General features: G+C 44.0%; 1 protein-coding gene across 1 annotated transcript; it reads left to right on the top strand.

Moving 5' to 3' along the window:
* Nucleotides 1-30,881: 30,881 nt before the first annotated feature.
* On the top strand, nt 30,882-65,070 carry TMC2 (transmembrane channel-like 2). The gene is made up of 21 exons (XM_010562075.1): nt 30,882-30,927; nt 31,241-31,288; nt 31,999-32,118; nt 33,292-33,625; nt 34,369-34,521; nt 36,676-36,766; nt 37,672-37,753; nt 38,025-38,131; nt 39,853-39,951; nt 43,502-43,644; nt 45,101-45,248; nt 45,679-45,867; nt 47,360-47,539; nt 48,402-48,554; nt 49,892-50,020; nt 53,072-53,139; nt 54,024-54,263; nt 55,912-56,037; nt 60,736-60,814; nt 63,010-63,130; nt 64,817-65,070. Exons 1-21 carry the CDS (start codon nt 30,882-30,884, stop codon nt 65,068-65,070), a joined length of 2,910 nt encoding a protein of 969 aa, XP_010560377.1.
* Nucleotides 65,071-72,089: the final 7,019 nt, after the last annotated feature.

Here is a 72,089-nt window from a genome sequence, read left to right as displayed (position 1 = left end):
ACGATGTTTTAGCTTTATAGCACCCTGCAGCCACACACCGTCTCAACCCAAGGGGCCTTTTATTTCAGGAGGCTCAGGGTGGGGAGGGGAAGCTTTTTTAAGCCTTGCTTTTCACATTATCCACTCTCCTTTATGCATTGCATTTCCCCTTGACACAGCTTCTCTGTTGGCGACGGACTAGCTCCCGCTCTTGCTGCTGACTGCGTGCCCAGTCCTCTGCACAGCACTGTGACTCTGCCATCCAGGAGGGGACAGTAAAGGCTCCGGGCTGTCCCTCCCTCCCTCCCTTCTGATGGCCTGCAGCTCTGAAATCAAGAGGTGTCTGTTTCCCAAAAGGCAGCTAGAGCTGATCTGAGATAAGGGTGCTTTCCTTGGACTGAAGTGGATGCATCTCTGTGTGCATCATAAGGTACTTCGAATGTAAATGGCACCAAAGTTGCTGACTGTCAAGAGTAACCCAAAAATGGTGCCGCCTGAACTGAAGGAAGAATGAGAAATGGGGCAGGAGCCAGTCTCTAAACATGGCCAGAACACCCCATCCGAATCCCAAGTGATCCGGGCTCAGCAGCCCTGCAGGACCAGCGTCACATCAGTGGTTTACTCACAGGTTTAGGAGGTTAGGGTTCATGTATTGACTTCTAGCAGTACACGCATGGGCATGCCCCCATGCACAGGATGCCAAAGCGTGGTGCTGCTGGAGCTGACCACAGGGCCAGGCATTTGACGGGTATTAATGCCACTGAGAGTAGCACAGAGGATTTTGGGGGAGTTCTCAGCAATCACCCGCCCCAATAAAAATCCTGTGTGTAGCACTTTCTGTCTTTGATCATGGAAGCACTTTGGAAAATGCAGCCAGCATATCTAAATTTCCAAGTCAGGTGGTGTTGTGTTGTGGTTTAACTCCAGCCAGCAACTAAGCACCACGCAGCTGCTCGCTCACTCCTCCCTCTTCCTGATAGGATGGGGAGGAGAATCAGAAAAAAAACCAACTTGTGCATTGAGATCAGAACAGTTTAATAATTTAAAGAAAGTATAATAATAATAATAATAATAATGATGATGATGATGATGATGATGATGATGATGATGGAAAGGGAGATAACAAAAAGACAGAGAAATAAAACCCAAGAAAGACAAGTGATGCGCAATGCAATTGCTCACCACCCACTGACTGATGCCCAGCCAGCCCCCAAGCAGCAATCAGCCCCCCTGGCCAACTCCCCCCAGTTTATATACTGGGCATGATATTCTATGGTATGGAATATCCCTTTGGCTAGTGCGGGTCAGCTGTCCTGGCCATGCTCCCTCCCAGCTACTTGTGCACCTCCTCGCTGGCAGGGCATAGGAAATCGAGAAGTCCTTGACTTGGGATAACCACTACTTAGCAACAACTAAAACATCAGTGTGTTATCAACATTATTCTCATACTAAATCCAAAATACAGCACTGTACCAGCTACTAGGAAGAAAATTAACTCTATCCCAGGTGAAACCAGGACAGGTGTGAAAATCACAGCCTCTTTCTTCCAAAGGCCTATAAATCTAGGCTAGGTATATGCAAGATAAAAGATTCGAATGCAATACAGAATTAAATAAAGACATGAAATTAAAAATACCAAGCCAAAATTATAATGAATCAAACTATAATCACATCAGCAGATTTCCCCAATCTGACAAATTCAACAAGTCATCCTAGACTTCAGTTAATGTTATTGCCTCTCCAAAATTAGCATTATGATATTTCACAACTGCAGGAGCCTCAAGTTAGTTCAACCACTAGCATTACTTAGCTCCAGGAGCCTTGCCAAGAAGCTGTGACATTTTGTTTACTCATCGCTATTGACATGATTAATGTCAGCACTAAGTTGGCCTTATTTCCTGTCCTCAACCTGGGACACTTGGCTCTAGACTATACCCTCTGGTACTTGGTATGGGACAATCAACTACGTGGAGTGCTTTACGGTAATTTCAGCTGACATAATTGCCAGGTCTTTAGAGCGATGCCCTCCTGCCAAGGAACCAGAGTGCCTGCATAAACGCCTAGCTGTTGGGCATAACGGTGAAGGCTTTGTTCTGTGCATGCTTCATCTTGGAGATGGGTGTCTGGATGCAAGAGCTGACAGACAGCAGAAGACATAGTCACGGAGCCAACAAGAGTTGATGCTATTTTAAAGTTGGTTTTGGCACCTAATGAAGGGACTATAAAAGAGCTGCTTGTAGAAAATAGTCTGTGATGGAGAAACCCTGAGTTGATTCTCTTTAAAGAATCAGAGACAAATAGGAGTCTCTTACAAAGGCACACATGGAGAAATAAGGAGAACTTCTGGAAATACAAGTCTACTCAGCTGAAAAGCTCAGTCTTTGAAATGCAGAAGGCTTGATATTTCCATATGTCCAAGGGAAAAATAAGTCCTCTTGGAGTTTCCACCTGAAGCCAGGGGAGAAGCCTGTGGGAAAGTGTTCCCAGAGGAAGGAGGACAGAGCATTTGGCCTGCTAAGAGCAAGGATGGGCTTTAGAGGCTAAAAAGATTAAGGAAAATCTAGATGCCATCCAAAATCTAAGCTGAGATGGTTTTGCCCATTTCCATCCAGGACAATCGTGTTAGAGAGGCAAAGGCGGCGCAGCTGACCTCCGTCATAGGGGCTTATGCAGCACTACATGGGAGAAGAGCAAACACAGTTAATTATTTAAGAAAGAGAGGAAAAGAGCTTTGAGAGCAACCTTGAGATTTAACAGTCTGGCCTCACCAGCATGCAAACATTCAGGACAGAGCTGGGAAGAAAAGAGTCATTAAAGACATAAAAGGGGACAATGTTTAGCATGTATTTACCCCATGCCAGTTATGTTAGACTAGACTTTTGTCTTTCTTTGATGAAAGGCTTATTTTCCAGACAAAGGAGGATGTGGTAAATTGCATCTATTGGAACTTTGTTAAACCACTTCGGAGGATTATTACATAAACTGAGAATTAATACAGGAAATTTCAAGTGCTTAAAGTGACTGCAACCAGCTGGGCTGAAGAAAGGTTTCATCAGGCCAGAGGAAGATTATAAGCAGAATTCATTACAGATCAATCTTTCAATTTTTCTATTCATATTCATTAGTGTTTTCATTAATTACATTGTGTCATCAGCACATTTCCTACCAAGATTTCAAAGTGGGAACTCACTGTTAGCAAAGAGGACAATAAGAAAATTGTCTAAGAAAAACTAGACAACCCTGAAGAGATGAACAACGGAAATTTAATTCTAAAGAGTGCTAGGTCATGCACTTAAATGCTATAGTGCATGAGATAATTCTCAGCTGGATCCTAGGAAGAGTGGGGAAGAAGGAGCTGTTTTACAACTGCAAGCTGAAAGCTTCGTTTGTTCTAGCTGTGAGACAGGACTGAGTGGACACACAGCTGCCCTTTGTAAAGAGAAGGGCAATAAACAATGGGTCAGAAGCACAGTGCTTCCCTTAGCACAAGAACACAGGAGTATAAACTGGACAGGAATAAATCTAGCTTGGGAACTAGAGCACTCAGGTTTTGAAGCAGCATCCAAAATAAATAATAGAGGCACAATAATTTGAACTATCACATTTTCAAATTTACAGCCTTTATATGATCTATACACATGCTATAAATCAGCAACAGCGAGGGTTGCAACCATGCACAGCTCACTGGAGATGAAGGGTACTGCAGATGCTTCCAGCCTCTGATTTCCCCTTTGCCTCTGAGTTGTTGAAGTTTTCCTCTAGAAGTACTGTATCTTGGCACATATAATCCAAACTGCCTGAAAAATACTAATACTCTCAAGTGGATCTGGATTCGTTGATGGTGGGAATTATTCAATGTGGTAGCTTGCAACAGTAGAGGCTCAGACCTGCGGCTGTAGAAAGTCCTGTTTTACATGCTAACTCAGGCTGTAAGCAATTGTCCCCACATCCCTAGGTCAGGAGATGAAAAGGAAGACGTAGGAATGGCTATACTGTGCGGGACCAAAGGTGACCCAGCTCTAAAGGGTGTTTTCTCCAACTAGTGCCAGAGGCAGAGGGCAAGAACAGGCCAAGTCCATAGAAATGCTTCATTGCACACTCTCCCAGGCAGCCAAAGACAATAAGAGGTGAAAGATTATCACTTTATAGAAGGTGATAATATCCTACCCTCACTGGAGTCCCTGCCTCATCTATCGGATAAGCTGAAAAATGCCATTGAGCACAGTCTATGTGTTAGAGAAGAGCAAATATATTTTGGACTTGGAGTCACAGGATGCTACACTGTGACTTCCCACATAAATTATTTCTCCTGTCCCCAAAGCTTTTTCTCACAGATGCTGTTAGTAGAAATTAGGGAAACTCCTACCCTTAAACTGTGCTACTACGTGGTATATAGTCACTAGACTTCCTCTGTATTATTTCTGTAAGCAAAAATACAAGTAAGTAAAAACAAGTTGACCCTCTTGATAGGATACTATCAGCTTTGCCTGAACCCTGATTTTGCTGTATATGCAAAGGCATGTCAGGGTTCAGACAGTCCTAAATATACAGCAAATTCATGTAGTCGTGCATCAAGATCCCATGCAGATGTGAAGTAATCAGCCCTCCGTAGCACTGAGCTCTTTTCTGTTTCCCACTGTAAGACAGCAGTGGAGCAAACTACTGCAGACTACTCTGCAAACACGTAATTCCTTTCTATACTGATAAATGCTGCAATATGCAAATTTGAAGCATCTGTCCAAGAAAAATGCTATTATTCTGCCAGGCATTGATATCATATGTTGGTGCTGTTCTATAATAAAGGGAATTATTCGAACTGCTGACTTCCCGGGCCAAGACATCTCTGATTTCCTTGACTGTGCTGCCTGGTTCCCCCATTATCTTAGCTCCATTCCCTGCAGGGATTTAGATAGGAATTTCTCTGGTTTACAGCAATGTACTGGCAAGCTTGGTAGTGACTCCTCTCAGTAGCAGGGATAGTAATCATCTTGATTTGGAGGCTATAACACAGCTTTCCAGTGCACAGGCATGTAAGAGGAAAATCAAAGCTGATGGCCCCCAGAAATGAAGCCTACTCCAGCAACTGGCTTGTTGCCGACCATCAAGACAAAGGAGGGGAGATCTTCAGTATAATAAAGTATAAGGGAAACTGCAAAAGTGTTTCAGAGCAAGCCAGGCCCATATTCATCATCTACAGTAAACAGGCTCAGTAACAGGAATTTCTATGAATTTCAAGTAGGTGCGAAGGTTCAGCAGTGAATGACTGGAGTAACGAGTTCATCCCTCAAAGCCTCAATTACTCCCAGTTATCTGGGTGAGGGTATGGTTTAAGTACAGACCATTGCTTGCTTCATGTCAGCCTCACATCTTTTGTGTCAACGGGTTTGTTTTTCTGGCAAACTTGACAGCTTCTGTAAGGGCAAAAAAAGATGCTCGCCAAAGAGTGTGGATGGGGAGTACATGCCAGCAAGGTTCCGCTATGGCCCAGGCTGAGCTCAGCACAGCAGAAATCCCCTGGGGAGGAAACCAAAAAAGGAAAGCTATTCTTGCTGAGAACTAGAGAAAGAAATTAGAAAAGGATTATTTCTCACCTTGTCTTTCAAAAGCGGGGGAGGGAGGAATTTTTAAACCTCTCCATCCTGCCTCTTCTCCCTTTGGCACACAGGCAGACATCTCTGCCCATGGTGCCGAGGGACCCCCGTACCCTGGATGGGGACGAGTGCAAGGAAACAGCTTGGTACGCAGAGATCCAGGTCAGCTGTGGGACAGGTTCAGACTGAGTCTCGGGTTCTGCTATCATCTCTTCAATGTAATTTTTGGCCTTGTCCTTTCTCCCAGAAAGAGAGAGCCAAGATCTCCTAGCTCCAGGAGGTCCTGGGTCCAGGTAGGCATAGGGAACTGGAAGAAGGCAGAGATCTGCACTTAAAGAGCTCCAGCTTCTTCCGGTGGTGTTGTCTTTTTTAAAATAACAGCAATTATGACTCATGATATTCACTGCTGGTGCATCCGAATTACATATGCCTGTTTATTTTGTGTGTGCATTGCAGTGAATTACATCTTAGATGGAGTGATACCATTTTATTCTCCTAAGGAAAAAAAAGAAAAAGAAGGAAAAAAAAGAAATAAATTAGGCTCCCACACATTTAAGACTCCTCAACATTTACTTTCTGAAACTTAAGTAGTTTTTGAAAAACAGCCTAAATCACTGAGAGCAACAGGAATTGTTTCAGCTGGCAGCACTGTTAGGCAAAGGGAAATAATGAATGTGGACTCCTTAATATGAAGCCACATGTTGGAAGGGGCACCAGAGGAGCCCTGCCGTTACCAGAAAGAAACTGGGGACAGGATATAACATTTTCATTAAGTGCGACTGGATGGACAAATCAATGGAAATACTCAAATTCTTTCTGAAATAATCCTATGAATAAATCCAGTAAGCTAAAATATCCCCAAAACCAACCCCCCAGAAAAGGGTTTCTGCTTCTATTCACTCATCTGGGTAAAAGCAGATTCCTGGACTAGTTTTGCCAACCCAGAGTAAGAGAGATGATCTGAAGTCATTGCTGACTTTATAAAACTTTTAAAGTTTCTCCTGACACAGATTTACACCAGCTCAGGTCTTTGCTGGCCCATACCACGTGAAGGCTTGTCTCACCCAGTGTTCAACCAGCCTTCAGCAGGTTGTGCAACAGATCAGGATCCACCTTTCTCTAAGTCACGAGTGCATCAACCCCCTAAATTACTTAAAACCACAACTAATTAGCCTGCTTAAAATTAAACTCCAATTTACAAGCTTTGCCAGTTCATGAACCTAACGAATTCACCCCAACACTGAAAAATAAATGGAGCGCGGCATATTTTGATGCTATACTCAATACCACTATTACCTGCTTAGTCCAAGGCCATTTTTCTGACCTTAATGCTTCAAAATAACAAGCTTAAAATGTACAAAACTGGCTGAGCTTAACGAATTTGAGAATTTGGAAACAAACTCCTGATAGATTCACTAGCAGCATCCTACACTTGTAGATGCCAAATAAATGGTCAGACCAAACTGCATTAAATTTGTAGGGTCAAACTGGGGCCAGTATGCACTAAGACATTGAGTGATGGCTCATATCAGGTGTTTGCATGCCCAGGCCATGCATTGGGAAAACAACTGACTGGAAAATGTGTGATGATCCTATTTGCTGCCATTTTCAGTGGTCACCTTATCTTAACACCTAGGTCTGTGCTGGTGCAACAATCAGATTGTGTCTACTGGCTCTAATGGGACACCAGGCCTTGACAACTGCCTTCCTCAAACTCCATGTAGATGAAATATAAACAAGAAAATGTGTTCTCCCTTGGGGAGAAAAAATTTATTCTGAGAATGTAAATGGCCCCTGTATGAGATAATGCAATCCAGCAAAACCCCAAAACAACAGTTGGTTATGATGGGAAGGAAGAGAAACCAAGTTCTCTTCAAAGTATTTTTCTTGTTTATTCTCAGGTTGTTGTTGATATATTTTGTAAACTGCAGAGATTAAAAAGATCCCTGGGGCTCCCAGGTGTGAAAGATCAGCACTACAGAAAGTAGCTGAGGGAGGGAATGTTCACGAACTATATCCTGTCATCATTAAATCATTTTGCTGAATACATCAAATTGCTAAACACAAATATTTACATATAAATCAATGCATCTATCTATTCATGTTGTTAGCACAAATACACAAAACATATGCAGAAATTAAACAGATCCCTTTAAGGCTTCCCTCCCAAAAAATAATCAAAAAGGAAATTCATGATGAGAAAAAGCTAACTTATAACCTGGGATGTAACTGAGCAGTCACATCAGCAGCTTGAGTTCATAAACAAGCAAAGCCAGCAGTTTGGAGCAGCATGAATCACCGCTGTTCATCTCAGTGGGGCATTAGCTTCATTCCCAGTAAAAAGCCTCTAACACGTTAACACTGTGAATTATTTCGCTGCTGACCAAAGTGTGTAATGGGTGGAAGAAAAAAAGAAAAATGAATGACGCACTTGGAGCCATACTTTATTTTGGCACCAGGGTGATGGAGCAATGCTGGCTCCCAGGCAGTGCCCAGGACGCGAAGGAGCCGTGCTAAGGAAGAGGTTGGGTCACCAGTTCCCAAAGAGATTCCTCCGTAGGGAGGGATTCAAAATTATACGTAATTACTGTGACCACCTGGGTCAGTCTCAGCAGCCCCTGCATTCCTCACATTGTGGTCAGACTACATAGTCTTCACCGATGCCAGCGATTTTGACCAGCGCTGGTAGCCCAGCTGGTATTTTGGTTACCATTCCTGGGAGCATGGGCTTTGCCCCCCTAAAAGAAATCAAGGCTTACAGGATTAGGCCTTCAGCATGGCAGGATAAAGCCTCCATGTATTTAAATTAAGGTATGGCATTAACATATCACCTCACAGGGCCTGAGATGGGCAGGGACCAGTGCAGAGCACCCGCAGAGAATTTATTTTCTTGCAGAATCCATCATATCCCCTCTCACAAAACCTACATGATGAAAAGGGACCAAACTCCAAATGTACAGTGGAGGTTTTAGGCAATTATTGATTTTGCTATTCAAGTAGAAAGAGTAGTTCCCATGGCAACGAGCCCATCACTCCCTACCTATGCCATCACTTGCTCTCATAACACAAGCTCTTCATTTAAAGGAATATATATGTTCACATGGCTGCCCCTCAGAAACTGAGTTCCTTTCATTTCACCCTGACATAAGCGATGACCCGCCCTGTGTTCGACTGCTTCAAAACACCTCTCGTGGTGTCCACGGGGAGAGCAACGGGTGCAGTGAGGGGGATGCCCACCTGCCTGTTCTGAGGGATGGTCACCACGGCAGACCTGGGGCTGATGCTGCCCTGAAGCACTTCCAGATGAACCATGCAAGGGAGCACCCTGTCTTGTGGTGCTGGCTGGGTCCCCAGTGGAACCCCACTCCTTTTGCATCAACACTGTGCAAGGATGGAGGTGCCCTCCCCGCTTTTTTCTTAATTGTGCCACGTTAAACCTGGCATCGGTGGGAAGTGAATTCACCTTCAGCATTCACAGCATTTCTTCTTCAATCTGTCTAACACTAATAAGGGCAAATAACCCTCAAACACAACAAAATAAAACAAACAAATAAATAAATAAATAAATAAATAAATAAAACAGGATCTTGCATCACTACAGAAAATCACAGCAGCTCTGAGTAGAATAAGTCAACCACTTTTGATATTTTCATCACTTAAATAATATGCCAGCAGGACAGGCTGGCTCCTTAGGAGGTGTAAATCAGCACAGCTCCCCATTGTTTTAATAGCAGCCAAGCTGCACAAGCTGATGAGCAGGCTCCACATCTTGGGAAGAGAAACACCAGAAAAAGGGAAGACGGCAGGCTGTCTTGGGGTGGTGGTCAGGGCAGCCCCCTGTTGTGGGCTAGCCCCTGGCTCACAGTAGGGCATTATCCCCACAGAGGGGCCCTCTCCATGCTGGGAAAGGGGAGGAAAGGGCTGCGACGTGCTGGTGAGTGGCATCACTGGGCTGCAGCCCCATGCAGCCACTGGGGAAAGTGCTCGGGCTCAAACAAGAAACACGAAAAGCAGCAGCAATTCTGGTTCAGCTAGGAAGTTAAAAGCAAAATCTAACCCAGATGCAAGACTTTCGTTCTAGAAATTAGCCACTGAAAGAAAGAAAGAAAGAAAGAGGGATCAGCATGGCAGGGCTGAGAAAAGGTGTGGCTGGACTGCAGAGGCAGCACGCTTTGCTCCTGGCTATGCACAGGAGGAAAACGCGCATACAGACCCGGAAACTCACAGTCTTGAGCAGGATTTTTCAGAGGAATTTTGGTCTCCCAGTAAAATTTTATGAGGCATAAGCTTCTCCCAAGACCTTTTCTCACGTGAGTCCAAGCCCCTTAACCACAGCCTCGTGCAGCCTGGCTGGGGCTGCCTGTGCCCGTGTGAGCAGGATGCAGGATCCGGCCGTATTTCCAGGTTGCGGTACCCAAGGAATTTGCAAGCCAGGCACCTTGGTGGCTTTGGAGATCGGAGAGGAGCATGGTGTGCACAAGCCTGACCATCCATCCATGCTATGGGCAGAGGGGTGGCACAGCAAGAGGTGCTGGGAGCCTGGGCAGGGGGACCTCAAACCAGGCAGGGAGGAAGAAGGTGAAGATATATTTTATTGGAAGATGATAGAGGAAATCAGAGTGAGAATTATAGCAAGGGAGATCAGACAAGCCTTGGCTTGGAAGAAGTAAAGGTATTAAAGCTGAAAAAGCAGTGGCTAGGCTGAGGGGAAGAATAAATCTTAAAAGCAACAACAGGAGGAAACAGATCAATTGGAATAGCTGGAATTGAAAAGATGTGAGGACATCAGAGACGTTACAGCACAGAGCCTGGAGAGACACAACAAAGACTGAGGAGACATTAATGGATTTTAAAAAATAAATAATTTAAAAAAAAGAAGTCTCTGAGAGATGCCAGATATGGGAAAGGAAGATGCAAGGAGTCAAATCTGGTTACAGGGCTGGGAGGCAAGGGGAGGCCAGCCAGATGTAGCACTAGGGGCTAAGGAGAGATAAGGCAAAGCTCATGGGCACACAGAGAGAAGGAGCTGCGGCAGGAGCAGACTGCTTCGCTGGGTCTGAAAGGTTGGCAACACACATGGTAAGGGATCTCTATCAGCCTGAGCTTGTGCTGTCCCACGCTGCAGGGAGAGGAGAGGTTGGCTGCGGGGAGCCGGTGAAGCTTGGCCCGGGGCAGCGTAGCTTTGGGGAACACAGCACCCCAAAGCAAACCCGATCCCGACAGCTCGTCCAGAGGTTACTAGACAGATTTGAATCAGTTCTTGTGGAAATGCGTTTTGTTCAGGAGCTGGGAGGATGGCAAGCCTGTTTGTATGTACAGAGAAGTGAGGCAGAAAACAACATATACAGAAAAATGGGAAGAGAAGGAAATGATAGCTTCACCCTACTTCCTTAGCACGTACCTGCCAAGACATCATGGATCAGGTGAAAGCTGGAGGGGCCAGTTTTTAAGAGTTATGTTTTCTGAGCACATTCAAAACTGAACCTAGATTCTCTCAAGTAAGATTTTTCTTCAGCTGGTATGTTTCTGCTCATTCTTAGCTTTCAGGCTGGAAAACCAACATCTGGGCCTATCTTCCTGCCTCCAGAACTTGCTTGAGTGAATCTGGTTTCTGAAAAATCCTTTCTTCAGCTTATTTTTACTCTTGTATGGGGTTGTTCTTAACTGCTTTTAAAAACAAGAAAGAAAGGAGGGAAAAAAAAAAAAAAGTTTGACTTGTGAAAAACCTTAACCTACAGGAGTTTTCTGGGTTTTTTTGCTTTCCCATGTTAGTGCCCAGGTCTGTAAATTTCCACTCAATACAAGGGAACATCTATTTCACAGAGACAACTGGTACAAGAGCATTAGCAAGTGTGAAGCAAACCAGGGGGTGACAGAGGGTAGGACTTGTAGTGTATCAGTCAGCCCACTAACTCAGCAAACGAAGACAAAACTGATTTGCCACTGTTAACTTGCATTTCAGTCAGCTCATATGGCAGAACACACAGTTCTTCTAGGACATGATAGAATGATTAAAAATAAGACAGGAAAGAAAGTCACTCATATCCTATATCATGTACCACTTATCTAATACCCATGATTACTAGCAAAACTGCTTATTTGCCCCCAAGACATACAAACTTCAGGTTCTTGCTATTTTGCTTCCTTTCCTCCTTCCAATTTTCCACTGATTTTCAGGGTATTGAAGGCTCTGTATCATGTCTAAGGATCAGCCTATAGAGAGGCATTAAAGAGGGACAAGAAAATTATTTTCTAGTTCTTTCTTACAGCAGGATGCTTTTATAGGAATAATCAAAATTTTTCAGTATTCATTTTTGGATCTGCACAGAAGGGCTAATAATTAGGAATCTGAAAGAAATTCTCTGGGAATAACTGTGGGCATCAAGGTGCTCCATACAGAAAGGCTAGCTTATTATCCCCATTGCAGCACAGTCGTCCGTTGGCTACTGTCATGGAAACAGAGCTGTGCAAGGTAGGTATCCATTTATGAGAGTGTTGTCATCAATTTGATGCAGCCAATGTATGAATAACAGAAGCTTTTTCCCTGCAAATATGATTGCTGCACTGTTCACAGCAGAAAAAGCTGTGGCATGAATTTTTTTGTACTTCATTGCTGAACAAGGCTGGGATGCAATAGAAATGATGCCCTTAGCATGTCATACAAGGCCACATAAATAACAGTAAGCCTCTTCTTGATGTCCATTGCCTTATTCATGCCTTTATAGTACAGAATTGAAAAAGACCCTTTTATGTAAAAAAAATAAAAATCCATGTTTCATGATCACATCCATTAGGATAGAAACAAAGAAAAAAAAAAAAAAGCAGACTTTCCTGCTATTTAATCTAAGGATAGAAGGTGAGTATGGATGGCTCCTTTCCTGTCGACATTTTATCATTCTATGAATTAGTCATGATGGTCCAATTATCTTCAAATAGGTAAAGTGCAACCTTTTAAATAGACTAATTTGCAAGCTTGCTTCATGGCCCTCCGCATCAATTTACCACTTAGTCTTAGATTAAAGGACCAAGTTTGCCTTGGTGAGGTGGCACTGAGGACATGACAGCAGAGGGGTGTGAAAGCAGCCTTTGTGCCTTTCCCCCTGCAAGAGCAGGGTGCTCCTTTCACACGTCATGGGGAGAGAAAACTTGACCACCGTTTCCATAGCACAGGCTCAAAAAGAACATGATTATCTCCTGTATTAAGTCAGAGAATAAGAAAGAAGGATGAAAGAGGATATGAAGATGGCAGGGGGTTAGAATTTGAAAGTTTGGATCTCTTCCAAAGCTGCTCTGGGTTTAATCCATTGTTTAACAGCAGAATTTGGCCCAAAGCATCCCTGTCTTGTGGGGACGCTACACAATTCATATGGGGGGTAGTTTAGTCACTTAGTGGTACCCACTTGAACCATTAGCAAAACCACGGAGATTATGTTAAAAAGCAAAGCCAGGGCTACATGCGCAGGTGCTTGAAAGGACCGAGGAGTGTGCTTGTGCCATACCCTCCCTAGGCTGTTTCACTGCCTCAGAGTTACCCAGTTCAGGTTGCCAACACCATAGGTAACCCTCCTGTTCCCCCGCATTGTGCTTTGTACGCATGGAGCACCCAACTCGGAGGGGCCAGCAAAGCTGCAAAGAAGGGGGGAAATAATGCACTAATAAAGACAGCAGAGGCGGGTCTGGGATGGAAACACCCCAAGTCGAAATAAGCTGCAAACACTTCTATTACACACCAGTGAAGGAAACTGTGCAACAGTATTTTTACCACTTCCATCCACATTTCAAAGAATTTTTATTACTTGGCAAAAGTTCAGAAAGTAATAATTTGTGATCTAGCAAATCTATGTTATAGCTTTAGATGGATGCAGTTCAATCTACAGACTGTATCCAGAACTTTACGTAGCCCTGATTTGGTAAGAATATTTCCAGGCTCACAAAGAAAAACACACATATATTTACAGGCCAACCCAATCTATCAGATAAAGTTTTAAAAAATATATTCAGTGGCAGCAAGATTAATCTAGCCAAATTCAGGCTAAAGGGAAAGAGAAAGTTTCTTTCTACATTGGTCAACGGAACAAGGCGGCTCGCAACGTGCTGGATCTTAACTATGCAAAGTCCTTAGTTTTTCAGAAGAGAGATACTTGAGTTCAGTCAAAAAATGTAGACATTAATTAATAAGTAAAATGAAATTACATGACCTATATGATAGGGAAAGTCAGATTCAAGGATCATAATAATTTGTCCAGCATTTAACTGGACTGATTCCTGCCACTCTGAGGGTCAGGATTAGGACCTCTGCCAGGAGACGTTCTTCAGGGTTGGGAAGTCCTCAGCCTCTGGCTACAGTGGGAAGGCCTCTGTGAAGGGCTCCAATATGATTTTTGCTTGTTTAGCACCTCCCCGTTCATACATATTAATTTACATCATCTCAATTGTGAAAACCTGTTGTCCCTTAATGATCTGGAAACTGCACAGAATCAGGATTTCTGCCATTCCCACAAAGACTATTTCTAAAATTTATCCTATGCAACATTTATGCAGGTTTCTACAGAAATATTCAGCTTTTTTCAGTGGTCCATAGATAAGTCTTCTTTCTGGAGTATGCAACCAGACGCTTAGGTATTAACTATTTCAAAGAGAAACAATGTGAAACTGAAGTCAGGTGTCTGAACTAGTGGATGCCCCACAAAATAAACTTTTAACCATCGATCAGAGAAAAAAAAAATCTTCTGATGCTTTCTCTGGAAGCAGAGGTCAGATTACAAGAAGCAACACTCAAAATCCAAGACCGAAGAGTGGTTTCTGACATGAACCACAAAAGGAAGAGGATGATGGGGGTGGACACACCTCTCTGGGCTCCATGGTCCCTACACTGTCTGCGGGGATATTTGACATTGCATTTCATAATTAAGAAACAGATTGCCATAAAGGTGCAGCAATACAGCCCAAGACAAATTAACAGATGCTCTCTCTGCTTTTTCCAAGCCTCCTGGGGAAGGCAACTTTGGATTTAACTGCTGAAAAAGCAGTTAACCATAATCTGATGCCAGATGTTTAAGAACTGAGTGGGAGTCTCAGGAAGGGGTTCCCACGAAGGAGCACATCGCTTCAGGGGTGACGTGCCAGAGTCAGCAGGGTAGCATCCTCCTCCCGGGACACAGAAATTGAAAGCTGTGGGGCAGAAAGGTGGAGGCTTCTCTTAACTGCAGTCAAGAACGCTGATTAAAAAAAGAAGGAAAAAAAAAACACTATAGGTAAAAGCATTGTTTCCTTCACACTGTAAAACACAGGGAGGCAGCACGGAGTGCTGGTAAGAGGGACAAAAACAATCCCCTGTAACTGGAAGTCGGGAGACGAGCCAAAAGTGTGTTTTGTGTTTGCAGAATATGTTTAAATCCATGAGTCTTCTTGTAATTTAAATCCATGGGGATTTTCCCTCCCCAGGAAGCTAATTAAACTACACAGCACATTTTGTTAGCTAACAAGAAGCCTATATCCTTTATGGGCCTGTGAAAAAAAACCATGAAAGCTAGGCTATCACAAGCAAGAGCTGTACACACCATGCTGATGTGGCCAGTTCCTACTGCTGTGTAAGATCAAACACACCAGTGCTTCTTAAACATGTTCCTAGGCTTTCATAGCATTTTTTTTTTTTTTAATTTTCAGTTTCCATCTGTTTCCACCTGATGCAGATGTTGTTTATTTTCCACTCAGCTGACTGGTTGCAGGCACAGCTGATACTGCTCCATACATGGGGATGCTGCCACTCCATGAGTATTTAAGCAATAACCAAGTGAATAATTCTGGATCTCATCTGCTTGAATACAGGCAGAACTGGAGGAGGTGGGTCCATAGCCACCTGAGTTTGGGAGGAAGAAAAATGCAGAGGGAGTGTCTTCTGTGTTGCCCTTTGGGGACTTCCCTTTGGGAAGAGTCCCCAGTCGTGCTGGCAGCATCACGCGCACAGCCCCTTGAGCTGGGCGAGCTCCCCGTGGCCCATTGCTCTCTGACATCAGGAGCTAACCCTAAATTCACTCTCTATTGTTTTCTTCTGTGGTTTTGTCCCCATGCATGATTGATGTTGTGTTTCAAAACCTGCACTGATTGCTTTTGCCATGCATGACCTTGGACGTTTTATCACGAGCCATCCATAGCTTAGCCCTGAGCTCAGCACCCGGCCAAAGGCCACGGTACAGTTAGTGCTCATGGGAAATCTGCGATACACAGAAAAGCAGCCTGTAATCTACCTGCTACACTCCTGCAGATACAGGACAGATCCTGCCCTAGTGCAACTCAGCCTCAAACACCGGCAGTGATGGAGATACGCCTCTTTGTCCAGGCTTCACAGACCAGTTTAGATCAGACTATACCATCTGTATGGCTGGGATAAGAAGGATGAAGTAGGATTTTAAAGAAATCTAGTCTTTCCAAGGTGTCGTGATGGACTAAGATGCACGGTACAGGAAAACAACCAGTAGCTGAAAGAAGTCTTGACTGGGGTTAGTTTTGTTTTTCAGGAAATCTTGCCTCTCATTTTGACCAGTTTCTCTAGCTTCAATCAGTGGGCCTGACCATTAACCACAATGCTAATTTTCACATGCCTTGGCTACTGTGAGATTATTTTAACTTTTGCTGCAGATCCCAAACCATCTCCTCCTCTCCCAGCACATCACGTAAAACAACCCCATCCTGCCTTTTGCGTCAAAAGCAGCTGCCCAGGCTGACCCTGTCCTCCCCTCTGCCAGAAGCCCTCCGTGCTGCCAGCCAGAACAGCTCCCAGGCAAAACCTTGGAAAACCTGGGTGGGTATTTCAAGCAAGCAGGACACACTAGAAGAAGATTGGAATCTCTTTGGGGCAGAGACTTTTTGTTCTGCTCCCGGCACAGCACACTTCCAACTGGTTTGGTTTCTCAGTACTATAACAATAGAAAAGTATTGATAATACTAGTACTATTACAAAGTGTAAAAAGTCTGTGTATGAAGGTCCGTACCTCACCATGCCATTTTTGCCTTTTTTTTTTTAAAGCACCATGCACAGATATGAACATGGGTACATATATATGCAATATGTTATCTTTCCTAATATGGAAGAACCTACAGACAACAGAAAATAATTTGTTTTCAAACATTTGGGGAGGGAAAGAAAGAAAACCAGGATGTAGCAGGAGTCTTTCCAAAAATTTCTTCTTTTCTCTCTCTGACCTGCAAGTGCCACATGGAAACTTCTCCCGAGAAAGAGACACGCCTGCATTAAATGCAGTCAGCTATGATTAGAGGTTCAGTTTTCCTCTACTGAGAATAAGGAAGCACCTCACAGGGCATGCTAGACAGCCTGTATTTTGAAATATGGGATACCATAATTACTTCTATTCCATTTTAAGAAGACAACATCAGTAGTCAAGTAGCAAATACTCCCTCCCCGGTAAACTGGAGGAAGAGCCAGATAGCTTGTTTAAAATTCTACATGTCAGCCAGTAAAAAACGCAGCCAGAGAGAACAGGTTGTGCATTTCTGCTAACTGTCTCGAAAGAAGGCAGAAGTCAGACACAGGCCACATCGGAGGTGACAGCGATGACCCGGAGTGAATCCTGCTCAGCCAGCTTGCAGAAACCAACGTTCTCATTGCTGGGGCCAAGGCAGCCTGCGCCTCGCCCTGTACCCAAGCACCATTAAGACAGCAAACCCGTCTTCACCTTTCCTTCTTTCCGGGGAATAAAGTGACTTCTCTGCTTTGTATGGTGCTGGGAAGTGAATTTATTGATATTTGGGAGTGTGGGAGTCTTGCAGTGGTATTACAGTGCCTAGAGAGAGAACTAATACCCTCAGCTTTCCAGACTGTATACAAAACTGATTCTTTTTATGTTAGCCCCATACTTAAATTCAGGGTGGGAAGCTTGACCATAGTTTTTCCTAATATTAACAAAAGGGTTGAGCTGAACAGTGGACTTGAATATATTAATGATATCTCTTAAAAACACCGATGTTACTCTGCACTCAAACCAGCAGTAACTCCAACCTAGCTCTGGCCAGCATTTCTTAAGTACAGTTGTCTGGGGAAACACACAACTAACGAAGCAAGGCAGCACAGATACCTGTGGATACGATTGCAACCAGGTTTCCAACACTGAATAGGAACAATAATGGTCTTCTGTTGTTCAGTCCAGCAAGCTCACTTACACTCTTTGAACCTTTAGGCATCATTTAAGTCCTCATCTTACATACAAATCACATCATTATTTTCCCATGCATGAGACAGAGGTGCATGTACACGTACACACACACACACATATTTACACGCAGCAAGGAATTTTCAAGAACGCAGGAGAATAACTTTTCTGTTATGCTTTTCTGCAAGTCTTGAGAAGAATTTCCAAAGCATTTCACATCACAGTGAGTTGGTTGTACATGTACCAGAACTCGTGATAAGCAGCTCAGGAAGAAATAAATGCAGATAAAAGGACAATATGTCCCACCACTATGAAAATAAAAACTAAAAATGCCAAGAGCTTTCTGGCCAGCTCACAAGACATCCTTACCATCCATACTATTGTACATATCCTCATTAATGTTCACTTTTTACACTCTGAATTGTGGAGTGCTTCGTGCTCACTGTGAAGGTAACCGCAACACTCCTCACAATGGTGTGATTTCCCGTGGCTGTTTTGTACTGACCACTTTCACTCTAGCATAATAGTTTTTTGAGAGCAAATTAGCAAAACACAATACTTCATAATAGGCTTATTTCCTCCAAATGATACTGAAAAGCCAATAAATGCCCCAGTGTACTCTTGCTTGCACTCCAGTACAATGATACGGTACATGGGCTTTTGTGGCACACCTGACTTTTTGGCATGGGGATTGAAAACTTGTAATTTGTTACTGATGGAGTTGCTTGTGATTGAAAAGTGTCATTGACTGCTGGGGCATGGGCAGTTCTTCAACTCATTTTTCTCATGGCTTAGCATATAATAGCCTTTTTCTGCTTCAGTCTTACATACATTAAAACCTCGGCTTGTGTTAGTCAATACAAAAATATACACATACACTAGTTACCTTTTTATTAAAAGGTGATGGTTTACAAATTTTGAAAGTCAAATGTCCAGTCTCCTCAAGGCAATCTTCTTTTCATCCTGCCCTGTATCCTTCACAAAGCTGACATTTAGAAATACATTCTTTTCAAAATTTCCTTTTACAAATCATCCAGGAGAGTTTTCTGATTTCACACAGGATCTTCATTGTGCTTTCAACTACTGCTACCTGTTTTTACTCTTGCAATTATTGTTTGTAAAATCATTCTGCTAAAACCATGCACAAACAAAAATATCAAAAAGAGGGATGCGACGATGAAAAAGGCACTCGGGATGACAATGAGATAGTTCCAAAGCAACAGCAAAAAGACCTCTTTATTGTCTCTTACAGCATACTTATATATTACTAAAACAGGAGCGCATATCTGGCTCGGCTGGGATGTTTGCCAGTCCTCAGAACAGTTAAAGATAAAAACATTCCATACACATACTCAGGACTGTCTTCAGCCACATCTTCCCAGGCATACACTGGGCCATCCTCTGACCTGACTTTGTAAAACTAGTTCTTCAAAGGCTTGACTAACATGCAGCACAACAAGTTCTAAAGTTCCCTCTTGAAAACAATTGCCAGGTGTTCCAGGCTGCTCCCACAGAGGGATGTTCTTGGACATAGATGTCTTTGCTTGTGTTCCTCAAAATTGCAAGAAATTGTAATAAAAATGGATCCAGCTGAGTCAGGCTGGTAAGAAACTGAAGGGATTGAAGAAGAGCAGCCTGAACTCCATCCTGGCAGCTGCTGGTGGTAATAAATACAGCAATGAAGTCTGCTCTGTGAAGAAGAGGTTGGACTTTATCTGTAGAGACCTGGGAGGGCCCCTCAGACAGACCAACCAACTGACCAAGATTCTTTTAGAAGGTGTAAATCTGTCCAAGCAGCTTTGGAGGGGCCTGAAGTTTTGAACGTAAGCATCCTCCTTTTAGCTAGTAAATACCGCAGTTTATCTTCCATTTATCTTGTCTGAAAACTTACTCTCCTGTTAATGATATCCTGATTTTCTGTTAAAAATGCCTTGGCTGCTTGATTTTTGTAGATTGATAACTACACAAATCTACCGCTGTAATCATTCCCTCTCCTCTGCATTTATAGCCTTGCATGCGTTAGGTCTGCATACATATATATTCAAATAGGCACTTTAATCTCTGAATTTCTTGACAGAGCAATCCAATTTTTATAATTTGTATTTTTTTTATAGTAGCGACATTTCATTCCCAGTAAATTACCAATTTGTTGTTATCAGCAAGTGCAGTAATACAGCTCAACACTATATTCACAGAGAAGCAGCAAGAATCCTCCTTTTACTTGACAAGGTAATGAAACCCACATGATGTCAAGAAGTCATGTATAAATTCTTGAGACAGCACCGATTTGCAGCATCTGGGGGAGGCAGGGGTCAAAAGTGAAAGCCCACTGGGATGCTGCAGTGCCATCAGTGTCAAATATTAAAGGATCTATGATAAATATTTCTCAGATCCATACATCATAGTCTATATCATGTTAATTATAGCAGAATAATTTGGCTCAAATAAGCACATCAAATTAGGTTTTGTTGTGTGGTAAGTGGATACATCTCTCTGTAATGATTATTACATTCCTTAAAACTCTAAGGAGATTTTATACTAAAATCTGGAGGCGTGTTTCCCTTCATTACTGCATAAAATTTTAGAGGGGCAAAAAGAAGAGTTACATTGAACTGAAAAAAATTTTAAGTTGAACATAACCAGTTTAAATCAAACTGAAACAGAATTTTTTAGTTTTATTTTGTCCAGAGGAAAAAAGAGGCAGAAATTTCTCATGAAAAAAAAAAAAGTGTTAAAGTAATTTAACAAAATGCCTGTGGTTTGGGTTTTTTTTTTAAATGATACCCTTCAAGTTTTTGCTCTACCCAGTTTGCATTCTCACCCCGGCTTATTTGGCAGGGAAATGTCCCAATAATAGTGTTAGAAATTTCTGGGTTAAGAGATTGCAATTTAATAAAAACAGGAATTTGGTCCTGCTTAGAAATCTCTAGCAGGAGGAACACATTCTCATTCAACCTGTGGCATGAAAAGGAATAGATAATGTAACTGGTGAAATGCTATGTAATGGCAATGTGTTGCTGATAGTCTCAAGCATGCCACAGCATGCAAAAGTTATGGAAAGACAGGTTCATGAAACCAAAGGTGGGAGGTAAAAACTGCAAATAAATGCAGGTAAAGCACAAATCTGGAAGTGAGAAGACCAAAGTTGCTGACCATCATTGACCTTGAACTCATAGTTTAACACCCTTCAGACTCAGTTTTCCTGTAGCAAAACAAGAATAAAGCTAGATTTCTCCTGGGGCACAATTTGCTTATATTTCCCTATAGAAATACAAAACATATGAGCAGCAATATTCTGGTAACTTAAAATACCACACACTGGAAACTATTGTAGCATAACTTAACCAGATAAAAGCTTGAGTCTTAGGCAAACCCCAGAGGGACTCTGAGTTTAGCAGGTCGAAAGGAAGGCCTTTTGTACGCATAAAGGCATGAGGTTTAGAGAAAGCTCTTTAAAATTCCATGAAGCCAAAGAAAACAAACAGTCTGGTGCTCAGGGGAGACAGGGATAGAGTTCAGGTTGGAAACAGCAGGTGCCATCAGCATTTCTCTCTGTCACATAGAGAGAACACTAACATCCTTTTTGCAAAGAAAAGGAGGGATTCAGAACTCCAGCCCAAACTAAAGGCTTAGGCTATACAGTCTAGATTAAATAGCCTAAACAGTCCCCTCTTCATGCCCTACAGAACAGTTCCCATTAGCTCACAAGAGCATGATATTTTCAGTAATCGTAAGATCATTCAGGCTGAAGGGACACCTCAGGATGTCTCTATCAAACCCTCTGCTCAAAATAGGGTCCAAGCCAAGTTCAGACTAGGTTTCTTAGGACTTTGTCCATTTGGTCTTAATAAATACAAACAGATTGCTCTTTCTCTCTTTTCAATGGCTAAAGCAAGTTAATATTGGTTTTGATGAGAGTCCTGCAGTGATAGCAAGAAACTACAAACCAGAAGGCACATTATTAAGTCAAAAGCATGACTGTGTAGTGACACCGTAAATGAGCACTTGCTAAGAAATTGCCCCAGGAACAGGCCAAGGCAGTAGGAGGAAAAAGCAACAATAAAACCAAAACCCATTCTGCATTCCACATAGAAGGTTAATATTTTAATCAACAGTATTTTGTCTTCCTTAAATAACCCTTCTTTCTATCTTTTACATTTGGATCTTCGTGGCAATGTACTTCCCCTGATTTCAAACTCACTCAACAGTGATTTAAGAGATTAAGTTCCTGTAATAAAAGTCTCCGATCAAGGAAGCACCCAAAGAACTGGGCCAGTGCCTATGTACTTGATAAAATTTAAAACATCAGGCTAAATTTCACCTTGTCACACTATCACGAGTCAAATTTAACAGCAGGAGCTCAACAATAACATTAAGGCTAATCTGCTCAGTGAACATTACAAGGTTTCTTAGGTATTTGCCAGAAACATCTTTGCCAGCCTGACTCCAGCCTGCTTCAGCTGCTGGAAGATCATGATTTGTCCCAGGTGGTAACTCAGCCCAAGATGATGGAAAAGTTTGCCTGGACACACCTGCATTCAATTTTTATTTCAAAGTTTCACAAAAAATCCACTTTCATTGTGATACTGAAAATTTCATTCATAACAGCTCAGTTTTAGTTTTAACACTGGATTTACCCAACTCAAGACCTGAACCCTCCAGAAGATGAAGTCAACATAAATATTTGCAAGCATGAAAGAATATGAATGTGCTACTGTCCTGGCCATTTTACATTATATTCTTAATGCTGGACACAAAGTTTCAGAGCATTCAGCCCTACCAGAGCTTACTGACTCTATGGTACTTTGAATAAAAGAAGATATATATATATATGTATACACACACACATATATAGTCACATATTAATAATAGTAACAGATGACCCTCTTCTTAGATCTCTAAACAAAGGGAGCTTTCTCACAAATCATCTAAATGGAATAAATGCACCAGAAGATACTCAGTGACTTTAAATAAAGCCCATATAAAAGCAATAACTTTTCGTAAGCCAATTATATCAGCAACACACTCTGGACTGGTAAAGGATAGGCCTTTATCTATCATTACATTTTTCTTAGTCATGATATAATAACACACAGTCATTTTTAATAATAAGCATGGAAATAACTAATACTTCAAAAGCACATAATTTGTTGGGGATTTTCTTCCTTTGCCACTTATTAGGTATTTAATCTGTTCATGAGACAAAACAATGAAAGTTTCCACTGAAATTGGGGAGTGTTTTGCTATGAATGAGAATCTAACAAGATTTTTTCAAGACATGCTGGCCTGTTGCCTTGAGATTTGATAATAAAGTGCATTGGTAGTACATTTAAGGAAAGAAACATCATGAAAACAAATTAAAACAATTTAGAGAGCCCAGAATTTTTTCCTCAGAGCAACAAGGGCTCCAGGTACCTCTAAAATAGATCTTTCCAGCATCAGCAGAATTACACCAGAAAGCAACAGGGCATCTTTTCTTGCCTTGGGTGCCCTAAGAGACCCAGACTCACCAAATTTCTGAAACTATGCCTAACACAAAGCACTTACATAGCATGGCTGAAGTCAGTTGAATTACTTAGCTGCTTGAAAATAAATCCCTACACACTTGCACAACTTTAGCTCCATATCTAAATACTTTTCTATTATTATGTTGAATTACTGACCTCAGATTGCAGTCGCAGCCCTCCTGCACAGATTACCTGACTTGCCAAGCTCAGCTGTGATGAATGCCTCATCTTCTCACCCTGTTGGGAAATAATGCGTTTGTTTCCTTCCAGCCCCTCTCCCAGTAGTTTGGGGCTTTTCCTAAAGATATTTATGATAAGCAATTGTAAAATTCCTCAGGCTAATACTCCTAAGAGATTTTTCCAATTTGCTTTTGTTACCAAGCAGCAATTCCAATCTCACCTCTATTCTGTTAAGCAAAGGAAACACAAATTAAGAAAAGAAAAAAGAAAGAAAACATATCCTTCCATAGCAAGATGTTTAGTACTAGTCCTTAAAAAAAGAGACAGAATACAGAAAGTCTTCTATTAAGGACTTACACAACATGAAGCTAATCTTAGAAAAGGCCTGGCATGTCAGTATGCATGTAATTTAGGATATGATGAAAGTTTAAGCCCACAAAACCCTCTCTTGCTTTCCTTACTTCTGTTCTGCTTTTTGAGGCTGTAGCTCCAATTCTACCTAAGACAGCAGAAGGTAAAGATTTGAGGTTTTAATACAGATGAGGCTGACGTGAGAAATCCTTTGGCTGTTGGCTGATTGGCATGCTAGGACCCATTTAGCATCTATCTCTCCTGGACATCTCTCTCCCACCCAGCAACCACCATCTTAGCACCCAGAGAAGCAGAGGAGGGGAGGGCTTTGGGGCCAAGGGGCTGCACTGTGATATTTTCTAGAGGCTGAAAACCTGAAAGGTTTGAATCCAGAAGCAATTGCAGAAATGATAAATCTGCTCTGATTAGTCCTCTCCCGTGACACTTTTGGAAAACATTTCCATTGCAGTCCTTAACCAGAATTTTCCCCGGTTTTCCCCAAAACATTCCCATCTCCTATGGAAAGTCATCTGGCTTGAAGAGAAGCTACTGACACAGGCCCCCCTGCAGAGTGTCATGTGGTGGCCCACATGAGAATTACAGCCTTGAAAAGATTCAGCAGAAGGCAAAATCATACTTGGCTCTTATAAAAAAACCTAGTGGCTGACCCAGGGAGCTCTGCAAAGAGGAGAGCATCACCCCAACGGGAGGGATGTGCTTCCCCTTCCTCCTCACTTCTGCCAGCCTGGCCCTTGGCTTCTGAACAGGACATCATTTTAACTGAATGATATTTCATATGAAAAAAACCCCAAACAAACCCCTAAACCTTGGTGTTCTGTTTGGGTTTTCTTTAAAAGTTTCAATAAGAAAATATTTGGATTTAAAATGCAGATTGTGTTTAACCAAAGTGGCCTTTTTTTCCATTCAGTTTTTCAGTTTGGCAACCACCTTTAGAGTCAGCTATCACTCAGCCTGCATTATAGCTCCAGCCCCGTTAGACCTGTGGAGCCCAGAGGTGAGCACAGTGAGCATCTTCTCTTAATAAAACAGGTACAGCACCACCAGAGTCACTGGGGTGTGAAACGCAGCGGTGCTTTACAAACATGGAGACTGCTCCCTAGAAACACCCATGGGGGTGGTGACAAGCTTAAAAAGGACTTTCATGAAATGTAATGTTTTAACTCAGTACCACGTCTGGTCTGCCACACTGGATTTCTTTCTGAATCATGAAACCTCTGCTGACTCACTAATGAGAGAGAAAGCAGGCACAGTGTGAAGGAAAAAAAATAATTACCAGTTTCATACAGGGCAAGCCCCCGTTCCTTTATAAAGTGTGCCACCTCTGCCAGAAGACATGGTAAATCTGCTGAAATGGAGGGATTTGCTGAGAGGGATGTCCCATTGCATTGCCACTGGGCTCGCTCACCTCAGCTGCATGGAGCATCACTCACCCCTTCCAGCTCCCTGCCATGAAAGCCTGGTAGCCATCCACTTTCTCTTCTCGAGCCCATCTTGCACATGAAGGATGCCATCACCCTGGAACGCTTCCCCCACCACCTCACTGCATCTCTCCATGCCTGTGGAGAAACTACCCATGGGCTGAAAGACATTTTGATGGTACATCACTCCTGACCTGGACGGGATCTCAGCTAGCTAGGAGTATACTTGGAGCTAATTACACACAAGCAATGCTGCTTTTGGGGGAGTGGAAGAGGGGTACGACTCCTGTGATTAGGATCTGTCCAACACTCGGGGAGTAACTGACACTGAGGCAGGCAAAGGAAGAAGCAGGTTACTGTGGCATGATATAAATGTACTAAAAGAATCCCTTAAGATGTCAAATCCTTGTATTTCTTTTCCCTGAGCAAATTGCTTCTGTTCTGTCTTAGCTCACTCTCATGCTAGGTGAGTTTTGTGCACTACAATGATGCTGGTTTTATGCTGCATTTTATTCTTTTTAGTAACTTACCTGGAAAACCTAAGAAAAAAAGAATTCAAAAGCATTTCATTAATATGGCTTTACATTTCTAACAATGGCACAAGACCATGTTGCTTTGTGGTTTTTCCAATATAAATCAACCATATATAAGGCCTTGAGATAACTTTAAACAGAGATCCTAGTTCTGACTTCCAATCACCATCTCACCTGTTCTCTTCTGAAACAGACAGAGACCTTCTCAGTCTGCAAGTCCTTTATGGGGAGATCCCTCAAAGTCCTGGGCATCACTGAGCCCTTGATCTAGTAGAAGCTTTAGGGTTATTTGGCACAAACCCGTGGCTGGTGTAGCTTGTCAGAGCCTCATGGAAGTCACTAGAGCTTTAAGAGCTTGTAGCAGCAGAGGGTCTGTCTTGTGCAGATGCAGGCAGAGCTCCTCTGGGAGCTTTGTGCATTTTAGGAAGAGGTTAAAAGCACACAAGATCCTCCTGCCATGACTGGATTGTCAGGCAGCTTTCCCTCTGCCTTTCTATCTTTAAAAAAAAAAAAAATATCTTTTTCAGGCAAAGAGATTCTAGACGAAAGTGAAAGAAATTTTTTCCTACAGAAATCCTCTCAGACCCAGAACAAAAGATGGGGAAATCCAGCAGCGACATCCCGTCTGTGTCTGGAGGGGCTGTACAGGAGGCAGGAAAAAAGCCTTAATTCCAGTGAAGGATGTTCTCCTCCTGATCTTCTCATACTGTGCCCTTCATTGAGGGCCTTTTGGGCCAAGAAGCGGCAGAAGACTGAGGGGCTGCACCCTATGATTGATCTGATGTTCAGAGATATCTCTCCAAGCTGGCACACCTCCAAGACCTGCCAGTGCACATCCTCCCCCTGTTTTGGTTTAATTCTTCCTGACAGGCCACCTGAATTAGTAGCCCTCTGGCAGTAATTGTTCTTCAGCTAAAACACAGACTAACAGCATGTACAGAGTTTGCTGCGCTCCTTCCTGGGAAATTCCCAGCTATGCCTTGAGGCATGAGGTGAGTGAAAGCCAAAGAAATGAAATTTCTTTGGGAACTATGAAATTACAACAGGAAAAAAATTAAAAAGCAATAGCTCTGCCTCCCAGGGCCTCATGCTCCCCATCTTGGGTTGGGATTATTCAGATAAATGTTATTTCCATGGGCAAAACACGAGCTGGCAAGGCACTGATTTGAGCACCCCGAACACCACAAGATTAGTCTCGCACAATTTCTTCCAGTGGGACAGCATCATCCTTACAAGTAACTAATGCCTACGCTGCACAAACAGCACAGGACGTGTATTTGGCACCATTTTACTGCCTCCTGCCATAGTCCAGACCCACCATTCTGGATTGGAGCCAGAGGGTTACTTTCAGTAACTGCAAAAAGCTGCAAAATTTCTTGTCCAGATTATGTTAAAATAATGAGACTGTCTTCCCATGTGTTTGCAGTGAACACTGCTGATGGGTCCTTACTTTCTGAGCATTTCCATGCTGTTCTGTCGGAGGTGACTCCAGACCCTTGTACCAAAGTACAGAGAAACACTGCAGCATTGCAGACATTGCATGAGGGCGAGGATGACCTCTGCATACCTACATGCTCAGGTTTACATGTAGCCCATGCTGGACTTCCATGGCTTAGTCAGAAATTTATTTTTCTTTGCAAAGTTAAACCCAGATTTTGGTCAAAAGCCAGGCTGGATCACAGCTGAGCTGAATCCAGTTTTATGAAGCATGCCTGAGAAACTCCGGAAAACATGATTATGTTCTTTTTAAAAAAAATATTTACTTTTCTTTAACAGTCAGTCCAACAGAACCGAGTCAGTGTTGGGAATTGATCTCTAACTTTTCAATGTCTGTCTCAGATATATCATTAAAGTTGGCTCTGGCAATTTGCAAGTTTTAGACACTCATCAAAATATACACACACAGGTCAGGTATTATTGTTATTACTGAAAAACCTTCTCAAGTAAAGATTACTTATAGATGAGATGAATATTGAATAAATGTAATCCATGGATTAATTAGCTAAAGCCCTATGTTAATCAGAAAGCAAGAAAGGGAGAAACACTAGCTCATTAAGCATTTAGAAGCATGTTGTATGTGCTTCCAGGATTCAGTTACCCCCTCTCCATAACACAACTGCTTTTTATTTAACACTTGCAGGTGTGTGAGACGTCCAATGTCCTCATATGTTAAAATTCAAAACTGTCAAATTATATACTATTAGTCACTATCATAAGAAGAAACAAACTAAATAGTATAGGACAAAAAAATTAGCACTACAACTCTATGAATTGCTCACACTCTGCATATGAAGTCTGACATTTACATAAGTAATAGCTAGATTCGTGGTTGTGCATTACTTATTCATACTGTGTGTGGAAGAACTCAGAGGTAAAAGACTAATCCATTAATCTCCCCCTATCCATAATCCTAAGGAATCATAAACCCTGCAAGACACTTTATCCTCTTAGGAAAATCAGGCTCATAAGCTGAGGACAGCAGCGTGCTTGGTGCTGAAGAATGGCAGCATTTCCCCATTGTACAGCTACGCAAGCCCTACCCGGAGCTATTTCGGGATCTGCCATTTGTTTGATGCACACACAGACATGGAAAGTCCTTGCATGTGACCTGTCTCATGGCACACGAGATGTCTCGTCGCTCTCCCAGGCCTGCTATGCCTGGGGCTTGTGGCAATGTTTTTGTATGTATGTTTCCTTTAATGAAGCACCCTCTACCATCAAAGAAAGATAGGTGTCAAAAGGATGTGGAAGTACATTTTTCTTACTTCAGATACAGCATTTTGTAGAATATCCCACCTTAAGTTTTTTTCACCATGAATAATTCAATGTTGCAGCTACCATTCCTGCTCTGTCCCGTATGCTGAGACCCCGCAGCTATCACCCCCTCCTACAGTGCAGGGTGATCTCATTCCCCCCAAGTGGCAAGGAGTGCCCAGGGCCCCTGTGACTGCCATCAAAACATCCCGTCTTGCCACCACCACTGTGAACAGATTATAAAATCAAAGGAGAGGCGTTTCGACTAGGAGCAGGAGACAGAGGTATTACCCGGCCACACGTTTTGGTAGTAAAATGAATTTGCATTCCCCATCAGTTTTCCAAATCGTGTACTCGGTACCTATGGGCATGCCAAGTGGCACAAGCAGGTCTGAAGCCTGTGGCTGCCCCACCTCCAGTGCAGATGATGGGTGAATTACTGACCACGTGGTGAGGTAGAAATCAGGACACTCAACTCTGGCAATGAGACCCTCACATGAACATACCCTCAGCATGCAAACAGCATCTGAGTATGCCTTGGTGGCAAAGAAGGGTGCCATGAGGCAGAAGCAGTGCCAGCACCGAGCATGGTATTGTGGGGGTGTGATGGGCATCCACACCCCTTTTGCCTCTTACCACCTGATTCTCCAGAAACCTGGCTTTCATTTAACAAGGAAAATTAAGTCTCTAGATCCTCTGTTTGGAAAATTGATGCTTAGGGCTGAGGCTTGAGGCAACTGAAGCAGCCTACAGAAAATCTGTTCCAGTAGCCTCCAGCAACTGCAAATTGCTGTCTTGCCTGGAGCAGTATTAATGCAATGACCTAGTGATCACATTTGGAACAACTTCTCAACCTACCACGTTGACACATAAGGTTATAGGTGAAACTTGTTCACTGGGAAGACCTTCAAAAAACACTACTGCTGTCTTCAGTCCCAGTCAGACCCACTGGTATGGGGAACACACAGTGAAAATGCCCTGTGTAATGAACTTGTAGGGTTAGAGTTGTTAATAATGTATGGACACATACCGTACATTATGTATTTAGCTCAGGCAAGCTGAGCTAAAGTCAAAGGCAGATCAAACAATACATTGGATTGGACTTAAAATACTTGAAAGGTGTCTTTGGACCAAAATTCAGCAAGCAAAAAGCAGCAGAGAGTCTCCTGTTCAGGCTGGCACCTCCTCGGGCGCTGCACCTGACCCAGAGCAGGACCCATCTGCAAGAGTCGCTGGTGGCAGCAGCCTCAAGTTGATCTCCACAACGTTCCTCTCTCTTTTGGGAGGGAAAGGGGGAATTGACACTCTCCTCACCAACACTTGGAAAAAAGTCTTTGTGTACTGTCACCACACCAAGTCCCGCAAGGGGGCACCTGCACGAGCCAGGGGTCCACAGCAGATTTCAGACACGATGTGAGGGTAAGCTTTCCTCTTGGGAAAGTGTTCTTGTGCAATCCACACACCTGCAGGAGAAACCCTGCACTGGGGGATGCACAAGCTCTGCGAGGAAGCTACAGCTGGGACAGATGCTGCAGGTTTTCCACCGGAGGTTGCTCGGACAAATGTATTCTTGGCCCATCGGAAGACTGCAAGCTGCAGCATGCAATACAATACTTTGTGGTACTAAAGGACCTTCCGAACGAGGGTCTCACATTAATTAATTAAGCCTCAGAGCACCTAGAAGGAAAATCTATCCTATTTTACCAGCAAGTGCAATGAGTATGCAAAGGTCACATAGAATAAAGGAGCAAAGGAAAGAGAGATCCTGGTGTCCTGACTCCTGACTCCTTGCTGCATCTATTAGCTCATGAGTCCCCTACAAAGGACACACATGGAGGACAAAAGGTGACCCACAGTCCTGCCTCAAGGGGTCACCGACTGAGAGGTTTAATAAGGTGCAGGAAAACGACTAACAAGGTTACACAGATTGACGCAGGTCAGTAAAGAATATGGCATTAAGAAAATTGATCCTTTCAAAGCCTCCAGTCACATGCTTATGTCAGAACCAGACATGACTCGTGTCTGTGTTCATATGATACCACCAAGTGCCCACCAAAGGGCTTTCCTTCATGTTTAAATAATGAAATGCAATGTAATGCCGACAGGTGCTTTTTTCACAGGGAGAAGGGAGAAGAAGGGAAAGTGCTTGGGTGGACTGAGGCAGAGCCTGGGTCTTCCCTGTCTCTCCCACCCTTCCCTGCCCTCCCCTGCACACATGGCTTGCAAGAAAGAGGTCACTGACAGCTGGACGTGCCCATCTGTCTGCAATGCCAAGGAGACAAGCTTATGGGCACTGGAAGAGAGAGTAACCTGTCTATGATTGGGGTGTCCGTGCACTGCATAGCAGCTACGGCGTCTGTGCAAAAGACAGGAGGCTGTCATGGGGAAGAAAAAGAAATGTGCTTTACAAGTCATCATGGAAGATGGTTGGTATCACTATGAAACCATTTCAGTTTGGATGCTGCCAAATACTTGACAAAACGTCTCGAGACTTTCCAAGCACACCGTTTTGCATCTATCAAAGATCACGCAATTTCAGTTTGCTCACGCAGGGAACTTTTGTCAATCTGCCAAACTAAAGTAAATATTAAGAGCATCACTGTAGGAAAAGAATATAATGTATAATCAATAAGGGACGTTCTGCCAAGCTCAGCTGGCACTTAAGGGCTAGCTGTGTAAAGCATCGTGTGTGTAAATCCCAGAAACAAATGCAATTACTCTTTGTTCTTTGTCTTGCAGCCGGAATAGAGATTGATGGACAAGTCGAAAGTGACACAGAGAGTGAAGGTAATGTAGAGATTAAAATATGCGGTCTTGTTTGAAATACAAGAGGTGATACCTTTTCTTTTTCTCTCTGGCTTGTGGCTCGCTCTACAACAGAAACCGTTTCATGAGGTGCTTGTAAGCAAGCAGATTTTTCCCTTGAGGTTTGACTTGTACTACTGATACGTAAACCACCAATCTTAAGCAGTCTGTCCCCTTTCATCCACACTTCTAGTGCAGGAGGCTATCGGAGCACCCATCCCTTGGCAGTCACCCCTAGCAAACCAGGCATGGCAGTAAAGGACCACTCGATGCAGGGCTGTGAACTGCTCCGCACCACAGTGAGGTCCTGCTTGCCCTCCTTGTAATGCTTGCTTAGACCATAACAGACTGGTATCTTGATTATTCACAGCCATGAGAAGATAAAAATGAAAATGGAGGCAGACTGATGGCTGCGAGGAAAGTCGGGAAGAGCCAGTGACAGGATTAAAAACAGCTTTAACCCTCTATGTATAGTAAATGAAGAGAAATAGCTAAGTTGTAGGATTATAACACTAAATAAAGAGACGTAGCTAAGAGGTAAGATCATAACAGCACAGCATAGGTCATATGAATGTAGATGCTACTGCAGAAATGCTTCACAACTGTGTCTGTACAATCCATAAAATATGAAAAAGTAATTAACAAATCACTAGAATTATTTCTTTTAAATCATATCCACCTTTTCCATACAGGCAAACAAGGCAATAAGATAAAAGTAATAAGAGAATGCTCCACACTTAACCTAATATTTGACAGGTTGCAAATGAAAATCATGGTGTTGGCTGCCCAAAATGAACATTATCCCAAAGAGGGTAGGTGGTCCTTTGACCTAAATCACTAACTGAAATTCAGCTGAGATAGACCATTATACAGTAACTGAAACCTACCTAATGGCTCCTGAGAAATGAGTTGAAAGCTCCTTCTCATTCCCAGTAACAAGTGTGACAACCAGCACCTACTAATTTTTTACCACTAGCAAGCAAAAACTATTTGCTTGTTATTAATTTCTAACTTTTCACCAAAACAAAAATTCAAATAATCAAATACTTTTTGCGTCTATTTTCCTCGCTCATTTTTCACTCTGGATCCCATTCCAGCACAATTTTCTTCTTCCATTTCTCCAACCCTGGGGAAAAAAAATCAATGGCAAAATTACAAGTTTGTTTGTTTGTTTGTTCGAACACTTTATTTTCATCAGCCAGAAATTTTGGAAAATTAGAAGCCAAAAGACTCTAAAAAACTTACTATTGATTTTAATGTACTTGGTGGTAAAAGGGATAGAGAGGCTTGGGGTGGGGTTGAATGTGGTTTTCCCCTTTCCATAATATTCTGCAATTAAATCATGCTCCACTTCAGTCCTTTAAACTGGAAGCACTTCTGACTTCTGGACAAAAGAGGTTTTTAGTTTGCAGTGCCAATAAGAATGAAACGTGCATCAGAGACTATCTGGTTTTTTCTTCTCCGGATATAGACCTTCCTATATAAAAGAAAACTCAGAGAAACAAAACCGGGTGCTGCCTAAGCTGCACCTTTTGTCTCTATAAATAGAAGACCTCCATCCCCAGCCTTGAAAAGTAAACATCTTTCAAGGACATTGTACCAACAAGCAAACTACTTACTGTATAACCAACTGCAACTTCTGTTTCCGTTGCTCTGGTGTGTTTACAGGTCAGGAAGATATCTGCCTGTCCTCTCTGATGGATGGGCTTTTGCATTTGTAACTAATTTCCAATTTTCTTATGGCCACATGTAAGTCACTGATGTGTTAAAATGAGCCAGACTATCTAAAATAGGAGTTGCATAACTGAAGAGTTGGATGTGGTTCTTGGATGGGGCATAAAGCAAAGCCCACCGAGGTCAGCGGGCATCTTCTCACTGACTTCACTGGGGTTTGCATCAGGCATTCTGGCTGCCTGCACTTTTCTGATGAATCCTTATTTTGCCAGCATGGATTTCCCAAAGTACTTCTTTTTTATCCCTTGCAGAAGATGATGTAAAGGACAAGACACCTAAGAAACAGCCCCTCAGGGAAACCAGCAGAGCAAGCAGACTTGAAAGCAAAAAGCAAGAGAAAAACAAAGAAGAAGATGAGAGCAAAGAGGAAGACAGCTGTAGCCAACAAAACAGAGCTTCTAGGAGAAAAAACTACCAAAGAAAAAACAGTGATGGAAAAAAGGCAGGAGAGGAAGTCAGCCAGCAGAGAGAGAGAGGCAAAAAGGCTCCTACCAAAGATCAAAAGGAGTCAGAAAACAAAGAAAAGAAAACAAACAAGAAAGCAAAGGAGGGGGAGAACAAACAGAAGAAAGACAGGAGAAACAGGTAATTAAACAATCCCTGAGTACAGTGCCTTGTGTCAGACTGGCAGTGGGATTGACATGCTAGTGGCGTATGGGTCAGAACTGCAAAACCAATAGACTGCAAATAAGTTACTGCTCTCCCAAAAGATGTACAGCAGTGGCAAACAGTGGTGGAAAATGCCACACAACCAAACTGCTTCCAAGGTCTTCTGTCATTATTGTTTCTCAGCCAGGGTCAGATCCATGCCTGTAGTGGAGTCCTAGCACCTACAGCTCAGCGTGGAAAAGCACTCTTAAACAAGACAGCTTGAGCAACCCCGGTCTGGGCACATTTTTTTGGTTGGTCTATGGAAACATTCAGCTTAAAATGGATCTCATGTTTTTAAGTCCAAATCCTGCTTGTCCCAACCCTCTGCTTCTCCCCGTATCTTCCATTTCCCTCTGAAGGCGTGAAAAACATATCTCCAGAGCCAGCTGCAGCCCTAGATAATGCTTCTGTAGCCGAAGTGTGGTCCGAAGCACGATGTCGGGCGAGTTATGGTGGGGCTTGATCGTCTTTTCATTATCCTGGCTGGCAGCAGCCTTGCCCTGAGCGTGGAGGGGCCACACCGGAGTCGCACTGAGCCAGGGGATGGTGAGGGACTGTGCCCACATCAGAGCAGGATCCTTGGGGGCCAGTGGTGCTGTGCCCACCCCAAGTAAGACCTTCCCTCAAACTCCTGCGAGTTTTTCTGGTTTGTGCCCTTTATTTTGTGTCTCTCCCAGTACTACTTCTGCTTCGTCCAACTCATCCGATGAGGAGTCACTGTCAGAGGAAGAGCTCGCGATGCTGATGGAGCAGGTGGAGCAAAAGAAAAAACTGATTTCCACCATGAGGAACAAGCCCTGGAGGATGGTGAAGAAGCTCTCAGTGCTCAGGTAACCGTTACACCGGGAACCCACACCGCTGGGGTCTTTGCTGACTGTCAGATGAACTTTGCCCTTCCTAGAAATTGCCTATTTGCTGCTGCTGCTGCTCTAACACCCCTGTCTCAGAAAAAGCAACCGGCAGAGCCTGGCCAGCCTGTCTGGGTTTAAAGGCTGAGAGTTAAAATGTGGTTCAGCCTCTGTAACCAAAGAACAGACGAGGTGCAAATCTGTTCAACTGATACCCATGGCCAGGTCATTCTACCCTTGTATTTAAAACCAAATGACTCACTACTCTCAGGCTGCTTGTTAAAGCAAACTCTATGCCCTGGTTTCCTTATTCATGCCCATTGTCAGCCAGAAATCAGAGCTGCAAAGTGCCATGTTACTTCACACTCCTGATACGGGGCTGCTTGGAAAAGATGCTGTATTATTTGCAGAATTTTATGGAGCAAAGATAATATTGCCACCCAGTCCACGCTGAATGCGGGAACAACTGAGGCAGCTGCAGAGACCCCTTAGTGCAGGGCAATGGGGAGCTATGGGGCAGGGCAGACCAGGGAAATCAAAACCCACAGGTCAACAGGGAACAGCTCATAACAAACCATTCCCATGTCAAGGCAATGATTCAAATCCCAGCTCTATTGGTTAAAAATCCTCTGAACCCCCTTTCTACTGGGAGAGCTTTCAAAATAGCATTGCAAGGCATGGACAGCCCCGTGGGTTGTGGTGATGCCCCCCTCCGTGTTTGCCAAGAGGCTGCTCTGGGCTGCAGTGACCAGTCTGTGAAGGTTGGCAGTCACCATGTGTCTCTGCTTCTCTTTTACACCCTGAAGGCCAAGACCTGCTCCATCTTCCGTTAAAATCAGGAGCCTTGAATGCTGCCAATTATTTCTAAAAATCTGGGTAAAGATCTATACAGGGGAACTGTATTAAAGCAGCTTTTCTCTCTCACAGGCATGCTACGAGCCTGAGCTCATTACAAATAAAATCTTATGACTCTAAAGGTCCAAAGTTCTGCAAGAAAAGAAAAAAAAAGCAGAACAGTATTATTTATGACATATTTTCCCTTTGGTGTAGGATCCCGGCTAAAATTCTGCCTAGGATCATGTTTGATAACATACCTCCATCCTTTCATCTTATCCCTGAACTATGGCAATCATTACCACCCACTAATGAACCTAAAGAGAATTGTTGCACTGCTTGTGCAGGGCTTTCCAGAAAGGCTCTCAGAGTGTTGTACATTCATTAGTTATTTTGGCTGCACAAACTCAACCCTGAGACAAGAAATGATTAGCCCCACTGCACAGATGAGGAATGTGAAACACAAAGAGAATGAAACAATATTTTCAAGACTTAGAAATCTCACTTTAGGTTTGTAAATAAAGTTGCAGGTGGTTTTCCCCAGGTTACGGGCTGAACTAGCCAACTATTTCTACTAAGTAGAAGTTCATCTTTCCCAAAGGCTTAGGATTGCAAAGGACCTCCCAACTCCTGAAATTTAATCTCTTCTCATGGCGTATTAGCAACACCAATATACAATATAATTTTATTCACAAACTCAGCATACTCTAACAGCATCTACCTAGGTTCTTTTCTATGTCCCTTAAAAATCCTATTCTAAAGCGAATTTCAATTTGCAGCTTGATTTTACTCCTGACTAGTGTACACTTATTTCTCTGGCACTGAGAGTATCCATTTGCACATCTCTGATATTTATCCAGGTAAGTGTTCATGGAGGGAAATTCTGCATCCTCTTGGAGTTTGTTTCACGAGACAGTGTTATTTTCTTCCTGACCAATGCACCAGGAGACAGAAGTTATAGCAGGCACGCCAGGGTGGGAGAGCTCTGGAGCGAGAGGAACAGGAGGGCTTTTGGTCTACACCCAGGGAGAAATGTGGAACAAGATTTGGGACACATCTCTGCATGACCATGAGTACTTTGGGGACCTGTTAGCTAGCCCCTGGTGGGCATGCGAGCTCGACATGCACAGCAACACCACTAGCAGATAGGAGCCAGGACCCCAGAGGCAGCGTGGGGTGTGGAGAGAGACCAAACCCCCACCTTCGCACGAGCACGGCTGCTTTCCCACTGGTGCAAGCAGAGGTGAAAAGCTAAAGACCCCTTTGCTGTTTCAATAACCTGCTTGTTTATTTTCCAATTAGGGAGGCGCAAGCTTTTGTGGAGAAGTTTGAAGGAGCTCTGGGAAAAGGGAAGGGCAAAAAGTTCTACGCGTATAAGATGATGATGGCAAAGGTAAGTGCTGCAGTGATGTCAGGGAGAAGCTTGGATACCTGGTTATGTATTCAGCGCATTTTGGGCAGAGTTTATTAACCTGTATTTGGCAAAAGAGACACCAGGAAATCAGAATAAAACTTCCTGCCTGCATTCAAAAACAGCTTCAAATCTATGACTATTACAGAAAGAACAGGGGGAAATTCCCCCCCACCTGAATCTCATTGCAACTTTCCCTGAAGCAAGGAATGGTTTGCAGGAGCAGGGAAAACCACAGCTTTCTGGCTGCAGTCTCCAAAACCTTGATCTGTGAGACAAGGTACCCCTAAAGGGGAGAGAGGCCATGCCAACCTCTTGCACTGCCCCATGGACTCCTGTAAGATTTCATCTTCCCCAGCAATGGACACATAACAGGGAGAATGATGACTTTGTGTTTTAAGACTGAAGTTGGTAGCCAAGTTGCATGTTGTCATGGCGATTATATTGAGAAGTGAAAAACAGAGCCAGGCCTGAGATGAGAAAATCAATGGGAGTTTAGCTACTGGTGCAAAGAGGAAGGATTCAAGCTCAGTATTTTATCAAATTAAATTTTGTTTTAGAGTTGGTTCTGCATCAATTCTTTCAATCCAGAGCTAGGTCTGAATTTTCCACCCCTATATAATACGGTAAACTCTTAGCAAAACTGCGGCTTTCCAAAAGCCTGGGAAGGTTACAACTCAGATAATGAACACTTAGGGTTGGGGGGGTTTGGGATTGAAGGTAGTTTCTGAAATAGTCCAAAAGACCAAACCAAGACCAAAGTTTTTGCTTTGGACTTTACACACACTCCTAGCAATGCTACCAAACCCTCACATTAGAAAGCCCTGCAGATGAAGCATCCTCCCTCTTCTCACCTCTCTGCTCACCACAATGTTGTCTTGTTTCAGAAATGGGTGAAATTTAAGAGAGACTTTGACAATTTTAAAACCCAGTGCATACCCTGGGAGATGAAGATAAAAGAAGTGGAGAGTAAGTGGAAGTTGCTGTGCAGTGGCAGTGAGACATTTTGTCAGACAGCTTTGCCTTCGGCTCCCTGTTCCTCGGTCTCTGCTTGCCCTGGGCACCGGTGCCAAATGAGGAGCAGGCAGGTCCGGGCTTTGCTGTCTCCATCAGCAGTGGGGACTGTCGGGAGGGTCTTGGGAAACACACTGGGGAGACCTGAAGCTAAAGGGGTCCAGGTCTTGCTGAGGACAGTTTAATCTTCCTAAACTCCTAACCATGAGGTGTCTTCTGGTTTAAGGTCACTTTGGCTCCTCAGTTGCTTCCTACTTCATATTTCTGCGGTGGATGTACGGAATGAATCTTGTCCTTTTTGGGTTAATATTTGGACTGGTTATAATTCCAGAGGTAAGCACTTAACTCTCATTTCAGTAATATCTTGCCCATTGCTTAACACAAACATGAGATTGATAGCACAAACAAGTGTTTTCTAACAGGCAGTGCCTTAGAAAAATGAAATGCGTAAGGGCAATTATTTACAAAGCACAACTTAAAAGGCTGTTACTGACACAGGAGCAAAAGTCAGATTGAAATCAGGAGACCTAAAATGCTATCAAAGATCCTGCCCATCCAGCAGCTAAAACAGGAGCTCAAAACCCTAATTTAAGGCTAGTTTTACATGTTGACTAAAGAAAAAAACATGACCTATGAATCATAGGTACATGCTCAGGTCCGTAAGAGCCATAAGACATGGGCCGTGCTCTGAAAGTGATTAAGAAACCCCCCCTTTTGGGCCCTCCAAGGGGCACAGCCCCACAGGAGGAGCCATCAAGGGAAGGAACAAACAATTACCCAGCACTTTGCCAACTAACATTTGTTTGGGAAATATCCCTTTTCTGTACTTCTAATTCAGATGATTCACAAGGAAGAGTTTTATTTTTAGTTTTTCTGTTTCTCGCTCTTCTTGGAGAAGGAAAAGAATCTCATAGCCAATTTTATATGATCGTTTATTGAAGAATTTTTTAATGTAGCCATTACAGCTCGGGCTAAATTATTCAATGCAGTCTTTAAAGGCTGTGCAATCCGCAGACAGTGGCATCTGTTCGGTTCAATGCAGATTTTTATGGAGAAAAAATGCAGCACGGAGTCTCTCCTGAGGACCGTGCTTTTGTTCTCCTTAATGTGGTTGCTCACACTGTTTAAAGTAAAAACTCTGTTTCCTCCCAGGATGAAGAGACATAACCATTAGCACTGAACAATACAAATGTATTTTGTTAAGAACTATGCATATGGTAGAAGACTAAACAGCTTTCATCTTTAAAGTATGCATACTGTTACTCACTGCCTACTGAGCTGTTACGATATGGAGAGTAGCTGGGTAATAAACATTTAATCATAAATGACTTTGAAATTAATTAGATAGCCCTAAAAAATAAGTGATAGATTATATGCTAGGACCTTTCTAGGCTATGAATGCTAATGAGATATTTTGGTATAGGCACCAGTCGGAGTCTGCTTGTAAATATGTTATTAACTCTCCATAGCCCTTGACATTCTCTCTCTGGACTTCAATAGCTGCTGGACTTTTTGCAAGACCTGCTTTGCATGGTGCCATCAGGAGAGGCTGTGCCATGAAAACTGTTCTTTGCATCATTTTGTCCAAACCTAACTGCCCTTCACCTCACCTTGAGATCATTTTTCAATTCAAGACTATATAATACAAAACATACTGCAAGCTCGACCCAGTGCTCTTGACTTCTCTCAAAGGAGGAGTCCTGCATAAATAGATAAAGCTAATCCTTTTATTGCATCAGACCCATGAAGTTCAAGCAAAGAACTTCTTGCTAAATTAAGGACATTTAAACTGGAGCTGTTCATTGAGGGATACAGTTCTTCGGCAAAATACTTCCTGTGCAATGGATGTTACCAGGGAAAGGGAAGTCCTCTGGTTATTTGGCTGAAATTAATTCTAAATACTTTAAACTGCTGCTCAGGTATTAAGAAATAAAATATGTATTAAAATCAATGAAAAAGAAAACCAACCAAAAACAAACCAAAAGGGTCTCATCAAGAAAAAAAACTGCAGTGTATTATACTATACGTGCATCACTGTTATTAATGTTCATCAGGTCCTGATGGGAATGCCATATGGGAGCATGCCAAGGAAAACTGTACCCCGGGCTGAACAAGCAACAGCTATGGATTTTTCAGTTCTTTGGGATTTTGAGGTAAGTACAGGAGCGCTAATCATAAGAGATCAGTTGAACATCTCCTAAAACCCTTCAGAATTTAGCAGCACTGCAGGGATGAATTTGTTCCAAGATAAACCAGCAATGCTTCTATTTCTTCCAGAAGATGAAGACACCTGCTGCCATGAAATCTTTGTGGATCTTCAGAGATTTCTGGCCAAAACAGCATGTGCACATGCAGGCACCTGCATGTGGGTTTGAACCACTTCCATATACAAATGTGCTGGCTGGCATATGTCACACGTGTGTGTATATACACACAAACATACACAGACATATAGTTCTCAGGTTTGCAGGAACAAAGCAGATGCACATTTGTTCCAAAGGAGACATATCACATCCCAACATGGCTAGCTAACACCACCCAAAACATGTCTGTCTGCTGTCAATGAGGTGCAACAGGACAAAGTAAAATCCACTAAGGCCAGTGGAGTTACACAGTTCTACACTGAAAGAAGTGAAAGCAGATTTAGGAACCCCATATCCTTTTATCTACACAGTATTTTTATCCATGAAGTACAAGAAGCTGAAGTTAGTTTTTTCTACGAGCATTAGTAGAAGCAGGTGACTATATGTAAACTGCCGAGTGATGAGCTTGGTGCAACTCACTTAAAACACATTCACAGGGTTGCCTTGTAAAGTCAGCCAAAAAAAGGATCCTTTTTCAGAGGAAAAAACACCCAATAAATATATTTCTGCTGTATTTTAAATCTACATAGAACAATCGGTAGAAATCTATATCATCATCTCACATTCATAATGTAGAATTTTATTCTGAAAAAAACAAAAAATTTTGTATGCACAAGAGCCATTTTACTTCTAACTAGAAAGGCAGCCAGGACGCAGGTGAAATGTGAGAGCTGCTCTGAACCAGGCAGCCGGAGCTTAAGTGTTTTTAGGGGACGGCCCGAAAAAGAAAAAGATGTGTGCAGGAGGTGAAGAGGTTCTGCTGTGGCTGATACCTTGGAATCTGACTTTCAAAGCCGCTGCTTCTGGAAATATTTTTTAAATGCTTGTTGGTGCTGGCCCACATATTACAAGCATGGGACCCAGTCCTTCTGTAATAAACCCCATCACAATTTCCTTAACTAAAAAAACCCCAACCACTACTTTAATGTAAGCAAGATTATGTAAATGAATTTATTAATAAGGCTTCAAATACTGGTGTGTCCAGGAACCTGACAGGGCCAGACCTTCATTCACCACCCATTTTCTGCTGAGGATCCTTCGAGCTCTTGTTCTCCCAGCACTTTCACCCACTTGCCAGAATCCAAAATTCAGAGTTGAATTAGCAACATTTTGAATAACATTGCACTGAATGAAAAACTCATTTGAGCAGCACACTGTAAAAATACAAGAAGCAGCATTTAAACATATTCTTCCAGAAAAAAAAACCAAAATAAAACCACAAACCAAAACAAACAAAAAACCCCAAACCAAAAACAAAACAAACAACCATGCAGGACCGTTGCTGAACTGCAGCTGCTGATTTTGTCTGGGAGACCATAAACTATACACATAACAGTAAGGAAATTTTCTCTTGGATGAGGTTGTACCATTGCGTGAAAGGCTAGCTACTATGACCTCCCAGCCAGTCTCTTGCCTGTGGCTTGGTACATACATCTACATTCCCCTGCCATCACCGGGGACTTGATCTTCTGAACCCCTCTGCCATACAGGTCCCCATCCCGTACCCACTCCCTTGCTGCTTGACACCAGCGAGCAATAACGCAAGCTTGAGAACCAATCTCCAGCAATGGGGCAACAATGTATGCCTATACCCTCTGCAGACAGAAGATGTCAAATTAAGCCCTTCACAGAGGCTTGCCCTTAGAAAATGAATAGATGCTTATTCCAGCGTGCTCCACAGGAGAGGTGCAATGGGGAAACATATTTCAGAGCAGGCATAAAATGAAGAGTCAATACTATGATCTTGAAAAATACATTTCAAGAGAGAGGAGCCAGGGAAATGTATGCTTTGGCAGCAAGGAGGTCACATCATGGATTTCTAGAGGAGTGGGAAGGAATAAATCTCACTTGGACACCAGACACCATGTCTCATAAATGGAGTTTAAAGAACATACTGGATGATGTGAGCAGATAAGCTAATTTTTCCATCCCCACCATTTGATGAATCAGAAAGACAAAGTTTTGGGATTACAACCTGAGAAAAAAACTTCACTAGTGCCTTCTAGGAATATTATCTTTATATTTTATGAGGGTTTTTTGATTACACTTCCCCAGCACACGTTATACACAACACGCTACGAGCCCCAAGCAGCAGTGCCAGCTGCCGACTTGCTGCATTTCCCTGAGTGGCTCAGCAGCACTGGAAGAAACATGTGCAGAGTTGTCCTCTACCTGTGGGACTGCGCTTTGTGTAGGGCAAACACAAGGCTAATGTGGCACCCAGGGATACCAGTGCTTTATGTTAGTTTAGGAACAAAAAACCTAGCGCTTTGGGGAAGCTTAGTCTAATTGATTAAATGAAGGCAGTCAACAACTGGAAGAGAGGCCCAGAAAGGTTGTGGGACCTCCATCCTTGGAGATTTTCAAAACTCAGCTGGACATGGCCCTGAGCCACAGCACTTAATTTTGAAATTGGCTCTGCTTTGAGTAGGGGGCTTGACTAGATGACCTCCAGAGGTCCCTTCCCATGTAAATTATTCAGTGTCTCTAAACAAGATCCATTACACAGCCTCTGATACGAGCTTCAATTTATGTCTAAATTTTGGTCTTTCCAAAGGCTTGATCAGAGGGGAGCTTGCTCAACTATCATGGCCAGAACAGTTAACTACACTTAACTTAAGAGCTGAAAGACAACAGGCAAAAAATAGAGAAGTACAATATGCAATGATACACATCAACTTGGATGAGATATGACAGAAAAATAGGGAGAGATTGCTAATGCAGATTAGGAGATCTGCACACTCATTGAACGCCCAACAGTTTGTACAGCAAAAAATAAATCTACTTGAGACAACATGGTTGATATTGCATCTGAGCTCTGCTTTCCACAGGAAAGTAATGCTTTGATTTTAGTCTTTAGTTATATTTGCTCTGCAGGTGGTAGCCAGTAAAAGGAACAACATCTGCAGGGTACCAAGCATCAGCTGCCTCCTAGCTGAAAGGAAAAGTCTCGTGTCATGGTGGGAAATCCCATTGCTACAGCATTTCTACAAGATCTGAGTGTTTGATACTGGCTTAGAGAAGGAGGTAGGCTACAGCCACAAAGCAATAAGGAGGTTTTTCTGGGAGGGATGAAACTGTGATGGATAAAAACTACATTTTAGTTTCGAGCCAGTATCTTCTGATGTGCTCTCCCTCTTCTCCCTCTCTTAGGAGGATAAGCTCTTAGGAGGATGTCTCGCAAAGGTGACAGGGCAGAAAACAGCTGAGAATGAGACACTAAGAATTTTTCCAAGTTGATTTTCCTTGTTTTAAATCTTCAGTTTTCACCAGAAACCTCTTTCCCTCAGAAGAAAAGCTGCACAGCTTACACAAAGGTTTGCTTTTGCTTTTTCTCCAGGGCTACATCAAATACTCGGCACTCTTTTATGGCTACTACAACAACCAGCGGACCATCGGCTGGTTAAAATACAGGCTACCTATGGCATATTTCATGGTTGGGATCAGCGTATTCGGTTACAGCCTGATGGTTGTTATAAGATCGTAAGTATGGCTGGCATTGCCCTCTCTGCAAAATCCACCCAGATGAGTCTTGAAGCTGGCTTCCCCTCCATAGGCATGGCTCACAGTTCTGTCCAGCCTTGGCTGGATGGCTCACTCACCACCCCTGGCTCTGGCGGGCTGGATGGACATGGGCAGTCCCCTGCCTCAGCCATGTGCTCACATGCATTATTTTGAACCCTCCCATCTCCTTCTCCAGCCCTGTTCTTCCTCCTCCTCCTCTCTGGATCGCTTTAACCCTTCCTCCAACATTACTACAGGGCCCTCAAACAGGTGGATTTTGTACACGAAGGATGATTTTACTTACAGTAAATTTCACAGGCTCTTTTTCCCATACTTTCATTGCAAAAACCCATTCCTGAAAGGCAATGTGAGTCACACAGGTGGTGTGAGGTGTACAGAAAAGAGCCAGAAGCTACCAGACTGCTTTTGTTGCATCCCCAAACCAATCAGTGGAGTTTTAAAGTGGGGCCCCAATCTCTGTGCCCCTAGTGCATTGTCCCCGAGCACTGGTGGGTGCCCTGCAGCATCCCCAGGGCACCGAGGGTGCAGCCGAGGCACTTCTCGCTGCTGAGATGGTCTCTGCAAAGCCAAACATAAAAAAAATAAACCCCCTTGTCTCTGCCTGTAGGGCATACTATGCAAAGGTTTTCCTTCCTTTGCAAGAAAGAATAAGCCCATAGATTTGTAGCGCTGCTGAAACAGGCTCTATTGCTGTGCAGCAGAAAGGGCCTCTTGAGCCTTTGGCTGGAGTGGGACATGGGGATTTGCTGTACATTTGCCATGAAATTGCAGCAACTGTTGTCTCACCTTCCTTGAGGGACTGGTGCTAGGAACTCTAGTGGGAGTTACAGAAGGATTTCAGGAATCAAACAGTAGAGAGGAAACAGCAGAAGCCATATCTGCTCCTACACTGATTAACAAGAATAATCCTTTTTCTCCCCCTGCGTGACTTGCTGCAAGCTCTTTGGCTTCAGCATTGTGCAGCTACTGAAGTCTCACTAAAACTTGGTGTAGCAGTGGGTGTATTGGACAGCACCAGTGTTTTTTGACTAAATTTAACTAACTAAAGGTAGCCATAATCATATACTGCACCCTAGGACCCAGAAGTGCTGTAAATAGACTTTTTTCTTGCACTAGCTGGTGGAAGCAATCCTTAACCTGCTTTAATCACCTATGCTAGGCTTTTTCTACATTACTGTTTTTAATACAAGACCTGCATAGCCCTGAAGACCCCTCCTTAAGTTCAGTCCTCCTTAAACCTGAAGTCCAACAGCACATGTTAGACAGTTGTGCCCAAACCCCAAGAACAGTCACCCTGCTCCTTCCTTACCCACCAGCAATCCCAAGCCACCGGCGCTGCTTTGCAAAGCTGAAGGACATGCAGTGGCTCAGGTGGTGTCTATCTGACCTTGTCACCACATACGTCCTTACACAGGATGGCACGCAATGCCAACGAAAGTACAGCAGACGGGGACGATGACAACTTCATTTTCAGCTGGAAAATGTTCACCAGCTGGGACTACCTCATTGGCAACCCAGAGACAGCGGACAACAAGTTTGCATCCATCACCACCAGCTTCAAGGTAACCCTAACCAGCATTTTTCAGCCTGCTTCTGGGGATGCTCCCAGCACCTACCGTGGCAGAGGTTTAAGGGGAAATCTGGGTACCCGTAAAGCACCTCTCTGTACAAACAGGATATGGTGCTGAACCATGGCAGCTCCAGCTTCCATGCCCTGGGTCACTCTAACCCCCTTTTTAGGATATGAAAAAAATTGTTCTACTTCAGAGTGCAACTCCCCCACCACATTCCCCTGGCACAAGGCAGGCCGTCTGCCATTTGATGCCTTTCAGTCAAACTGGGATGTGTGTATGAAGCTTAGTTTGAACTTGACACAAACTACCATGTTCAATATCGCCAGAATAGCATAGGGTGGAAAAACATCTGATGGTGCCTGAGGCTCAATGCTGTGAGATACTCACTCCAATTCTGTGAGCACCCCTGTTTTTTCAGGAGTCTATCGTAGATGAGCAAGAAAGCAACAAGGATGAGAACATCCACCTGAGGAGGTTCCTGCGAGTTTTGGCCAACATCCTCATCATATGCTGCTTGTGCGGGAGTGGCTACCTCATTTATTTTGTGGTGAAACGCTCCCAGACGTTTTCCAAAATGCAAAATGTTGGGTGGTATGAAAGAAATGAGGTAAGGGAACTTCCAGTTCTGCTGTGATAATTTGCCTTGGACAGCAGCATATTCATTGCTGCAGCTTGAGGACAGCATCCAAGGCAGAGGGATTCCCTACCAGGGCCCAAAAGTCCCCTTCAGTACCTTCGTACTCGTGTTAGCCAGGAAGCACATTGGTCTCACTGAGAGCTTCTAGAGCAAATTAACAGCTCCTTCAGAGAGGGGAAAATACTCTTAAAAATAAATCACAGTAAAAGTCAATGGGTCTTCAGCACTTACAACACGGACCATTTTCTAAAGAATCTACCTCAAGTTGCATATTAACGCTTACAAACTCTGTTGTACTAGAAAGCTCTCTGGGTGTTAGAAATGTCCATGCTCAGACATCAAGCTAAATTCAGATCTTGATCATCCATCTTGAATTACGGGAATAAGATTTTAGAACCTGCAGAAAAATTTCAGTTGTCAAAAATTTTCTGTGTCTGATTTTGGAATGAGAAGTTCAAATCTTGAAGCTCTTCGCAAAAAAAACCCCAACCGTTTCAATCTATGGAAAGGTTTGATTTCAATGTATACTACATTATCATGTATTTATATGTCAAAGCGAAATTAAATTCAAAGCCATCCATTTTCATAATTCCCTCAGAAAACATTAGCAAGATAGCACTTTCTCACAGAATGCTTTATTTCAGTGAACTTTGCCCAAAGGAAAAAAAATCCTATTAACAAAAAAAAGTTTAATGTCTGAGACTTTCCTGGTGATAACTTGAGATCTGAATATATACAGTTCTGGGTACTGTTCCCTCTGCTGGAAAGAAACACACAAAAGAGACTTGTGAGTCAGAGCCTGCCGGTAGCTGTACAGGCACAGTCCTCTGCAGGCCAATGGGCTGTAAAAAAAGATAGAGACTGCAAGTCATGCCTGAGCTAATGCTGATTTGCCAGTGACCTCATTGACCATAGTACAACTTAGCATCTCATGCCATACAGAGGAACAAAAATACCACTTAGACATATTTTCTTGAGCTGCAAAACGGAGTCCTTGATGCGCTTCCATTCAGATCCATAACTGCCTATTGCAAAAGCAAAGGTGCTGAACATGGAATATAAACATTAGCATCAATTAATTATCTTTATGCACACAAGCCAAGCCTTGAGCTTCCTCCGAAACTAAAATAAGAACCTCGGAGCTGATGCAAGCAGTAGTACAAGGGACTTGAGGAACCTAAATATTCATGAGTCTGAACTGACAGGGAACAAGTTCTTCATAGCTCATCCCTTTGCGATAACAGCAAAAGTGGAAGAGCAAGCTGTGAAACCCAGCCCTGAAGTCTGACGCTGTGCTGCCTGCACACTAAGCAAAGCCAGAAGCTGAGCTTGCTTTGGCTGCCTCCCCTTTATAAATCTTTCAGAAATCTCCAACCAGTTGCTAGCAGCCCCCTGCTCTGCTCAAAGAAAGATAGTCACTGCTGTTACTATTAGCAGTAATCTTGTTTTCCTCATGTGGCAGGTTGAAATTGTAATGTCCTTGCTGGGCATGTTTTGCCCTCCACTGTTTGAAACCATTGCTGCGCTAGAAAATTACCATCCCCGCATCGGGCTGAAATGGCAGCTGGGGCGGATCTTTGCACTCTTCCTTGGGAACCTCTACACGTTTTTGTTGGCCTTGATGGATGATGTCAACGAAAAAGTAAGAGCTAAGCTGAAAAGCCATGTTCGCTAACATTTCCAGAGCCGAGGGTGAGCACAGCCCATCCCTGCAGCCAGCAGCAATGATCACCCCATTTGCAGCAGGCGCTTCCCCTGTCCCAAATCCTCTCAAGCATCGGCTGCAGCATCCCGGGGAGACTCACCAACCAGAGGCTTTTCCAGAGAGTCTCCAGCTTCTTTTTACAGCCCTAAAAAGAAAGTGGTTATTGCCTCCTATAATCATGCAATGTTAGGGTAATTCAATTTTTTTCTCCATCTGACACTGTTTGCAATTTCTATTAACACAGACCCCGAGGTTATAGTTTATAATCCTCCTCCCCTGCCCTCCCCTCTTTAACATTATCCTGGTAGCATGTTGCAGGCAGATAACTGCAGGGAAGGATAAACGTCTATGTGATCCACAGAAAAAATGACTCTGTTTTAAGCTGAGAAGAATTGGGGCGGTTTGCTCTGCCCTGAAAAATTGTGAAGAAAGTGAGGAAGGAGGACTGGGTGGAGGCTCCCTCTGCACACAGGAGTCTTGAAGGAGGTCTGGCTCCTCCATGTGTGGGGAGCAGGCTGCTAGCTCCCCCAAATTCACAGTGTCCCGATCTGCTTTCGGTCTGGAAGGTCTGCTGCTCCCCTGCTCCTGGCAAAAGGGAAGGAGTTTCTGTGCTATTGCCAGCACTGCAACTCTGTTGTAGGCAGATGCTGCTATGACAGGTGCTGGTAGGGAGGAGGAGAGAACCCAATGACCCAATGCCTTGAGTCTCTCCAGACATGTCTGCTGGGATCTCTATTTCCTGATGTTTTTGGCTGGGGGTGGTGGGGTGGTGGTGGTGGTGTGTGTCTCTTCGTTGCAGCTGGCTGAAGAGGACGTGGTGAAGAACGTCACGCACTGGACGCTGCTTGGCCACCACAACTCGTCTGCAGGGAACAGCAGCACAGCCACCCCACCTCCCCTTGATCCCGCAGACGTGCCCAGGGGACCCTGCTGGGAGACAACTGTTGGCATTGTAAGAAATTCATTACATAGTAAGTCTCTGGGCTGGCTGGGGGGGGGGGATTTTTTGTTGTTGATGAGGTTTTTAGCATTTCCAGGCTTGATGTTTTCCTTGGAAATGACATCTCCTTTCCCAACTCTCACAGAGCACCACCAAGGCGGTGTAAGTCCTTGGCCATGGTTTTCAAGCCATGGTGACGAAATTCCCAGCTGGAAGTGCCCAGGGCATGCACAGCTCTGTGGCACTTGCCGTGAAGAGCACAAAAGGCCAGGTAGTCTGCAGCCATGCCTGCATCATGTTTTCATTCCAATCACGACTGCGCCTTTAAAGCAAACCTGTCTTCTCAGCTTATTGCTGCACTTGTTCACGTTGCAGTAAAATCCAACCAGAAGACATGCCTCAAATAACTCCTGACATGTCCCAAATTTTAACACATCATAAGGCCATGGGACAAGAGCAGAATTAGGCAAAATAACCCCCCTGAAATGCATGCAGGGTGGCCTTCAATTCCTCAGAGTTTCACCCCACAAACCCACCCTGCAGCCTTCACCTTGCACCAGGAAGTTCTGCAGCCAGACTGTGCACAAGTTAAAAAGTAAAAGCAATTATTTATTGGCTGATATAGATAACTAGGGTTTATGAAGCTATGCATTACTGTGTACACCCAATGTGTCTTCACTAGCCAAGTGGTTTTCAGTCAAGTGGGGAAAGACCAGCCGCTGTTGGTCCTTGGAAATGTCTGATACTCAGTGCAGCTGAGCTGTCATCCTTCAGATCCTTGTTTTTTCCCCTCAGACATTTAAACCCTTTCTTTTAAGTGTTTTTCCTTTTGAATCCTTGGGACACCAGCTATCTCCGTCCTACAAGTCTCACTTCGGCCTGCAATTTTACCCTTCTTGTCTTGCACATCTTGCCTCTCTACATTTCCTTGCAGATCTTGTTTCCAACTGAGCAATTTCCTCAGGAGTCCGCATGAAGGTTACAGCGCTGAGCCATAGCAGAACTATGCACAATCAAAATTACCCTCAGCATATGTATGCTTTACACCAGCATTAGTGCAGCATTAACATTCTGCTTCTGCTTTATGTGCTGCCACAACACATAGCTCAGTCGATAACGCTAACAGCAACTATCAGGGCTAACAGCTATAATGGAGCTCATGGTTCCCAAGCACTGAGGTAAAGCTTAGGCACTGCCAAGTGTTTGAAAGCAGGCAGGGAGTTTGCTCATGGCATGCTTTTCTGAAGGTTACTGTCATATTAAGACAAATGGCTTAATAAAAAATACAGTCCCGAATGCGCTACTGAAATTATAGGAGCTAAATATTTTTTCCTTGTTTTAAATTCCAGGAGTTCGTAAGGCTCACTGTGTCTGATATCCTGGTTACCTACATAACCATCCTGGTGGGAGATTTCATCCGAGCTTGCTTCGTTAGATTTGTGAATTACTGTTGGTGCTGGGACCTAGAGGCTGGATTTGTAAGTCAGTGTCTTATAGCTGAGAAGATAGATGTACTTTAGGGCCATTTGGTCGAATGCTACAAACAGATTGGTTTTGAATGCTTCCAGTGGTCCTCCAGTCTTGTCTCATAATTTAATTGGTGTAGGTAGTCTCTGCATCACTTCTCTGGGTCAATCAGTTCCATCCCAGAAAGAACCCTACAAAAATGCAGTTCTCTCCCCCACCTCAGGACTTTAAAACATGGAGTAAAAAAAACCAAAAAAACAAACAAACAAAAAACCCCAAAACCTGATGTTCATTCAGTTGTTATAAGCCCCAACCTTTGGACTCTTCTATACCTCTTTTCAAAGCCCCAGACCTTCCTGTTTGTTGCCCACCCCACAAGCAGTAGCATGCTTCACTTGCAGCACCGTCTTCTGATCGATTCTGGAAGCTGGTGTTACTTCTGCTGCAGTGGAGCAAGGAGTGTTTCCTTCCCCTCTCACATAAGCGTAACACACAACAGCACTGGACTCTTTGGTATTCATAAAGGCTACATTACCAAAGCAGCTGGTACTGGAGCTGCACAAATGCAGAAGAAAGTAATGAAGAAAAAAAAAAAAAAAGAGTCCATTGTTTCACGTAAGAAGTGACAAAAAAAGATGGATTCTGACAGAGGTGGAAATACCTTGCAAGATTACAGTTACAGCAGTGTACCAGCTGCCTTACTGTCATACTGGGAGTGTTTTCCAGGCGGATCTGGAGAAGAGAAAAGATGAGGGCTTTGCAGGTGTCTACAGGGGCCTGGTCAAGCAAGGGCAGTTGGGGGACAACAGGCATTTTGCTGCTTGTGGAGCAATTTTGTATTTCTTCTGGGGGAGGCAGAGGACATTTCCCAGGGTGGCTGAGGGATTTTGAAGCTTGGAGGACGCCCCAGCAGCCAAGCAGCAGGAAATTGCTCCCATCACATGTGCTTATAGATCATGGTCTTGTTGAAGCTTCTGGTTTCCTCCTCCTGGAAGTCCTCCTCTCACTTTGTTAGCTGCCTTTGATTTTTTTTTTTTCTTTGTTAGATGCTTCCCTCAAAACAACCTTTAAAAATACCACACAGGGTTTTCTTCCTTCTTAAGATCTCCATTGTACAAATAGCTGGAAATCTCTTCTGTCCTGCAGCCACTCCTTGATGTAAAAAAAAAAAAAAAACAAAACACACACCAAAAAAAAAAAAAAAAACCCCAACAAAAAAAGTAACCACAATTCCTGGACATCCATCCTCCCCCTCTCAGTGACATTTCAAAGAGCTGCTTTAGGGCTTATCTGCACTTCCCTCTCTCCTTTTCCCTGGCATTTGGCATCAGCCCAGGCAGGATGCAAGGCAATTTCGCACTGAGAAACAAACCCCATTCAGCATCTCTCAGGGGATGACCAGACTAACATGCTCCAGCAGGTCAGCTTTTGCAAATGAGCAGTCCAACCCAGGGAGCTCTGAAGAAGCAAAGCAAGGCCCTTACTTATTGGGACTAAGTAGTAGCATTAATTTGCAGCCCATAACATAGGCAGCATTAGATGGTTGGCACTCTGTGATCTGGCAAAGGCAAAACTCTCCTTTCATGCTAAGCGGCTCCCATGGTAGTTAGAGAAAGAGAAAAGCACCGTGGGCTTCTCTCCTCTTTTTCTCCTACATCTTTGAGAGATTCGTGTATTCTTCCTAGTGCTATGTGTATTACTCCACTGGTGCTCAAGTAGGGGTTGTTTTTTTCTTTCCCCTGGCCCAGGAAAGAAAAAGGAGTGAAAGATGGTTTGGTAACAGCCATCTAATTGAACCTAGCCATGGGCACCAGCATAATATGTTTTTCTAATGTATATAGTGAATAAATCTCTTGTTTAACCCAGCCTTCTCACACAGAAGTACTCAAGGCATAGGACAGCAGGCACTGAAAGTTGTCTTTATTTTCATGGAAAAAGAAGCCAATATTAACCTCTAGCTGAAGATTTGAAGTAGAAAATGGACCAGAATCAAAAGAACAAAGAAAACAATGTTTGCACCCATCCCTTCACAAAGCTGTGAGCAGTCAGCTAAGCAAGACTCTGACGAGGCTCCTTTTGAGTTTTCATCATAAAAGACAAACATCTTAAATCTCAACTTTATGAACTGCTGACAATATTAAGTGCATGCAAATTGCATGAAAAACAGACATACTGCACAGGACATTTCAAACATATAAGGGCATCACCCATCCTTTCTTAGAACCATCTTTTCTGCAGTACTGTAAAACAAAAAAATATTTTTTTCAAGAAAATGTAAAAGAAAAACTTCACACATAGTTTAATCTGCCAGAAGTCATCTGAGTTTTGCATGCACAAAAGCAGATATACGTAGAAGAAAGAGTAGCTTCATCGTAGGCAAACCTAGCAGAGTAATAATTTATAAAACAACAAATACTGTCAATAGACTAGACTAACCTGTTCTGGACGTACCACCAATACCACCCACACCAGACAGGTTGCTCCATATAAAGCAGTATTTTAACTACTGGCTATCACACAGCAAAAAGCCAGCAGATAGCCATCAGGTCATGCATTCCCTCATATTTCTCTCCCTTTGCCCTCTGTTCCTGTTCTTCAGCAGCCTGCTGCTGCAAGACCTGGGCACATGGGTCTGTCTGGCATAGCATTTGCCCTCCAGCTCACCATTATCACCATTTAAACGTTCAGTATTTTACCCGGGTGGAACTGTAAGTCCGTAGCCAGATACACCAGCTGGAGTGTAAAACCTAGTCCCATACCATGGCTCCTTTGCTCACAGCTGGCTTTATATTAGCAGGGAGAAATAAACACAGAGCAACTCTAAGCACCTCCATATATCTTTCCAATTTTCAGCAAGCCAAGAGAGAAGCAGCTGCCCACAGTGCAGTAGCTCCAATTTTGCTTTCAGTGCACTGCTGCTGGTCATTCAAGCAGTACGCATGCAGTGGGAGCCCTCCCAGAAATCCCTTCATACCAGCTTTAAATAAACATCCTTATACCCAGCAGCAAAGAATAGCAGGTACCTCCAGCAACAACACACTCTCCTTTCTTTCCCCATGCAGCCATCCTATGCTGAGTTTGACATTAGCGGCAACGTTTTGGGTTTGATCTTCAACCAGGGAATGATTTGGTAAGATATTTCCTTTTTTCATTTGGTTGGTGTTTGCATTATTTAGAAAACCTGCCAGTGGAGTTAGAAAGCTTCCAAGCCAGCTAGAATAACCTTTGAGTTTTGGTTTCTCTGACTGTTTGGTTTTCTGTCCTTGACTATAAAAGTGGAAATTTAAAAATGCCAGCTTACTCATCCAAGAGGAGTAGCAGCGGCATAACTGAAAGAGAGATCAATCAGTCGTACAAACCCTGCCCCACTCACTTTTATAAGGTCATTTTTTTCCAGTGGTAAAAACGTATTAAGATGGTCCATGTGCTGGGGGAAGAGATCAGAAAGGGTTTTGGGGGCACCGCGAGCTTACACATCAATGCAAGGTGGGCACAGAGCCAGCTAGAGCAGGTTGGGCAGGAGGGGCACGTCCCAAAACCTCCCCAAGGGAAGGAGAACAGCTCTGCCCTGCTGTGGCAATAGGCAACAGCACAAAGCACCCTCATCTCCTCTGGGAGCAAGGTTTCTTTTGCCATGGATTGATAATTTCTGCCCATTTCCCTACTACAACATCTCTGCAGGTTTAAGGGGGTCTCTCCCTGCTGGTTACATTCACCTGACATTTTCCAAGCTATCTCCAAGTGATTTTCGTCCCAATCTGAAAAATCATTCTTTGCGACCACTGAGGGGTCTGAGACCTTGCTGGTCCTCAACACATGGTTACCATACCCTAATGTGGATGCAGGGAGCTTCTTCTCCGGGAGCAGAGGGGTAGCACAAGCCAGCCCACTCAGACTTCATTTGCAGGCAAACTTGCCACCACATGAATACTTGTTTGTTTTCCTTCTTCTGAAAATAAAAAGCCTTCCAGCCTGCCAAAAAAATACCACCTGTCCTTCTCCTTTCCTTTTCAGGATGGGATCCTTTTATGCACCAGGGCTTGTGGGTATAAACGTGCTGCGCTTGTTAACCTCCATGTATTTTCAGTGCTGGGCTGTTATGAGTAGCAACGTCCCTCATGAACGAGTCTTCAAAGCATCCAAGTCTAATAATTTTTACATGGGACTTTTGCTTTTGATCCTGTTTCTCAGCCTCCTGCCTGTGGCTTACACCATCATGTCCTTGCCTCCCTCCTTTGACTGCGGACCATTCAGGTACCAGCAAAACACCAAAAAGGACTTTTTTTCTGCTCTAATACATGGGATTATTTTCATGAATTTAGAAGAGCTGGACTCCAGCAGAGATGGTGAAATGCCTCCATTCTACATCTGGTTAAATCCAGTGTTTCCCCAACACACACCAATGAAAGCACCAGAGGACAGCAGGATGCAGCCCCCAATAAAAAAAAGCAACAGGAGCACCTGTAAGGCTCTCTGAAACATTGTGGGAGCAAAATGGGTCCAAAGCCTCCTTCTAAGACCTTCCATAAAGCCAAGAACTGCCACAGCACAAGATGTATTTTACGTGTTGAATTTTGTTGGGGAATAGTAGGAAATTGATAGGTCTGAGCCTGAAGAGCTGCAGCTTTAAAAAAAAAAAAAGGAAAAAAAAAAAACCAAACCAAAAAAAAAAAACGTTTTCTGTTTTTTAATTAGGACAGAATCAGTACTGCACAGAGCATTCAGTGGACCGGATTAACATGCCAATAAAGTCTAATTTGATTGAGTAATGCCATTTCCTGGGCCTGCTGAGTCTGACTCAGCAAGGAGCTAGCTTGGAACAAATTGTTCCTGTAGATGCACTGTTTTAGGTTATCCACTTGCTAATGGAGAATGACAACAGAAAGCTAAGAGACTCAGGGGAGGAGGCAAGAGACCAAAATTCCCCTCAGTTCTATAACAAGGACGGGTGTCAACGAGCAATGTCAGAAGATCTGACAAGAAACTTGCTGCACACACACTATCATTTGGAAATTACTAATCTGCAATGCGAAAGAGCTATTTCAATTCCCAATCAATCCTTCAAAAGCCACTCAGCCTGATTCAGACCCTTGGCACACCTCTTAGCTCCACTGAAAGCTCAGCTCTCCTGGGCTTAAGGCGGTTGATGAAGTTGGGATACCTTTTAGCCAAGTTTGTCTTTATTGACTCTCATCATCAGGACAGAGTCCAACACCTTCCTGAGCAGAATCCTGAAAGATCCCAGGAGGCAACAAGCCTAAATATGAGGAATAGCACTTGTAGGGTTGAATTCACAGACCCAGAGATGCTGGGGAGAGAAGGTGGTCAATTACGTAATCCAGCCTTTTACAGATTTGTTCTCCTTTCATACAGAATACTCTCATCTGCTTTATCAATCCTGTTTGAAATGACTCTTTCACTGAGTTTCCTATTAAGCAATAATCACAGCTTGCTATTTTTGTCATTACTTAGCAGCTCTTCAAGTTGGTTCATTATTTCAGAAAGCTGGAATTTGCATATGGAAAGTCATCTCTACCATGAAAAGGCCGTATTTAACACAATATTGATCAGAAATGTATGGTTACTGCAACCTGTAGTGGTTTATTAATTTCAGAGGGGTAAATAGAACTCATAAAGGACCCACAGGTGGAAATAAATGTATTAACTTCAGAAGCAAGTTAGCCTAGCAAAGATTATTCTTACAATCAATGGCAGGTGGGGGGGAATGGATGGACCAATAGATAATTTAAAATGAAGGCATTTCAAAACCCTTGGTGGCCAACAGCAAGCCAATGCTCACTGAAAGAGAAAGGGAACATGATACTTAGCATTGTTAGATTAGGAGCTATTTTGTCCCTCTGGGAAATACCTATACTTCTTAACTGGCCGCTTGTTTTTCCAGTGGAAAGAAAAGGATGTATGAAGTCATTCAAGAGACCATCGAGCTTGATTTCCCAGTTTTTGTTGCCAAGATCTTCAGCTACGTGGCAAATCCAGGACTGATCATACCTGCAATTCTGCTCATGGTGTAAGTTTTCCTTGCAATATTACATGCCTGGCTGGGGGGAGGAGGTTGGAAAAAAAAAAAAAAAGCTGGGATGTTAGTGAGGTCTAAATACAGCTTCTGCTGAGATAACAGCCTGGATTGGGGCAGACACATGCTTCCTACCTCCCTCACCTTCGCCCAACCCAATTTCCCCAAATTTAATTACCTGACCCAATTTAACACAACTTTGTAGATGAAATGCATTGCTGACAGAGGCCTCATGGACACTGAAGCTGTCACAGCTTCCATATGAAAAATTTTCAGTAGCCACTAGGAAATAAATGGACAGTCCTAGCCTGGTGCCTTCTGGAGAAGCAATTTCTGTCACAGCTGGTGGTATTTACAGCACTGCCAAGCCAGGGCATTTGAAAATTTCACTTTCTCAAAATATGAAGAGGTGTGGGTTTTGTTTGGGTTGTTGGGGGGGTGGGGTGGTGTTGTTTGGTTTTTTTATTTTCCCAAATAACACATCTGGAATTTGTTTCAGTGCTGTCTTATCATTTCAGCTTCGAAACCACAAATCCCTAGCACCTTCAGCAGCGCTAGGACCAGGGCAATTCTCTTTTTTATTTTTTAAAAAGATATTTTAGGCATTGTTCTTGAGGTTTCCATAGCTATCAAAATGAGTGGGAGAGCTGTGGCCAAATTTTATAGGCAGCTCCGAACACTCCAGACTAAACAGTGGGAGGCAGGGAGAGGGTTGGGAAGCATATTACATATGTTTGCCTGCTCTAACTCATCTACACACATTGGAGATGGGCCTCTGGGCTGATCCAGCACAGCTGCTCTTGGGCACTGTAATGCTTCATTCTGAACAGGTTACACTGAAGATAATGCCATTAAATTAAATCAAATACAAGTTCCCATGTTACAAAGTTTCTTATAGAAACAGCCTGAGAAAATCCCAATTAAACTGAAAATTACCTGTCATTCCTCTACCTGCCTCAAAGTACTTACACATTTTAACCTAAATAAAGATGATCAGATACCGTAACTCGTGCAGACAGATCCTACACTTAGAAGAATCAGATCAGATACATGCAGCAGACAAGAAGTCTCACGCTACATCCCTAGTACCACCAAGTATGTTATTAGGTTATTAGCTCTATTCCTGCGGGCTTCACAGTAGCACCAGCAGATGCTACCACAAACATGAGATGAAGACTGCAGAACTAATCCACCCCAAATGGATGACCCTTACAAAAGGGCTGCAGGTCAGGTTTCTGAGGCTTTGATGTAATCCTTCAAAAAATGGGGTGGGAGAGCAGTAGACCTTTGAAAATAACGTTTTGTTCAGTGACGTGACAATCTCCTGCCCTTTCCTCCACTGACAGCCAGGACAGAAAACAGCACAAATCCAGTTTATCTGCTGAAGAGACACCTTTTATCACCCCTTCCCAGTCTAGGCTATTCCCACACCACAGCCTTCCCATCTGTCCATCTCTCCTCAAGACACCATTTTGTCTCCATCCCGATCCCCTCTCAGATGACCTGAGAGCAACAGGTGTCTTGCGGAAAAGCTGTTCGCTACGTGCACGCAAACTTTTCCTGGGATAATCCCAGACAAAATCATAGGAAACATCCTTGTACGGTAGCTAAGGCTTGGATCCCTTTCTCCTCTCAGAAAGTTTTCAGTCGAGGGAAGCACATTTAGCAAGTCCCCAGTTTCCTGCCTTCTTCCTGAAAGTCTTCAGCTTCTGCTGTGGTGCAGACAGGTAGACAGGGTCAAGCTGGAGCTAATCTTTACGCTGATCCCCATCCAGCTTGCCAAGAGATTAAAACCTGGGAAATGCAAAAGCTTCATTTGGTCCTGATGAGCAGAGAGTCAGCAGCTCTCAAAGTAGCAGGCAAGGCAACGTACAATGCAGCCTAAATAACAAATAGCCTCTACAAAGAGCAACAAGTGGATCATAAATGGACAGTCTGTTGATTTTGATGGCAGACACTCAAAAAAAAAAAAAAGCATTTTCTGCTTCTGTGGACTGAATTTAGCCATTTTCTCTAGCCATGATAACTCCTCCTCTTTTTCCAGGTGCAATCCAAAATGCCTCTTCTATTTATTTCTGTTCTTGGCTTCTGGTCCCAAACAATGATGGGTCCAGTAGGTGACATGAGTGTCAAACTTACTGTCCTGTTTCTAGCTGCCCGAGGACAGGGGGAAGAGGAAATAAAGAGCAAGAAGAAGCAGAGATATTGTGCGCACAGGCACATAACTTAATCCCACTTGGGTCGGGAGCAGGATTTCAAGCCATGGCTTGCAGAGGTTCCTGACAGAAGCTAGGAGCACAGTACTGCATCAAGGAGAAGGAGAAAAAAGATTGAAAACTGCTGTCCAGACAGTGACCCACACTCTCCCCCCAGCTCAGGAGGAGCTGTAAAACAGAGAAGAGGGGTGCCAGGGCCATGCAGCATCCATGCTAAACAGCTCAAGCACAAGGGTGCATCCCCAGGCTCATTTTAGAGGCAAGCAGATCTGAAGAACCCCACTGAACGTGGATAAACTCCATTTGCTAATGCTTACTCGAATTCCACAGCAAAGTTTACAGCTCCTCATGCTGCTGCTCACAGTCAGACCAGGACCTGGCTTTGCTCTGCCTTTTCTGGGAACCAGCACTAGCAGTGTAAATCAGGAATTCAATAGCAAACCTAGCACACCCGCAGGACCTGCCCAGGACACTGGCATGCACGTCGGAGACTCACCCAGGCTGCTTCAGCACTGCTGAGGCTTGGCCTGAACAACCCAGTCTAAATCTGCCTGACTACCTGCAGATTTGAACCACAGCAAAGGCATCCGCCCAAATCCCCTTTCTGTGGCACTGTCCCTTTCCCCTCTCCCTCCCAAGACCCTTTAAGGGCAGTTCAATCCTGGACAAACTCAACCTCCCTTGAGGAATAAACCTGCAGTAAATCAAGGACAGAGGAATCTCAGGCTTAGCCTGCAGACAGAGTGGGCTTATATCTCACAGTGTTTGGGAAAGGGACCTGGTGAGTTCACACGCTTCCCATCAATGCCCTGTTAAACACAGGAGTCGGCATCATCTCCATCCACATATGGTGGATGGAGATGATGCTGGCTGCTAACGCAGAGGGTGAGAAAGGACTGAAAAAGGAATGGAAATGGATTTGCTCAGTTACTCAATGAACCTGAAAAGGCAGCTCAGAAACAGAGTGCATGCCATCCCAGACAGCTTTGAATAGGCAGATCTAGTTATCTTTATGAAAACAGGGTTGCTCCAGGCACTTACATCCTGGCTGGTCACCACAAAAATGGTAGAGCAGCCCCAAAACCCTGATTACAAAGTAATATTTCCTAGGCAATGAGTTTGATAACATAGGAGAAATAAAACTATCACATCCTTACAGAAGAACAAAAATAACAATATTCAAGAGGTTTTTGCAGGGCAGAGAGCCCACATCATCAAGACAGAGTTTTGGCAAAATACTAGGCAAAAAGAAGCAAATGTGTTTCCCCTAGACAGACCCCTGCAAAAAGCCTCAAGAAAGGCCATCCTAAGTACCCCTTCCTGATCTCCCACCTGGAAACCAATATACCAGTACACAGTTCCTTGCTGGGCTTAGAGGCAGGCATTCTGCTGACAAAATCCTCGAGCCTGGTTTGAGGATGCTCAGCCTGGGCCAGACCCACACAAACAGGTTATGAACTGTCAGGAAACTTTTTTCTTCAGTCTGCCTTTTTTTTTTTAAAAAAAGATAATTTTCTACTTTACTTTAAAAAAAAAAAACAAACACAACAAAAGTGGCGAACTGAACGGCTGGTGCTTTTCCTGCAAATTGCTCAGAGTCACTGAGCAGATGATGTTTCTAATTTAGAAGAATAAAAGCACTCTACAAAAGCAGGAGGAGACATTTTTGACAACCAAAATATTGCTGGCTGGCAAGTGTCAGCAGTGATGAGACAGCCCCAGACATTTGGGCATGTTTTTAAAACACTTGCCTCCCCGTGGGCTAAAGGCTGGCTGCCAGCACGCCCTCTCCCATCCCGCTCGCCTTTCAGTTCCATCCAGCTTGGCTTGGTATTCCCCTGGCTTTGGCATGCCCTTTTTGCAGAGGAAGGGATCAAAACAAAAGCCAGTGGCTCTTCTCCAACCTGGTTTTTGCTTGCCCTCGTTTCCCCTCTCTGCTCACTCCTGATGGGCCCTTCCTTCCCAGGATGCAGGAGGCAGCTGGTCCTGGCCAAGTGGGAAGGAGGAACGTGCCTTGAGCAACGTGCTTTTCAGGAGAGGGTACAGGGCCCTGCTCTGCCACCATTTTCCTGGTTTCCTAGTTTTTTCTAAGGTCCCTATGCAACCTGGTCCCTGTTTTGTGTCCCAGGCCAGGGTTTTCCTTTGAGCCATAGCAGAAAGCCATGTATTTTATCTACTGAGTTGGTTTTCAAGGCTGGAGCAAAGGAAGCAGAGGGAGCCCATGGCCAGCCAAACTGGAGGCAGGAGGGCAGCATGGCCATTTTTCTTCTGTTTGAGCAGAACTGGGCTACTGGACTGCTACAGTCCATCTTAGCTGACCATGACCATCCTAAGCCTTGACCCTCTAAAAGCAGTTTGGAGACAGCTGGTAGGAAAACTAGGTATTAGAAGGTAGGCAAAAATTAAATGTCCCCTCCTTGTGAAACTTTCTCTCTCCCCTGACCCTATCACTACAGCAACACATTTGTTTTTGTAGCCTCGCCATCTATTACCTAAACGCTGTGGCTGAAGCATACCAGCGCGCCAATGCAGAGCTGAAGAAGAAAATGCAAATGGTAAGTATTGATCTGGCAAAGCCATCCATGAAATACCATGCACTTGATGTGCAACATATGCTTTTAAATTACTCTTCACTTCTGAACACGTTAGTGACACAAAGAGAAGACACATTCTATGCTTGTTCAGTCCTCTCTGATGGCATTTAATGGCTAACTGCAAAGAGTGGTCACATCCCATAACAGGCTTGCTATTTCATACATCAAAACTACAGTGACTTTTCCCATAAACTGTGCTTTCTACCTAAAAAATAAGTTACCTCAAAGTTCAAGTAATGTTTTGGAGCCTGAGATTTCCCAGGGACAATGATAAGCCTATCAAAACCAAAGCCAGATTTTGTACAAGCTGAAGAGCAAAGAGCTATAAATAACAACACAGCAATAACATTTTTTACCAGTAATTCTCAAAGCGCTTCACAAAACAGGCTGGTGCCTGTCTCTGCCATGCAGATGGGAAAAGCAAGATAGACAGATGCAATGACTCAAATTAGCAGGGTGGGATTTGGACCTCATGATAGCTAGAACTGGGAGAGGTTGCAACGTGTAGAGGACCATAATGCAGGGACCCCTGAACTAATACAAAACAGGTCTGGCAGCAGAATACCTGCAAAAGCACAGCTCTGCTTAGATGAGTCTCAATGAGAAACAGCAAAGGTGTCCTGCTACCAGGGCCTGTGCTGGTCTGGCAGCACCCATTTCTCTCAGAGCTTTCCTGGTGGGTCTCTAACTCTGTGCTGTTTTGTACTACATAGATGCATCCAAAGTATCCAGCTTTGCATCAGGAGAGGATATGATGCCATCAAAGGACCGGTATCAGCCATTTTACTGGTACAGGGCAGGATCCAAGCTAAGGAAGCAATGCTACATCAAGCAACACATTGCATAAAGCAGAGATTGGTGCAACATTAAAAGTGAGGATGTGAGCACTGAGAAATGAGACTCCATAAATTACATCCAAATGCTCAAATTCAGAACTGATCACTTTTGCACATAGCTTAAAAGAAGAGTCTTGGTGCACAGGGCATCCTCAAGTACTGCAGTAGTTGAACACATGCTAGAGCACACTCAGACTTAGGGGCACATAGTCCATTTCACGCTGCACAAACTGGTTGTGATCAGGGTTTAAGGGAACATAAACCCCCATGGAGGGGTCACAAAGCAGGGCCCGGCACTACCCAAAGGAACAGAAACATCTCCAAACAAGTACCTGCCTTTGCACAGACCTTACATATCTTTGTCCCACAGGCACCTGTAGGTTTGCTGAGACAGCCAAGCCTGGTGAGACAAGGGGTACACAGCAGGGCAGGGGGAAAGGGAGGGCATCAGCACAGCCCCACTGCTTAGGGAGTGAGGGATAGGAGCTGCCTGGTCATGGCAGGGGTGGTCAGTGGTTGGAGCCCACCAGAGACCCCCCATGTGATGACCTGCTGAGCTCAGAGGGATCTGCCGTGGCTGCTCCCAAAGTCTCCCACATTTGCCAAATGGATGGAGGCTGCTCTGTGGGTTGGGGCCTCTCAGCTGTAGCAAGGCCACGAGCTGCCTTGCATTTCATGGCTCCAGCACACAACTCCCTTCATTAGCAGACCACCCTTTGAGGAGAAGGGATAGAGCTGGAGTGGAGTCCATCCAACCTTTCTCACTGCATAAGAGAGGGCAGCCTCTCCCTTCCCCATCTGGCATGCTTGTCCTGAGCAGAAACAGCCCCTGGGTATTTTCCTCCCTCAGCCATCCAGAAGGAAATCTTTTGAAGACCTAAATGTATGCAAGTAAAACCAAAGACAGCCCTACAGCCCATCCCCATACTGCCATGCCTTCCTCCTCTTCCTCTGGCATTTATCACTGACACCCTCCCTCCCAAGAGGTCCACACTTAAAACAAACCAAAACCCTAGGGAGGGCAGATTGGCAGTTACAGAAAGACACAAACAGCCTGGTAGACCTAAACCACTTTATCAGCAAGTGCTTTGCCCTAACAGGAGCAGAGCCGTCACTTCCCAGGCTCTCAGTCCTGCCTGGGATATACCTTCTTTCCCTAAAACCCTTGGTCACCAGACCAAGATTGAGCACCTTGAACTTGGCAAAGAGATTGCATTCATACCAAGAAACACTTAGCCAGGCCAACCATGACACCAGGCCACCATTTCATGGATTACATCTGCAGTTTCAAACTAAACCCAATGTTTTTTATTGATGCAGCAACGTGAAGAGGAGAAAAACAAGAGAAACAACAAAGCCAGCACTAACCCCATGCTGCAAGATCTGGAGGATTTACTTACACCAAGTACAAAGAGTGAAAGTCACCCCAAACAAGCAGAAGGTAAAAACTAAACAACCTCCCCTAAGCCCTCCTAAAAATGCTCCTTTTGCCACCAAACTGACTGGGAAGGATTGAAAAACTGGAGCAATTCACATTTGCAAGGGATCAGATGAATATAACTAGCACAGATCTGGTCTGCTTACAGAAGTCCACCTGCCAATGGACACCCAGGAAGGGCAAGTTTTTAGACTGGATTACGTCTCACACAGGCTTATCACAGTGTGGGAATTGTAATCCAAAGTAATGATTTGTATCACAGCTATTAACCACGCCGGTCATGAAACCGGCAATTTATTCTGTGAACAGTGCTGAAACTCCAGCGTTGTTTCTGGGCTGATGAGTTGAGCCAGGCACAGACTCACATTGAGGTCTTCATTTGAAAATTCATTATGAATGAGCCGGAAGCTTTTTACAGGACTGTATTGGTCTTAGGGCAAATAAATGCATGCTGTAAGCTCTGCTGAGGGGGTCCATGGCTGGGCAGAAAGATGCAGGAGGAGGCATTGGCACCAGAGCCTGGACACTCTCAAGGAAGACAGGTTCTCCAGGCTCAGTCTGAACCAGCCACTTTCTGACCACCAGAGCCTCCTGCTTCCATTTGTGAGAAACAGTGCAACACATGTGAAAGATTTTGCTTTTATCTTGATACAGACGAGAAAAGCAGACTAGTGCCACCATAACCCTCGCGCATTTAGATGGGCTGTTTCCTGGAAAGGCTGAGACAAGCTGGAAAGTTCAGACCAACCCGATGCAGATTCCCCCCAGAGCAGACCCAGGGCACTCATTTAAATGGAAATACTGCTGGCAGTATTGTGGGTGCATTGAAAATTAAGACTAAAATCAGCAATTACCCATGATCACCATGTGGCTAGAGGTGTACCAGCATGGCTGGTTGTCATGGTTTAAACCCAGCCAGCAACTAAGCCCCACGCAGCCACTCACTCACTCCCCCCCATCCAGTGGGATGGGGGAGAAAATTGGGGAAAAGAAGTAAAACTCATGGGTTGAGATAAGAACGGTTTAATAGAACAGAAAAGAAGAAACTTATAACAATGATACTAATAAAATGACAACAGCAATAATAAAAGGATTGGAATACACAAATGATGCACAGTGCAATTGCTCACCCCCTGCCAATCGGCACCCAGTTAGTCCCTGAGTGGTGATCTCCCCGCCCCCACTCCCCCCAGTTTATATACTGACGTCCCATGGTATGGAATACCCCATTGGCCAGTTTGGGTCAGGCACCCTGGCTGTGTCCTGTGCCAACTTCTTGTGCCCCTCCAGCTTTCTTGCTGGCTGGGCATGAGAAGCTGAAAAATCCTTGATTTTAGTCTAAACACTACTTAGCAACAACTGAAGACATCAGTGTTATCAACATTCTTCTCATACTGAACTCAAAACATAGCACTGTACCAGCTACTAGGAGGACAATTAACTCTATCCCAACTGAAACCAGGACACTGGTAAGACTATCATGTCTTATAAATGCATCAGTAAGAACCTGCAAAGAGACACATACTAGCTGTTGGCCGGGGGCTAACAGTCTTATTTATGGTTTCTTCACTCAGATGCTCAAACGCAAATCCCCAGACACTTGGGTTATTGCATGTAGAAGAAACAGCAGCCACTGGGGAGAGGCAGTGTTTTCTCTCAAGAAAATAACATTCATAATCTTTGCTCTAGATGAGAAAAGAGGGTCTCCTAATAGAACCAGCCCTGTCGGGAAAGGAGGCAAAGCAGCAGCCCTGGACGGCAGCCCCATGACTGCTGGGAGAAGAGCAGCATTCACCTTGCCACCGCACGTGTTTGTGACACAGCCACCAAGCCTGGGTGTCCGGGCACCTTACCCTGGCCAGCCCAGGCCAAGGGGGTACCCACCAGGACCAGTCCCTGGAGGGGGTAGAGGGCAGCCACGCTACTCACGTGCTGCTCAATAAGCTCAGCAATGTTTCTCCTGTTTGGCGTTAAAATAGAGGCGCTGCGTGAACTATAATAGTTTTAGTAGGAGATTATTACTGTACGTTGGTCATCTACTCATGATGGTCTGTACCTATCCAACACTGACTATCTAAGCCAGCTTTGTTTAGAAGCTTAGTAGTACTTTGGAGTTGTAACCCCCAATGGCTGCGCTGATTTTAATCACAAAGGAAATAGGAGGCGGTCAGGATGAAAATCAGCCATAGCACCGCTAAACTATTACATACAGGACAGAGCCCCGTGGCCACTAACAGCAGCACGGCGAGCTCGCTCTGTGGCATGAGTGCTTGCCAGTTCCTTCAAAGGCTTCTTCAGTTAATAAAAGTAGTGTGAGTTTACCTGTCATTTCAGCAAAGGGGTTTGGGGGTTTTTTCTGTCCCTCTACCTGAGGAATTAAGTATTCTTTTAAAAAAGTGAGTGTCCCTGTCCAGCTGCATGGCAGCCGCTACGCAGAATAGATGACTCCTACTAGACCAGCATAGGAAAAGGTTTTGCCCGCCACGTTTTGTCATTTGTGATAGCTTTCCTCCAGTCTACCTCCTCCAAACTTTCATCTTTTTGTTTCAACCCCACTGTGTGTACCACCACCACTTTCTCTGGGCTCCTGCTCCGCTTCTCTTTTCATAGTCTATCAATAGTAGCTTGCACCATTATTTCAATCCCTAGATACAACTCCTAATTTAGTAACACCACCCAGCACAACTGAGAGACTGAAAGTGCTTTGGCCTAGTTTCCAATTATAACCAGTTAGAAATTTCTGGTGCAATTTAAGGATCATATCTTCCAGATCTACAGGACTTCTCAGGACTCCATGGCAGGGCTTCTCTGAGTTGACCTGCTCTTCAACACCTACAGTTTCTTCCTGTTCTTGACACAAACCCATTCTGGCCAGCTTTGATCTGGTGTTTACACATGTGTTGTTGTTCTTCATAAAAAATTTCTGTAAAAAATAAACTCATGTTCTTCAGTAAAAACGAAACCATAAATATAGCTAGTTACAATTCCACTACGGTTGGGATGTTTGGGATTAAAAGTTCTCACCTTGAATTTTTTCCACTAAATGCCACAAATCTTGTCACACGATATGTTCAGGACAGGAAACTCAGTAACTTATTTCTCCTCTATGGCTTGACAGAGCACAGACCATTTGACCTTCAGTCTGGGAACAACCACCTTTGAGGAGCTGGGCAACAGGGTCAGACATGAGGCAGTTTGGAAGAAGGATTCTGTTCTTCAGGTCCAAACCAACAAAAGTATTCAGGCATCTGATTCCTCATAGGAATTAAGAGCTTAAATATTTAGTGCTGTGCTTATTTGTAGCTAGAGACCTAGCTTATTTTTTGAGGTCTGTGCTTTTTATAAAAGAGACCAGAGCCCTAGAGAAGTACTTTCAAGAGATACAAGCGAGAGTAAAATAAAAGAATCCAGAATTTCTTCAGAAATTAAATCATTGCATTTAGCTTTCAAATAGAGAAAAGTCAAGGGGTTCTTTGTAGAAATAGCTGTCCCTGCTATGCAGCTCAAAGTCGGTTTGGCTGTTCCCAGGCACGCTGCGATGGTCAGGGTTGCTCATTCTCCCAGGAAGCCTCCATGTGGGAAGATGCTCATCAGATTTATTTCCTGGTCTTCAGAGGACATTTCTCTGAACTGGGTCTCACAGATAAGGCTTTGCCTTGCCTCTTTGCTGTGAGAATAGCTGGTGCAACATGTCTCTCCTGCCACCTCTGTCCACAGAGATACCCAGTCATTGAACTGGAGAAAAGCCAGACAAGAAGAGGCCTTCTTCAGGAGACAGAAGCTGTTGTCCCCCATCCTTCTCTCCAGGTGTCTGTAGAAAACATTGATCAGAAAGTGCTGGGGGAAGGTGCTGCCAGCCTGTTAATCCAGAAGGATTTCGCAGAAACATCACAGTGCCCTGATTTCAGCCCAGCGAGCCTGTCTTGCAGACTCTGGTATCTTAGGGAATGGTTGCATAAGGAGGAACAGGATTTCCCTTCTCTTCTCACATTAAAGCACGATTTGGAAAGGGGAGATGTGGCTTTAGATCTCACTCACATCTGCTAGAAAACAGGGGCTGGAAACATACGTTTGTGTATGTGTGTGTACATGTGGAAGAAAAGTAGAGAATATTTATTTACTTGCACAAGGAATAGAAGGGCAATAAGAAACTTCATGAAGAAGCTGTAGAGAACTCCAGACAGGTTTTGAAAACCTGAGAAGCAGAAGCAGACTTAGACCAGCTGAGTAACTATTCCAGGATTTGAATGCTCTCTGAATCAGGCCCTCCCCTGAGACCTGCAATAATACTGAGCATTACAAAGCACTTTGCTGTCTCTGGAGCACCCAACTGCTCATTAGCTAATTAATCTTTCAAGGCTTGCTCGTCTCTAATTATAATACATTAGGTTCACACATTGATCGACATCTTTTGCAAGCTCAGAGACTTCAGGATACAAGGGTGACAGTATCAGCTAGACAACAATTTCTGCAGAACGGTGGCAACTCTCTTCCCCGACTCCAATTAAGTCCTCTGTTAGAGCACAACAGTTGTGAAGAGTGTAACAATGCCAACGCTCAGTCGTCATGTTGACCAAAATGATTATTTGGCTGAATTTTGAGCCTATTTACCAGTTACTTGCATGCAACTGGAGGTTAAGCTCCACAAACTCATTGGAGTATTCATTAGTGTTTGGTTTCATCCCTATTTTTCTATTGTTGGGAACAGCAGCAGGTACTTGTCTGAGAATTTAGCATAGATTTCCTCCCCATCTCCTCTCCTGACATATGTTGAAAGATTATATCCATTCCAAGCTTCCTCTGGGGCTCAGGCTAACTTCAAGGGGAAAGGGAAAAAAAAGCAAAAAAACTGAGTGGTGTGTAGTGGGAGCCTCCTAGTAACATCTCACACAGCACAGAGTTTGCATTCATGTATGACTAGAAAAGCCCTCTGCATTGCAAATTTTTCACATCTTCTATTGCCAGTAGCTCAAATGCTTCATCCAAACGGTTTTGGTAAAAAACAAGGAAATATCTAAGCTTAATACTTTTATTATTCTTCTCACTGAAGGCTTGTTTTTAAACAGGCAGCTCTCGTGGGCATCAGTCTTTAGTTCACATGGCCAGACAGAGCATGGCAAGACTGAGCATCTGCTCAGCATTATTGATGAACAGGAATCTCAAAATAAAAAATAAAATTTAAAAGGGCAATTTTGCAAAACACATGTGACTAAATATGAGCTGTGAAAGGAATGCCAACATGCACAATTCTCTTAGTGTTGAAAATGCCATTCAGCCATTTCTTTCATACTGTACTTGGTCATGGTATGAGACAAACTGGATTCTGTAGTCACAATGAACAGAAAATAGTAGATGCCACTAAACATGTTTGCTCATAAAGCCAGAAAAGTGGTCCAAATATCTCACATGCATGCAAAGAATACACTGATTTTGCATTCAGTACCATAATACTGGGGCCTTGGCTTCTCCAAAGCAGAAAAATCAGCTTTTCATTCCAGAAAGAGAGTAAGTTCCTTCCAAAAGAGAACTTTGAAACATCCAAGCGTGCATTTTCAGGTAGCTTATATGAAGCTTTCCAAGGAGAGAAAGGGGAACAAGTATTGCATGCCACCACCACTGACAGTATTTTCTTCTGATAGCCTCACTTACTCCAAACAAGCAGTCAAGATCATCTTGTTGATCCCTCTTTCATCCTCTGCTTCTATAGCTGACCCTGCACTAAGATGAAGACACCTATCACACATTTTGAACTTCCACAGCCACAGGATTGTCACCTTGCTTGAAACTCTGAGCTACAGAGGTCTTGTGTGTAATCTGCTTCCCTTCTTCTTCAGGATCTTCACTGTCTTCCATTGCACAGCACTGCTTATGGCAGGGGGAGAAGGGTTTCCTCATACCAGCTAACATAACCAGAATTTTGGGGAAAGATTTTTGGTTTCTTTCAAAAGGGGGGATGTCATCTGCATATCTAAGCTAAAGGAACCTCTGAACTACAAAGAGGCTCCACACACTGCAAGGGCCATTGTAGGGACAGGGGCCACAAGCTGCACTGGCTCCTGCACCTGCTGAGACCTACCCTGAGAAACCTTCACCACCAAATCCAGGCGAGGAAGACAACCAATGACCATTTCCCCATTCCAAGAGAAAATTCCTGGTGATGGAGACGGGTATTTTTGCAGCTTATCCCACCCCAGGAGGCACATTGCTCAGCATGCCTGGCCAGACAGGGGCTCTACCAGTGCCAGGAGGACCACAGTGGCTTCCACACTGGTGAAGATGCACTAAGACTCAATCTAATGTCCTGTGGGCCCCTGACTTGACCCTGGCAGGCCATGGGTGCAGCAGGTCACCCACCTCTCTGCAACCGTATATCAGGTGCTTTTGCTGCACAGGGACCTTTGAAGCCTGACCCCACTGCATCGCTAAACCACATCTCCTCAAAGCAGCAATGCCCTGACAAAAAAAAAAAATAAATAAAAAAAATGAAGTGCTCACCAAAAGACTTTAGAGTGATCCCCCCATTTTGATTCATGCTGCATGCAATGTTATCAGCTCTCCAGTCTGACAGCCATGGGGCTTTTTTTTCTCTCCGTCATGCTTTTCTTGCCACTTCCCTAAGCCCTGAGGCAGCAGCTTGTCCTTTGGCAGGTGGCAGCCCGGTTTCATCTGCAGCCAAGGCTTTATCACTCACAAATGCTCAGTTTTTCCCCAGGGAAAAAGGCAACTCTGGAAACTGAAGATTTCTAGGTCCCAGCCCATGTCTCACACAACATAGTCGTCATTGCTGAATCAGAATTCAGCATCATGTTTTAAATGGACCATACCAATGTAACGCTATGCTGTGGCAGGCTGACACAGGGAGGCTTGACTTTGCTGCAATCATTCATTTCCAATCACAGGGCCCAGCTTCCTGGGTCCCCTTCAATTCAGCCCTCTATAGACAGGCAAAACCAGTGGGGAACATTGTCTCAATCTTAAATTGGTACCACGTGGTGCTACCCAGGAATACCCACTTCCTCAATGCGCTCAGCAAACAGAGGCCACTAAGCTCCCAGACAGTCTGAGTATGCGTGTTTCTACACAGGCATCGAGATAAAGACAAGAGGCTTCTAAAACATTTCAGAATTTATATTATTTTCTGCACCACTCCTTCGTGATTGATGGCAAAACTGGAAAGCGCTGAGGCAAGGGGATGCGCTTGCAGCTGGTGTGCCAAGCATCTTCCCATGGCAGCACACAGGTGGAGGGAGGAGAGGCCACAGCCACCCAGGGACAGATGGACAGACAGATGCCATTTTCCAGCGGGCAAAAGCTTTGTGTGTATCAGCATCAAGCCCCTGTGAAAAGGCCAGACAGGCAAAAGCCACCCAAAGGTGGCAGAGCAGCCAAGGGGAGGAGAGAGGCAACCACAGAGGGTCCCTCCCACCTCCTGGGGACCAGACCGGGCAGGAGAGGACCGGCTGGACACAAGAGCCCCCAGGCTGAGCCCAGCTGTGCTCCCCAGAGGCTCATGCCCAAGGGAACCAGAGCAGGATTTAGCATCATTTAACCCAGCTCACAGAGCTGGGAAATCAGGAGGGTTTGGCCCCAGGTGTAGCAAGCAGATGGGTTAGAAATTCAGCAGCCCTGCACCCCCCTTGGGGCCAGCATGGGGGTGAGGCCACACTGCACCCACTGCTGCTGCATACAAGCAATGAAAAAGTTTTGCAAGGAAACAGCTGCAGGATATTAAAGCAGGAACAGAGGCGAGGAGAGCTTCTCTGGTGGGAACTGAGCGATGCCTGCAGAAGCTGCCAACGCCATCTCTCTCTCCAGGCAATGTGGGAGGGAGAAAAAATAACTTCAGCTCAGTTGAAGATAAAATAAAAACAGCCATAGCGGCATAGCACTGTTACCTGAACCACTCAAGCATGAGCAAAGCATCACAGTGATCAAGTGTGCAGATCCGGTTAGTAGTAGGTGGAACATTATTAAAAATGAGTTAGTAACCCCTTTTTACTGGGGAACAGCAGCTGCAGAAACATCCCAAGCAGCTGTGTCCTCCCCCTTTCTCCATTCTCCCTCCCTCAAAGCAAAGCTGTTTAGGGGAACCAAAGTTTCTTCTGCAAAAGGCTGCAGATCCAAACCTTCCTCTAATTAAGAAAGATTTCACACATATGGGACTTTTGGGGGTTTTTTGATAGCAGCAGCAGTAAATAATTCAGTGCCTAAGCAGATGTTTAGAATCTTCAAAATATGAAGGCTATTATCAGATTTATTTAAATCAGGTACCAGGAGGGCTCAGGGCCAGGTAGAGAGAAAAAAAAGACAAAACCAAACACATATGCCTTCTTCGTTAGCTGGAGCATTTTGCTATGGTAGCTTGGGCAGAGCAGTACAAACACTGCCCGGACACAAAGCGGAGCTTCTCTGCCATCACTGCAGCACCCCTGCAGCTTGCAGGTCCATCAGCAGCTGTTGGGGCAGGGAAACAGCCCCAAGGTCAGGTGGTTTTGCAGAGCTTCCCAGCAAACCGAGCTTCTGCTCCCTAGGAAGCCCAGCACTTTTTGGAGGAGAAGGCTGCAGAAGCATTTCAACAATGCTTATGCCAATATAACTAATAAGCCACTGGCAGGCTTTCCCTTACAAGCAGCTGCAGCTCAGCCTAGGAAACTCTCCGCAGCTCCTGCTCAACTTTCCACGTCTGCCATCGTCCCCGCATGGGAGAGGGTTGTGCCACAGCAGCAGAGAGCCAGCAGTGGAGAAACCTCTGCCTTTGCACTGCCCTGAGCATTGACCCGTGGACAGAGCTGGTCCCCTCGTGCAGAAGCAGTGGAAATCTGCTGTAACCCATCTCCAGAGAAAGCCCAATGTCAGGCACATGCCCTTTCAGCGACCTATGTCCCCCCCCAACACCAGTAACATGGAGGGTAAGTAGCTTTAGAGACCTTTTGCTGGCTCTGAAGAGCTAATCTAGTTGTCC

Source organism: Haliaeetus leucocephalus, unplaced genomic scaffold (genome assembly GCF_000737465.1).
Source record: "Haliaeetus leucocephalus isolate CR32 unplaced genomic scaffold, Haliaeetus_leucocephalus-4.0 Scaffold153, whole genome shotgun sequence".
NCBI lineage: Eukaryota > Metazoa > Chordata > Aves > Accipitriformes > Accipitridae > Haliaeetus > Haliaeetus leucocephalus.
The sequence above is the reverse complement of the archived record's forward strand: the minus strand, read 5'-3'. Positions and strand labels throughout refer to the sequence as shown.

Bases quoted from the DNA above. Each gene is read 5' to 3' on its own strand.
- TMC2 (XM_010562075.1), top strand. From the start codon at position 30,882: ATGGGGAAGAAAAAGAAATGTGCTTTACAAGTCATCATGGAAGATG. The intron at 31,289-31,998 runs GTAATGTAGAGA...TTTTCCATACAG, and splicing joins AAGTGACACAGAGAGTGAAG to GCAAACAAGGCAATAAGATA. The intron at 63,131-64,816 runs GTAAAAACTAAA...TCTTTGCTCTAG, and splicing joins TCACCCCAAACAAGCAGAAG to ATGAGAAAAGAGGGTCTCCT.